Here is a 72,089-nt window from a genome sequence, read left to right as displayed (position 1 = left end):
TTTTAATCTGTTTTTCAGACTGAATCATCTCAATTAATCCATCTTTAAGTTCATTGATTCTTTCTTGTTCCTAATGAAATCTGCTGTATAATCCCTCTGGTAAATTTTTCATTTCAGTTATTATATTGTTCAACTGCAATTTTCTATTTGGTTCTTTGTTTTAAATAATTTATATTTTTTATTGATATTCTCTATTTGGTGAAACATTATCTTTACCAGCTTGGGCTGTCATAACAAAATACCATAGACTGGGTGACTTCAACAATATAAATTTATTTTCTCAGAGTTTTGGAGGCTGAAACTCTGAAATCAGGGCTCTGGTGGGGTATTTCTTCCTTGCGATGGCTACCTTCTCACTGTGTCCTCATGAGGTATGGTCCAGTTCTGGTGGGGTATTTCTTCCTTGCAATGGCTACCTTCTCACAGTGTCCTCATGAGATAGAGACGTGAGGTAGCTTTCTCAGAGAGAGAGAACTCTCTGCTATCTCTTCTTTAAAATCACTAATACTGTCACAAGGACCTCATTCTTATAATATCATCTCATCCTAATTACCTCTCAAAGACCCTATTTGCAGATACAACCACATGGCAGGGCAGGGGTGCTTAGAGCTTCAACAGAAAGGGAATGAATACAGAGGATCTGGAGCTGACTGTCATTCTAAATACAAATCCCTAGTTCATTTTCAGCCTACCTCTCTTTGTCCTATGCTGCTGAAGCTTCAAAATCCTTATCTGTCTCTGACCTGTCTGTGTCTTTGACTTTTACGTTTGAAAAATCTGGCTCTAGAACATTCCAAATGAAAACTAAATGAAGATATAAAAGAATAATTTCAAAAACATTTGTTATTGAATTCAACCCAGCCAATGAGCTTTTGATGAAGTATTTCCATGGTTTTCCCTGATCTTCCCTGTAATCTTTTGCTTCTGTCCTACTGAGTTAGCCTCCTTCCCACTACTATGTCTCCACTTCCTTCTACATTTTTTAAAATTAACCAAGGACCTTCCTTTCCAACAGAAAATGCCCTATAGGGTGCTCATTGTAAAGTGTTAAGTCATGGATGATACAGTAAAAAGGAAAACTGAAACTTAGTTTCCATGGATTACTTTTCTATACAGACTTAGTCCATAATTTGTATTGGAAAATTTTTTTCTTCCCTCTGTGCCTCAATTTCCTCATCTACCACCTGAATATATTGATCTCCACAATTGTACTTTTAGTGTTGCATAAGTCTGTTATTATTCAGTCATTACCTCTAGATACTACATATTTTTAAGTATATGCATTTAAATGAGAATAAAGAAAGATGGCAATGTTATATCTTCATGCAGGACTTACCAGTGGTAAAATTTCAGGTACTACATATTTATTGTACCAACATTTACTAAGGGTGCATGCTAAAGACCCTCCCTATGTGTTGGTAATACAGATAGTGTACTTACACAGTGGTCACTTATCTGTAAGTGACCTATGAAAGCACAGTCACACAAAAAAATCCATTTTTGGAGAAGACTTAGTCCAACCAGAGTGGTAAATGAAATCTTAACTCCCTTGTCAATTTTACTCTATTAGTAATGCCCACTTTAATAATCATTTTAGCTCTTCAAGATAGACTGCTAGAAGTAGCTATGACATATCTGTTAGGCATACAGGTAATACAATGGTACCACAGATTTCCTATCCCTACTCTTAGACTACTTCATGTACTGACTGACTGACTCTTTGCATTAGTTTTCCATCTCTTCCCATTAGTTCCCCTTATTTTTCACTATGCTTTACCTCGTTGAATCTTCTCTCTCATCTAAAGCATGGGGATAATGATAGCACTTACTTTATGGGACTACATGAAGACTAAGTTAGAAGACATATGTAAAACAAAAAGCAGAGTCTGACACACAATAGGAAACCATTATCCTCTAAATCAATGTTTCTCTATTGGTTTGGAGCAGGAGGTAGGGTGGGCTATTCCCCCCGCCCCACCCCAGGGACATATGGCAATATTTGGAGACATTTTTGATTGTTACAACTTGGGGAGGCACACTACTAGCCTGTACTGTCTATAACCCAAAGATGCTGTTAAATAGCCTGCAATAGACCAAACAGGCTCCCCCCACAAATAAGAATTATTCAGTCTAAAATGTCAATAGTATTAAAGTTGAGAAACCCTGCTCTAAATTAGTACTAGGAAAAAATGCTAAAACAAGTTTTTACTATAAGATATTAATTTTTGTTAATTCTCAAACTAATTATCTACTTACTTTTCCTAAAATCATAATACATGAAACTCAAAATGTATGCTCAGTGGTGGACACCAGGCAACAAAGAAAATAAAGCATAGCTTTCCTCCCTCCTTACATCCTCTATCTCTTCCTTCCTCTCTCTCTCTTTCTCTCTCTCTCTCTCTTTTACCCAAAGTTCTGCAAAGATGGCTGCTAGGTGCAAGCAAAGATTTGCAAAGAGTATCAAGGCACATAATTTGCATTTCAAGTTCACCATGAAAATTTATGTTCCTGCAACAGGCAGGAAGCCTAGGAAGCTGATTTTCTCTGGTGACATATGCACTCCATAAGGCAGAAATTGTTGTTGTCAGAATAACTGAGCTAAAATATCAGGATATTTGCCTAAACTCAGAGAGCTTGTCATATAAATTGCCACTGAGCAGGGACTGCATATGGGATTAGAACCTGCCTTTTGGAGGGGCAATTTGTCAGCCCAAGCAGCAGAACCAGCACAGTAAATAACACTATAATGAAATGAGCTACATTCTCAGAAATGCTGTACTTTATGTTGCGATGGGCAGTTAGGGAAATAGAGATAAGTAATGGCTGCCCACTTCATGCTCACATTTCTACCCAACCATGGCCTCTTCAGTCACAGGTACTGTGTATCAGCATGAAGACTGACCATGGGTCTGACTTCCTTGATGGGGAGGAACATGTGCATAGAGTTAATAACATGCCAGAGGAAAAAAAAATATGGAGCTTTAAAAAAAAGAAAAGAACATAGTGCCATGAGTGGATAAAGAAGGTACAACTGGCTGGGATTAAGTAGGACTTTGAGAAAGCATGTTTGAACTCAGCTTTAAAATATGTATAGGATCTAGATAAGAACTTCTTGAACTCTATGAGCCTTTGAGTGACTCTATGAATTTGAATGGGAAAAAAAAATCACATCTTGATTTTCACCAATCTCTGACATTTAACATTTCCTTCATTTACTAATATAAGCCATACACATAATAGTTTTGGTAGAACCTGTGATTCTGTCAAGTAGAAATCACAGGTACTCTCATGGCATGTTCTATATTATAGATAATTGAAATATTATTTATGTTCATTGCTTCTTTGAAATTACAGTAATTATTAGGCCAATTGTTACATCTTATTTATGAGTCCATTAGAAAAGCACATACATTACTCTAACACAAATTCAGTTTTTAAACTTTTGTTGATTATTTTTAAATATAATTCATTTTTTGTGTAAATTTATGGATTTTATATTGTGCATTTAAAAATGTTCTGACAACATCTTAACAGACTTCACCAGATGCCAAATGGACCCAGGGCACAAAGAAAACTAAGAATTCATGATAGAAAACAGAGACATATATTTCTCACATAACAGTAGAGACAAAGGTACAGAAGTATGACTCCATAACTTTGAGAAATGACTTCATGATATCCTTGAGAATAACAAGAATAAGATCTGACATTTTTACAATGCTTTACGGTGGGTCAGACACTACTCTATATTAGCCAATTTAACACCCTCAAACTTTATGAAGTTATGATTATTTTCCTCATTTTGCAGATAAGGAAACAAGGACAGAGAGGTTGCTATAGTCACACAGCTCTTAAGAGGTAAAGGTGGCCAAGCTGGTAACAACTGTTATACTGGTACACAATAACAACAGCAATCCTAATGTTAGCAATGATCATTTTCTGAGTGCTGTCTAGGCTTTAGGTGCTGCATTAACTGCATTACAAGTATCATATAGTTTAATTCTTATGATCATTCTGGAAGGTGTTTGTTATCCCTACAGTAGAGAAAGTGAGGCATAGAGAAACTATGAGATTTTCCCAAGTCAGGCAATTAGTGACTAAAGGAGAATGTCAAATCTGAGCTTTTAATGTCTGTAGTCATGCCAAGAAGTTTGATTTTAGCTTATGGCAATAAGCAATTACTGATGACTTTTGAGCAGAGAACCTACATTATATGCTCTATATTTTAGACAGATCAAATTGATAATAATATGGAAGATACTAGGAGGAACAAAACAATGGGACCAGTTAAGTAGCCATTGGAGAACCTGTCCCAGGAAAAGATAAAAGTGAGAACAGATAAGAAGGACATTTGGGGGAAAGAATTTAATATGGTACAGATCAGATATTACAGAAGGCAGTATAAAAAGTAGAGAAGTCAAAGATATCACCTAGTTTTCTAGCTAGTGATTAGGTTGAAGATAGGGCTACTAAATGGAAAAAGAAACATGGGAGGACAACAAAACAAAATACAGTTATCTCTGAAGGGCAAGGAGAGTAGAAACACCATGAGGTCTTCTTTGCACATACTGAATTTGAGGTACCCATTAAATACACTAGTGGGTACACTCAATTGAAAGCTGGAAGTTTGACTGTAGTCCTCTACAACTGAGATTAGCTCATATACTGGGGATGTTCCTGCGTTTCAAAACTAGATCAAAGAAGTGGATCCAACAGAACTGAGAAATGGACAGACAGGTAGAAGATGCAGACATCAAGAGAAGAAACTGCTCTTAATAATGGAAGGGAGTCGTGGAGATAGCGGAAAATGAAAGAGTAATAAGACAATGAAATAGATCCCCAAAAAAGATTTTGAATTTCCTTTTTTGGAGGCTCTTTAAAGAAAGTAAGAATAGGCTTCTTGGATTTATTTAAGTCCTTATTTGTATAGAGGCAAAGGGATGGAGAAAAAAATACTACTAGGTCCTACCTGACTCAGGTACAGATTGAAAATTCAAAGATAAATAATGAAAGAACCATTTGGGCTCCCACACAGAAGAGAGGTTAAGGCAGTGATTGGATACCTAAGGAACTCTCTTTTCCATTGGAAAACTGGAATGACAGAGGCATGTGTGCATGTGCTTGCACACGCACGTACATGTGTTTTAGGGGGTAGCCTTAAGTTGTTTACATTTATATGCCAATGTTACAACATTGTACAAACTCTGGAAACAACTTGCAGAGAATTTAAACCATGATAACATAAAAAGAGCCTGAATGTGAATGTGGTAATTTCTACAAAAAGCCATGATTCTTTGTGAGAGGCGGAGGGGATAGAGAGTGGTAGATAATAAACTACTCAAGCAGGTGAATCATTTTAAATACCTGGGAAATCTCAATAGCCCAGGAGAGGAAAGAATCCTGAAGTTAAGAGATTAAAATTTATTACAATAAAGAGGAACATTAAAGGAGATTTATAATATAGTCACAAAGCCGATTATTAAATTTGGCAGGGCAACTTGGATATGGAAAGGAGAAGATAAAAAGACAATACTGTAGGAAACTGTTTTAATGAAATTTCCCCTCTTACTTGAGGCTTGGATAAGATTTAAAGAGTGGAAATTTAAAGAGATGCAGAATATTGGTAATCAGTGACCAGAATTTACTTTTACAAAAACAGAAAAAGAACAACTAGAAAATACATCTGAGACTTGGAAATGCCAGGTAGTCTGAACCAAACAAGACGTGCCAGATAATGCCTGCCCATTCATATATAGATCCCATCAATGCAGAGAGTGAGCACTAATCCTCCTTGTGTCTGACTCGATTAGAAGTCTTCTGATTTGCCAGTAACAGAAAATCAAATCCTCTGTGAGGAAAAGAGAAAATTCTTGACTTCTGAACCAGGAAGTTCTAGGGCTAGCATTATACTTAAAGTCAGTTTAAGACAGAGGCCCAAATAGTTTCTCAAGAATTCTGTTCTCTTTATCTCTGAGACATCTCTGTTCCCCTCCTCCTGCGATTTCTTTCTTACACAGGATCTCTCCTCCTGGTCTCAAGGCGGTTGTCAAACTCTAAATCTTAACTCTTCTCAGTTTCCTAACCAGTGGGAGAAGCACTGCTCTCCCTACAATGGTCAGACATGAACCTGGGATATGATGCTCACTGACCAGACGTGGGCCTCCTGCCCATTCCAAGTCAATCACACTACGCTCAGGAAATAGGGAAATGATAATTGGCTTAAACCAATCTGAGCCCAGCCCTGGACTGGACTGGTAGAAATTAAATCATAAGAGTTAAAAGGGAGTGAGAAGTGGTTCCCCAGCAAAAAGAAGGGGAAGTTTTTTTACAAAATGGGAAAAAGAACAAAAAAATAATAAATGTTCACTATAGTTTACAACCTTTAGTTCCCAGAGAGTCCCACCTTTTGAATCACTTAAGCTTCTTATGCTAAAGTTTTAATCTAGTCCATTTAGATCAATGATAGTATCAAGTACACATCAATATGCAAAAATCCTCATTTTTGCAATGGAGAAAAGTCTTTTGATACTTCACATGGGTGGTCTGCCAAATTGAAGTAATTCTAGTTATTGCAATTGAGCTATTCTCATATTTTTTTCAAACTTAAGGAAGACAATGGTGGAATACATATTTAGGAAGGTAAAATCACCCATCCACACAGTCATCAAATTATCATATTGCTTATTGTATAAAGAGCTTTTGATCCTTTATTTGAGTTCCTCTGGTGATCACCTGTGCCTCTGTACTGTGAGATGTCCACCATTCACTGGCTCCGCTTCACAAGTAAGGTCTGATCTTATTAATTACAACCTACTAGACCTCAGTGCAATTAATGCTGTTGAGAACATCAAATGTCTTGGAAAATAACTAAAGAGGAATGGTGGTTAAGCATTGTAAAATTTCTGCACAGCACACGACAAAGCAGCACACACTCATTTGTTAAAGAGAATGTGATTTTTAAACAGAATGTGATTATCATGCAGAAGAAATAAGTCAAATGGCACTGGATCTCCAGCTCCGCAGGTGGGGGTATTTGAACGCATTAACACATTAAACTTTTTTAAAATCTAGGAGAAGAGTTAACTCTCTCTCCACGTTATATTTTCACAGTGTATAATTACAAATGCCAATCCAGACACAGCAAAGGCTGCCCTTGAATATATTAAAGGCAAAACCATGCATCTCTGGGGGGAAAGAAAGTAAGAGAAGCAAATTGCATTGTGTCATCCATCAGGCAGGAGCAGTTCTCTGCATTGAGAGTACAGAAGAAAAAAAATATACATAGGGAAAGGTCCCTAAGCAGGAAGGTAAATATCAGAAGTGGCATTTCATTCTCTCTGTTCAGTCTCACCTCTTTTATCCCATACTTCCCCTTTTCCCATTCCTAAGATAATCTTGACACAAAATAGCTAAGATAGAGGAGTCATTAGAAAAATATACTTCTTCATAGAAACCAAGCTCTCAGTTCTTAGAAGCTTCCTTAAAATATGAATTCTTTAAAAAAAAAAAAAAAAAGCTCTTTCCGGCTGTCCTCACATTGTGTTGTCAGCTTTCAAATACAAAATGAATTACAATCCTTTTGTGTCACAAAAAGCAAAGCAGATAGAAAAATCTTCCAAGAGAATGTATTCAAGACACTCAGCAAATCATGTAATACAAATAGACAAGCAAGATCCTGCCCCAGAAATACACAATCCAGTTCTTTGTCAGTTTCTACAAGCAAGAGAGGGATGTTCAGAATCAGTCTTCCTTAATTATTGTAGGTAGCTCTGAAGCACATTCATTCACTCACTGAGTGAACATTGGTTGATGCTTATTATGTGCCAGGTACTGTGCTGTTTACCTCCACATACTGTTTCGTTCAACCCTCACTTTATCCTCTAAAATGAAGATAAAGAAATGGAAAAACTAGGGGCTCAGAGACGCTAAATAACTTATCCAAATACAGAAACCCAGACAGTGTTAGAGCTAGATTTTGAACCAGCATCTGCCTGATTCGAAATCTTCCAAAGCTCATGTATTTCCAGTATACCATGTTGTCTATCAGGGAAAGGAACCTAAGAAAAATTTCCATGCCTACTGTGGTGTCAAGGACTCATGAAGAGGATGCTACCCGGACCTGAAGATGATGATCACCTGGATGATGCCCCATGGTGAAGACAACTCAGCTGAGACAAAGGATCTATTTCAGGGCCTCTAGCCACTCTGCATTCAGCACTCTCTGCATCTAGGACCTCAGGAAGAAGAGAGGAATCTTCCTTTAGGAAGCAACATCATGACCTGGGCAAAGGTGGGTCCAAAGGGAGCACCAAAGCTCCCCCGGCTTACTCTCAGGAATGAAAGAAGAGAGGCCAAGATTGAGGAGACATCCATTTAAGAAAGAAAGTCATAGACTATAGATCTTGGCCAGTGGCTTTGGGAATGCTTGGAGACCTATGGAATTTGCTCCTTCCCTTTACATCTTATTCACATCATTTCCATGTTTAGATAGCAACATCCTAAAGCCAGGAAGAAAAAAATGCACAGATTATTTGCCTGAGCAACCAGGGAGGTAAAGCAATAAAAATGGCATTCACCTCCACAGCCTGTCCAGGGGAGGGTGCAGTGACTTAAAAAATAGGTCTATAAACTGAAAATTCTCCCATGAAGAGGTAGAGACTACTGCCACTCCCTTGGAGGGTGGGCTAGGCTAAGTGACTCACCTGTAATGGAACGTAGAATAAAGCAGAAGTCACAATGTCTGACTTCCCCAAGATGAGGTCATGAAAATGGTACTATGGCTTCCATTTCAGTGGTACTTTCCCTTGAATCACTTACTTTGAGGGAAGCAAATTTTCTTGTTGTAAGTAGCCCTATGTAAAGACCCACATGGCAAGGAACTGAGATCTCCTAACAACAGTCACAGGAATAAGGTTGGAAGTGAATCCTCCAGCCTCAGTCCAGTTGACACCTTGACTACAACTTCATGACAGACCCTAAGCCAAAACTACCTATGTAAGTCATTCCTAGATTCCTGATCTCAGAAACTGTGTAAAACAATACATGTTGTCTTAGGGCTACATTTGGGGATAATTTGTAATATACCAAATAATAAAGAATTCAGAGAAGAACAGGGTTGAAGAGTAAAGGAAAACTGGATGATGCTTGAGTCTTTGCTGATTCCTAAAGCATAGCTCCAAGATCCAATCTAGAAGGAATGAGACTCCCTAGTTTCCTTACCTGGAGACAGACTGGAGAGGTTCCCACACTAGTTACTATGTGTCAGGTCCTGCATTTGCCTCTGGACAGATGACATAATGTCAGATACAGCTTCTGCTCCTCAGGATCTTGAAGTTTACATGGAAACAGACAGATAACAAGATTCCTTAATACTACATGTGGTGAGGAATAAACACTGGATGTTCATAAAAGTATAGAACAGGATGTTAAGAAAATCATATATATGCTTCTAGATAATTAAATACCAAAGTTGAAGGTATGAAACAAGAAATGTGGACACTGAGAAGTCTTAAGAAGGGAAACTTCCCAGTAGGTTGTGGTTATTAGAGAAGAATTGAATGGAGAGGAAAACTTATTGGCCCTTGAAGGACAAGCAGAGGAAAATGGTAAGGAAAATAGTCAAAAAAAAAGTTAAGGAGACATGTCATAGAGACCCTTTTACCAGACTTAAGTCTTTACATATGAGAGTATTTAAAATATGGGAAGGAGCATTTGAGAAAGTCAATGTATTACTTTACTCTTACTGCAATAATGCTGTGTAACACACAACCCCCTAACACAGGGACTTTGTGACAAATTCATCTTTTTCTCACTCTTGAGTCTTTGGCACAGACAGGGCAGCTCTACCTCAGATTATAGGTTGGGCTCCAGTTCACTCATGTGTCTGTACACTGGGGCCTAGCTTACAGGGATAGTGCCTGCCACAGGCATGCTTTTCTCATCATAGCTCACAGAGAGGGAAATCCATGCAAGCAAAGTTCTGTTTGCATCATGCTTACTCATCTTTACTCAGTCAAAGCAAGTCACACAATCAACTTCAACAGGGTAGCAAGTATACTCTACTTACACAAAGAGATACTGCAAAACTACCTGGCAAAGGCTGGGAAAAATGGGAAAGAGTAGTCCAATTTATCCCAGCCAGTCAGAAAGTTTTTAATTTATGTTCCAGGCGGTAGAGACCTATTGAAGTTTTTGAGCATCAAAGTGGCAGGCAGTGGAAACATTTTGGTAGGACGTAGAGTAGAGATTGGAAGACAGAGGAAGCTAGTGTCACAATTCAGGTATACAGTAATAGAAGTGGTAACTATTATATAACAATGATGATCAAGGAAAATGAAGAGCTGGGGAAATTGCCTGAAGGGTGGACTGAGAGGACTTTAATGACTGATTGGAAAATGATGATGACAGGCAGAAAAAGTAAGAAGACAAGTCCAAGATAATTCTAATGTCTCAGATTTGGACGAGCAGAAATTCTGTATCATGTTCACTTAAAGGAGTGGAGTTGATTGGAAGATAGGAAAAGAAGAGAGTGTTGTATATAATATGGGATCCTATGGTATGTTTTATGTAAATGTGAAGTAGCCATGTTGGGGTTGCCAAGAAATGTCTAGAAGTTGAAAAGCTCCCATTATCATCTGGGAGAAAGGCCAGATTTGAATGAGTAGAATTAAGGTCCTTCCATGTGAAGGAGTAGTTGGGATTACCAAGTATGTGAACATAAATAGAAAGGACCAAAATTTACAGAAAGTGGATATGGGGGTGAAGTTGATGAACGAAGAGGGTAAGACAGGACAGTGACACTCTGCATTAAAAACAGTAACTCGGGACGCCTGAGTGGCTCAGCAGTTAAAGCATCTGCCTTTGGCTCAGGGTGTGATCCCAAGGTCCTGGGATTGAGTCCCGCATCAGGCTCCCTGCATGGAGCCTGCTTCTCCCTCTGCCTCTCTATCTCTCTGTGTCTCTCCTGAATAAATAAATAAAAATCTTTAAAAAATAAAAATAAAAACAGTAACTCTGTAGACAATAATATATAGGCAGCAAACTTCTCAATATAATTATCTTAGAAATGTCTTTGTCCACATTAAAATTACTCTGGAATTTTAAAACAGATTGTATTTCTGTGCCTTTGTAGAACATTATCTGTGTAACAAGAACATGTAAAGATGTGAATTTATGGATGTTAAAAAGCTAGAAGAGAAATGCAGCAGCTGGAGTGTTAATGAAAGCATAATCTGTTATGCGTGGAAATAAGCAACATACATTTGCTGTGATGGGGAAACCCTTATGAAACTTCACTGCAGTAAAGTGAAAAATCTGAGCAGAGAAACTTCCAGCCAAAAGGGATAAATGTGATGAATTCTTTTAATTTTCTTTAAACTCAAATGTTCCCTTGCATATGCCAGTATCACAAGAGAAGAACGAAATTGGCTGTGTATTGGAGTTGTACACTTCTTTAAAAATTAAGTAAGTCCACTTAATGTATTAGATAATCATCATTTATTCATGACAATGTTATATACGATGTCAAGTCTGACATATATAATCGAATCTTAATTGAACCATGGAAACATGCACAAGTGAGACAACGTTCATCTATTATTTGGGAAATGCAAACTATGGTTCACAAAACAGTTTTGTACACATGATAGTCTTTGATCTTCACACAATAGTCTGAGGATATGTTCTTACCCAATTTACAAATGAAGAAACAAAGCATAAAACTGATTAAATGATTTGCCCAGTATCATGTAGCTGGATGGCCAAAGTGGCTTTGAAACCCATGTTTGGTGTCCTTCTTACACCATCAAGCTACTTAGCTATACAAAAAAGAGTCCTCCTCTATCCCTCTACCTCCTCCCCTCCACTAAGACCTCTATTGGCTAGTTACTGTCTATCAGATAGGGTTCAACTTTCTTCACAGAGCATTCAAGCATCTTCATAATCAGTCCTTTTACAATTCTGATCTCAACCTCTGTCACCATCTTCCTATCCACCTCATCACACTGGTTTCTCCACCATGATTATCTGGTGACCATGGGGCTCCCTCTGGTCCTCTGTGGTACTTAGTGGGTAAAAAGAACCTGGGTCATCAACTGTTTCTTGTCAGGAGAGAGTGTAGTATGGTGAGATTCCCTTACCAGTGTCCCTCAGCCTCCTAGTGACTCTGAGCAAAGAAGTGAGTCCTAGGTCTTTAGGGACAAAGAGATAGCCTGGCCTAAGCCAATTGCCGTAACCAGGTCCCTTTTTCTGGTTCTGCTGGCCCATCTGGGATTTGGAGGTCAGGGAAGAAAGAGCCTGCAGGTACAAAGAAGTTTCCTGGAAACTTGCTATACCTGGGTTTCTCTTGCTAGTTCATCCACCTTTCCTCTGTATCTCCTGGTAAAAAAGTGGAGTTCTAATCTTGGTGTGGAAGAAGTGGCCCCTTGTTTCTGGCAGAGTTCTCAATCTATCCTTTTTCCCAGGGGCATCAGGCTTACCCGATGTTGTGAAAGGGTCTTCTGTTCAATTCAGGCTTTCCTGGACTCTCTTATGTTGCTACATCAGGAGTCAGGAAATAACAGGTGTGTGACCTTCTGATGGGTGAGAGGACACAAAACCTCCTACCATTATGTCATTCTTTTAGACCTAGGATCCAAAACTAGGTCATCTTCTTCTTACCTCCTAGCAGAGTTATCCTCTGGTTGTGTCTTATACCATTTCTAGGCTTTGTAGTTGTGCTTAACAGAGAACAGAAATAATGGGTCTGTGACATCTTGTTTGAACCAAAAGCCAACCCATGTTATTTTAGCATATCAATGCCAGGATTTTCATTACTGTAATTTCACTATTTCAGATATGACACAGTAATGTCCTCCATTTCTCATTTCTCTCTTCAATACATATCTCCTGCCCTCTCCCTGCCTTCTTGCTCCCATCCCCAAAGCTCTCACCACAACTTTCCCAGCCATTTTATTTCATTGAGCTTTCCTGTCTCCTTCCATCCTCTCTTCAACTCCTACATAACAAAAACTCTACTAATTATCATTATTATTTAAAATAAAGCTTCTGGGAGTCACTTAGAAAAACATATATAGTCACCAAGACTATGTGGTAAGATATGGACTAAGGGCAGAGATGACCCTTGAGGTCAACCAAGAAAGAGAAACCAAAACTACTGAGGACTGAAGATCAAAGATGCTGAGCACTAGTACAGCTAAAATTTAAAATTAGAAATATGTATGTTTGTTTAACATTTGTATTTTCAAAAAATTACATTTTACATGTGTTTTGAAGTGTTCATAAATTCCTAGTTTGAAATTCACTCAATATTTAGTTTTGTTTGTTAAATTTGTGAATTCTAAAGCATTTAAGACAAAATACTAGTATTAACATTACTGTTTTAGTAATATGTGGAATAAATAGTAAAATGCAGGTAGTGATACCTTCTTCGGTATTGAAATTGCTAATCACACATAACACTACTCTTTGAATATGTCAGCATTTGAGCATTTTAATCTTCATTCATCTCCAATCTTTTCACAAAGTAAATTCTTCTACTGTACATTGAGCAAGACAAGAACAGCCTATGATCATTTAGATACTACAAAAATTTGGACAATACAAGGGGATCCCTGGGTGGCTCAGCGGTTCAGTGCCTGCCTTTGGCCCAGAGCGTGATCCTGGAGTCCCAGGATCCATTCCCGTGTCAGCTCCCGGCATGGAGCCTGCTTCTCCCTCTGCCTGTGTCTCTGCCTCCCATTCTCTCTCCCTCCCTCTCTCTCTCTCTCTCTCTATCATGAATAATTTTTTTTTAATTTTAAAAAATTTGGACAATACAGAAAACACCAGCTCACATCAAAGTTTGGCATACCCCTAGGTTACTGTTCAACGTGGCAATCAGCAATTCTTCCTTGCACATTGTGAATGTATTACTGTAGAACCCTACACATTCACAACAAAATCAAAGATACAAGTTAATGAAAACCCAAGGGCTTTGGGAATGTTGAGTGGGTAAGCAATAGGTATCATAAAGTGCCACGTTGCATAATGGAAAACAACTAAGACTATTGTGTAGAACAAAGATATTATACCATTTCCAAATGCACTTGCTAAAAATACGGATACTATAATTTCAGTAAGTGGATTTTATAACTATGGCCATGTGACTTTTTTCCCATGAAAACTCATTAAATCTACCATTCTATTTTTGTGTTTGATAATAATTACTTGAGAAAAGATAAAAGGTGAATGCTGAAACTGTTCTACAGTTTCCATTTACCACATCTGGTGACAATGACTAATTCATAGAGATAATAACAAAAAGTAATTCCCCGAACACATACATATACATTTTTTTTTTACTCCTTATTGTTCATTCCAGCTATACTTCTGTTTCCACAGAAAACAAATTGGCAGGAGAGAAACAGCTGCTCTTATCATACCCATTCCAAGTGGATTATGCAAATCTCATCCTCTTTTATTTGTTTTTCCAAAAACTCTCTTTAGAATCCACTTTGATAGAATACTGCACCTCTAGAATTTTAAGGTCTACACCTTTGTTCATGATGTTATCTGATGTAGAAGAAAGGCTCCATCTTTTCCACTTCCTCAAATCCTTACCTGAATATTCCAGCCACCAAGAATGGTTTTGTCCTCCCACTCCTGCAGAATGACTGTCATAAAATCAAAGAATCTCTAAATGGGACAAGATCCTAAGTATTTTAGCCTCCCCTCAATATTTAGTTTCATCAATTTATCTAGTTTTCCATTCAACAAGCATTACTTAAGACTTACTTCATTGTGAGGCACTGTTCAAGACATAAAGATAACTGTGAAGAGACATACACGTTGCATATCCCCAAAGAGCATATCTGCTTACCTTCTCTAGAACTGAAATCTGTCTGCTATTTAGGGTTACCTTCTTTCAGCCCTTAAATAGCTCATGATGGTAACTTTGTCCCTGCTCTTTCCTTGATCTGAATATCTCCAATTCTACTGAACCACTGCATTTTATTTTTAATATCTGCCTACATGTCTGCCTCCCCAACTAAACCGTGAGCTTCTAAGAGCCAAGTTTCACATATTATCTCTATTCATCTAGACAGGCTTTTATAACCTCAACATTATTGACTGGATAATTCTTTTTTCTAGATAGCTCTTCTGTGCATTGTAGGATGTATAGCAGCATCCCCAGCTCCTACTCACTAAATGCCAATAGGAAACCCCCTTTCCAACTGAGGCAATTAAAAATGTTTCCAGACTTAGTCAAATTTTCCTGGGGACAAAGTCATAACCCAGTGACCACTGCTCTAGCGCTGTATCTGGCAATGGACTACACACTGATATACAATTCACATTTATAGAGCAATTTACCATTTGCAAAAATTTTCAAATATATATCTCAGTGATATTCATTAGATTTTCTGAATTATGTCTTTGTGCTTATTTTGTATTTGAGATTCAAACCTGGGTCATTTAAATCCAGACTCAGCACTTTGAACCTAGCTGTATAATCTCGGGGAAATTACTCAATATGCCTAAATTTCAGTTTCCTCATCTATCAGATGGAGGAAAATAGACACACCTGTTTCAGAGTGTTGTAGTGATGATTACATGAGATAAATGTAGCACATAAGGGCTTCAAAAAAGTTGGTTCACTTTACTATTCCAATAAATACAGATTTGAGTGAGTGTGGCCAGATAAGTGTTCCATTAAATCCTCAGGAGAAAAAAAAAAGTTATCAGGATAGACTATAACTCTTTTTGGAATCTCAGAAAGTGTTATTAAGTTATAACTTGTGATTTGATATCACATTACAGTTATCTTTCCCACCACATGAAAATATCCTATGACATTAGAGAAGTAGGACCACATCCAAAGATAAAGAGACAAGAGATGAGAGAGAGACACACAGAGAGCAAGAATGACAAAAAATTATTGACATTAAATGCATACAACTAGTTATGCCCTTCGACTCCTTAGTACTTGAACTAATACATCCCCTTTTGTGCTTAAGCTAAGTAAAGATGAATTTCTATCTTTATCATCTGAAAGAAACTTGACTAATATAGACATTCAGGATGACTGTTTACTCTCTCCCAAAGAAAACTGTTCTCTTATAATCATGAAACCATGACAGAGGTTATAAGTTGTTTATTATAGTTCAAAATCAACGAATTTTTGTTGAGGGGTAATGATATACCCTCGTTTGCACTATACAATTTGTTTAATTCTACTTTTCTGTAATTATAATGGACAAAGTTTTTCAGTTTGAATGGCCTCACTATTTAATTAATACTTACTACTACAAAACAATTTTGCAGGTCTAATGGTATAATGAGAAAATGAGGTCTTCTCTAACCTTACACGCAACTTTCTAGAAGGAAAACAGATAAACTTCAAAGACAACATATTGAGGCATAAGCAGAGTTCTTTGGAGCCAGAGATAAGACTTTAAAAAAGGAATTTCAATATATGACTGATGCCAGTTTCGTCTCTCAATGTAAATATTCATGCATATTATACATGCACACTCATGCACACACACAGATATCCTCAATTTAAAAATTCTCCTGATCAAAAGGAAGAACAGACAGAAATATACAAAAAAAAAAAAAGCAACATGAATCCATGAAGATTATGACCAAAGAGAACAGTCAATTCAAGGTGTAAAGAAGTTTCATTCCATCATTGGCACCTGAAGCATAGTCTTTGATTTGTGGCCACCGTTCTCATGTACTGTTTGCATGCTAGAAATTTTAGTGTCAACCAGAAAGGAGCTGGGTTGAAGATCAAAATCAGAGAGTTGCTTAAATATAGCTGAGAAAATTAATCTTCATACTCTAAAATTGTTCAGCCAGAAGGTAAATTTGTGACTAGCAAGTCCTCTGAAAACCTACAAATATGTTTTCTTCTCAAACTATAATTCCCCTGCTTTCCAATATTCTAGCTTTTGCTACACCTCTATGGTATCCCTATTAATTTCATATTTCTTCTACTGAGTACTGTTTTAAGTCTGTAATCCTACAGCTTTCTAATTTACCATTTCTCAGTTGGCAAGCAAAGAAAATCTTCTTAGGCAAATATCTCAAGTAAGACAGAGATTAACAAACTAAGCTACTGATCAAATTTATATACCTATTTATATATATGCTTAATGTGGCAATGAGCACATTTGAACATGAAGAGAGAATCTGCTCTCAAAATTGAATGTGTCTATTACCCTGGCCCACCAAGTCCAGGGGAGCAAAATGTGATGCCATAATAAAAATGAACATTTTTACAGAACATTCAAGTTGAAAAATGCTTTTTCATACCCATAATTTGATTTATGAGAGTTAGGAATCAGATCCAAGCCTACTGGCCCTACATTCCATGATATTTACATCATATCTACTGACACTTTGAGCCTTAATTTTGAGAGAGCAGATAGTGCCTTCCCTGGTGATTGCTGGTGAATTTCAGCAATCAAGATGGATAACAATGGGGGAAAGAAGTTTGAAGTGATAACACATCAAGAGTCACCATCTACCTGTGAAACTAGGAGAAATCATGATCTGATCTTTAACTATCCCTGTCCTGCCTACATTGTCTCCCTGAGATCAGTTATCATATGCATATACATTCTTCCTACACCTATATGGTCTATATATAAAACTGCTAAAGTCACATATACAAGTACTCATCTCATTCTTGGTCATTTAAGAATTGATTTTTCATGAAAATAGAATATTATAGAAGAAATAATACTTCTTTTGCACTTAGCAGGTAATTTTTTTTGGTAATTAATAGAAACAGATACCTTAATTCTAGATTTCTGACACAATGTTCACTCTACTCTGTACCATTTCCCTCTCTCAGGGGGAGATGCCTTACCATGCACTGCATGGTCTATGGGCATTTCCTTCTTTGTTGGTATGTGAGTCTGTACAAGTACAGGACTTGTCTTCATGAAGCTTAATCTATTAATAATCAAGAAATCCCTCCACAGAACTAGTCCAAAAAAGTGATGAGTCTGGAAAATACTTCAGGCAAATGATAATATTATAGGGAAATATCACTTTGATAATTAGATTCAATACAAAGAATGAGCTTGAAAATAAAAAGTCAGACATGGGGATGGCTAGATGGTTCAGTCGATTAAGCATCCAACTCTCGGTTTCAGCTCAGGTTATGATACTGATGTCACAGGATCAAGCCCTGAGTCATGAACTGGGAGTCTGCTTAATATTCTCTCTTGCTCTCCCTCTGCCCCTCCCTCAACCCTGCATATGTGTTCAACCTCTCTCTCTCTTCAAAAAAAAAAAAAAGCAAGACATGTATGCCTTCATACTTTATCTCCATCTTCAGGGGTAAAATTCAGGCCAATTAGTAAGCAGAGACATAGGCCTTTCCCCAAAGAAATGGAACACATAAACTATCTCACCTGTGGCAGAGCATGGGTTGAAGAGGGAGCCACCATACAAGTAGGTAATAAGTCAGCTAAAATTTTAATTCATTCATTAAAGGCTAATTATAGGCTATAAATGTCATTCTGTGATACTTCCAGACACAAGGGGAATCTACATTTCTCACAGCTCTTAATTGAGGACTCATAAGAAATAGTGAAGACAAAAAAAAAAAAACAAAAACCAAAAAACCCCGGAGAAACTCTTCCTTGGTACAGAATCTCAGTGCAAGGGGTGATCAGTAGCTGCTGGGGGAGAGGAACAATGCCCTTCCCACTTCCTCAGATATCTCTTTCCAACAAACCAAAAACCTTAAGCTGCTGGAAGCAGGAAAATAAACTTTGTCACTGCCAAGGCACAGCAAAGAATCATTGCAAATGGAGGATGGGTGGATGAAGCCTCTACCCCTAGAGAAAAACTGGAAACATCACTGGTCAAAAATCCTACACCAAGCAGAGATTACTATGACTGAAGATGAGGCAGGAAACTACCACTAAGACCAACTATAGATCCAAGTCAGAGTTGGGTTCTCAGGGAGAGGAAGGAAGGAGAGCCAAGAAAGCATCAGATGCATGGGGTCATATAAACCTGAGGCAGGGCCAGAACAACAGAGCACACTTCTTACCACCCTCCTCCATGAGGCTAAAACTGAGGAAGGAGCAACAGCAGCCCTATGTTAGGAGCCAAGAACCTGGAAACGCCATCCTATGCCACAGTGTGTAGAAATAGCTAAAAGCTGAGTGTGGGTATGCAAAATATTAACCCACAAGTTCCTACTGGTAGAAATCAATAGTTAAATACACAAATAATCAAATAATAAATGGGGAGAGGAGACAAATCTCTGTGCAGAACTCTAAATCATTTACAGATATCCTACCCTAAAGGAATGAAACATAATTCTCCACACCTTAAGTGTGGGGTACACATGATTACTTCTTTAAAAAACAAATACAGTATGGAAATGGGTAAAATAGGAGAAACTCTTAGTGTTGAAATCTGGAAAATACAACCTCAGCCATGACAAGGTCAGTCTCAACAGTGATAAGTCCTATTAATAGCAAATACGCTTGGAGTGGTATGATGAGAATGGCAATTTACCTCTGTGCTGTTCCTCCAAAAAATCCATAACTCCTGTCTAACCATGAGAAAAAGAATCAGAGAAATCTCAATTGTGGGACATTCTGCAAAGTAACTGGCCAGTACTTCCCACAACCATCCATGTCTTGAAAATTACAAGAAATCTGAAAAACTGTCACAAACAAGATGAGCCTAAGGTGATATAGGTCAACCAAATATAACATGGTATTCTGGACAGGAGTCTAAAAAAGGGACATTAAGTAAAAACTAAAAAAAATAGTCCATAATAATAATAATATAATTAATATAAGTCCATTAATTTAAATAAATGTGCCATGGAGAAATTACAATATAATTTTTATAATTTCCCATTTTATCTCTTACATGTAATTTATATCCAAATAATAATAATAAGATATCCATATTGTACCTAAATGTAAGATATTAATAATAATAATTGTTATTATTATTATATGTTAGATGTTAATAATAAAGGAAAGTGGACATAGAGTGTATGATATCTTTCTTTACTACCTTTACATTTTGTCTATCTAAAATTATTCCCAAATTAAAATTTTATTAAAAGATAAGGTCAAAATAAAGGACTTCTCAGAATAACAAACATATTTTTATTGCCAGCATACATGTTAGCTAAGAAATTGCAAAGGATGTTCTTTGAGCAGAAGGAATAAGATCCCAGACAGAAATCTACATTTGCATAAAGAAATGAAGAAAATCTGGAAATGCTCCCAAATAAAGGTAAACATATTTATATTTTTTTACTTTAAATGGCTCTTAAAGAAAATTCACTGCCTAAAGCAAACTTCATTACATTGTTTTTTGCCACATTTATAACACACATACAAATAAGTGTATCAAGACAACAGCACAAAGGCTGGGTGGGAGAAATAGGAAGGTCACTATTATAAGATCCTTGTATGGTACATAGTCCTATAAAATTACCGGAAGGCCAACGATGAGAAGTTTAAAATATAAATAATGTAAAAGACTAAGTAAACTACAAAATTACAGTTAGTGTCACAAAATTAAATCATGATTCAAGGAATGAGACATGAAATTATTTAGAAAAGCACTTGAGCAAAGACCAAAAGAAAGGAAATTTAAAAAGCAGTGGTCACATTACTTGGTTTTGGAGGGTTTGAGTTTTGTTTTGTTTTGTTTTCCTGTTTTTTCTCTTCTGACTAGAGAGATAATAACATATAGAATCAAAAATCCCCAAAAGACAAACAATATAATGATTTTACTCATAAAAATTTTGGCCTATAATTTTGCTTAATGCCTGTTTGGCTTATGCCTTGTCTGGGGCAACATGACTTAAAGATGTTAAGCAAAGGTGTGCACTTTCACAGGAGTTCAAAACTCTGGGCCTTTCTGAGAGTAGGGGAAGATGTAGGAGGTGACTATTTACAGAGAGGAATAAAAAAAGCAAGCACAAGCTGACCAGGACAGTTTCAGCTCCTGATTTAGCCTCTTCAAGGGGTGACCTTGGGCAACATTTGACTTTACAGAACTCTCAAGTGCTCATGAAATTCTGAGGCTAACACCCTCCACTTTGTAGGTTCATTTTAAGGATGAAATGAGGCACTCCATTGGTCATCAATAAATGATAGCTTCCCTCTCTAACAAAAAAATGCCAATGAAGTATATTTTACTCAAAACTAGGGATGAGACTGAAAACATGAAATAGCACCCAATCTGACAGTTATCACAACCAATCAGAATGGATGTTGCCATGAAAAACTTCACCAGACTTTGTCAAGTCAGGCTGGATGATTATCAGTTCCACCTGAAACTATAACTTATTTTGATTTCTGATGTCGGCCTGATTATCCTGTCATAATTACTTCAAATGGAACTGTTTCCTATTTTTTGTTTCTGTGATAAGCAAAGCAAACACCATTAAAGAATCTATCACCACAAAAAGGCTCAATTTTAAGTGTTTGGCAATAAATGAATTGCAGTTTTATATCATGTTGTGCAAATTTAGTGATTTCTCTTCTAAGTAGAAGCCAAGGATAGCATGTGGGCCTATTTCTAAATTTTACTAGTCTTCTCTTCAAGTTTCTCCTCCTCCTTGCCCTCCTATTCTCGTCTTTCTCCTCCATTTTCCTTTTATCCTTTTTTTTTTTACCTTCCTCAAAACATTAACATTTTGACTCATATGGTAGGTTTATATTCACCAACTATTTAATTTTTCTCTGATTTTTTCCTTTGCTTGATTTTAATTCATTTTGTCCAATTAATAATTACTTAAGGGGGTACCTGGATGGCTTAGTTGGTTAAGATCTACCTTCAGCCTCAGGTCATGATCCCAGGGTCCTGGGATGGAGCTCCACATCAGTCTCTGCTCAGCAGAGAGTCTGCTCCTCCGTCTCCCACTGCTGCTCCTCTGCCTACTTGTGCTCTCTCTCTGTCAAATAAATAAATAAAATCTTTAAAATAAATAATTACTGAAGATAAACTACAAGATCAAACATATAAATACATATATGAAGTCTTAGAAAAAATATCTTGTAGGTAGACAGATTAAGTAAGCAAATAGAATGTTTGCCATCAGAGTTAGACCTGTTCAAGAGAGTTGGAATCATTGTTGGCAAAGTCATGCTTAGATGGAGAAGTCGGGGGATCTAGGTGGAGGAGATAAAAAAATCAACAAGAAGTGCAGAGGGATTTTCTGAAGAGGCATAGAAGCCCTATTCTAAGAGGCTTCCCTGAATGGATGGATCATAATCCAAGAGCCTAAGCCAAAAGCCCAGAGTTGCCTGACATGGAAAAGTTGACTCTTGCCAAACCAATATAAAAGCCTGATTCACATAGACCACAAGTCAGTTTGCTAGTTTCCAGGAAGGTGTATCCTGTTCTAATCCCTAGAAATCTTAGTCCCCCATCTAGGTTCCTTCTCAATTCAGAAGCCTGAGACACTAAAACGTTGCTATGTCACAGACTGAAAGTTTTATTTTCAATGCCAAGTGCCCAGAAATCTTGGCAATTCCAATTCTAAATGCCTTGGATGGCAAGCCCAAACTGCCCCAGCAATCATGAAAATCACTGTGGCCCAAACCAAGGAGACACTGGAAATGTAGTAAAAACAGAAAATAGGAAATGTGTTATTTCCTTTTTAAATACACATAAATTGGGGCACCTGGGTGACCCAGTGGTTGAGCATTGGCCTTTGGCTAGGTTGTGATCCCAGGGTCCTGGGATTAAGTCCTGCATCAGGCTTCTCACAGGATCCTACTTCTCCCTCTGCCTATGTCTCTGCCTCTCTCTGTGTCTCTCAAAAATAAATAAATACAGTCTTTAAAAAATAAATATACATAAATTTTCTTTTCCTTCATTCATCTTAATTTCTAACCTTCTACAGGAGCTGAGATGTTTAGTAATGCTCAAAATACCCGAGTTTTTCTGCTGCCTAAAGACTTCTCAGTGGCTCATTTCATCATCATTCCACCCATTTATTCAGTAGCAACTGGAGGTATACCTCTTTTTATAAATGGACTGGCCAATGTGTAAATACCTGGCCATTTTAAAAGACTTTCAGAAAGTATAATTCTGGACTAAACAAAGCATCTGTCAACCTCATGGCAGCCAAGGATGATAAATTCTCATGCCACTTCATCATCAGAGCATCAACCTACAACCTGTCTTTCTGGAGATTATATAATGAATCAACTGACAAATATTTCAAATAAGGCCAATTTTAGGCTGGACCTTGGTCTCTGAAATGACTAAAAACTGGACTCTGTTTCTGCTCATTGAGAGAGTAGTCCTGCAAAGATAAAGATCACTTTGGTTCAATAATTCATGTCTTGTTTAAGAGTTTGGTATAGTCACATTTGCTTTTGGCAACACTATAAATGGAAAATGGAACCAATGTCGATCCAGATCCTTCAGCAGTGGAGCCACAGATGGAGAAATTAGGGAGTATGAATTCACAACAAAGGGCTGGACATTTTTAGGACAATTTCATTAAGGCCACAATAAGAGCTCATGGACTATACCTGAGCTGCAGTAAGAGTTGATTTTTGCCACTAGAAGGTGCTGAACACACACTGCCAACAAGTAGCTCTGGGATTTCTATACTAGCTCTACCAATACCATTCTCTTCTTACAATCTTTATCTGTTCCTATGTATTTGCTTATATTTTCATTTACTATATTACAATCATTGTTCTGTTCTATCTCCTGAGACATGCAGGCCACCTGGATTGGATTTTTGCTAACTTCCTAGTCATTTACATATCATTTTTTGGTCTACTCCCTCAAATGGCTAATTCTATACACTGTGCCTATATTCTTTCAGATTAATTCTGAGATGGCTGGTGTTCCTCACTATTGACCTCAGGAATAACTACATAGAGTAGTTTCAATTTAATCTAATTATTTGTATGGCTTTGTACAAATAAATTTATCTATCTCACTTTGGTTTCCTCATCAGTACAGGAAGAAGACTAAAATCTATGATCTAAAAGTTTTTCCAGTCCCATTATTTTGTGGTTATATAATGGTCCTTCTTTGCCCATCATGAGTACTAAAACAATAAAGAAATGGGGTAGGTAAACATGATATAATGACCATGTATTTATTATTAAGAGGTAACAATTCTATGTCTGCATTAAAAAACAAGGCAGTGTTAAAATATTCATAACCAAAAGAAGTGAATTCTTTCTAGAAACTTATAAAATTGCTGCCTTGCCACAAATCCAATTTAATGCAAGACACAATAATATCAAAGATATATTACTCTGTGTGTTTCCTTTAAATACTGCTGTTAAAACTGTTTATATCCTTGAGCATAATTTTTATTGCTCTAGGAGCCACTGTTTTCCTGTGGGAACACATCTCTGAAATGTTGTCAATACAAAGCAAAGGTTCAATTTACAGAAATTTGATTTACAAACATCTCTTGAGCTCTTGTGGTGTCTTGGATGTCCCCTGGTGGCCACCTAGAGTCAATGCAAGTTTCATAAGGTAGTTAATTCTATGTGGTACCACCACCTGCTCCTCTGCTTTCTCTCCTTTGCACAAAAACTGCAGCCTGTGTTAGGATCTATTACCACATACTACATCTGAAGATAAATCAGATGTCATCTGCCTCCACTTATTCATTTTAAACAAGAGGACTAATTGCAAAAGTCACAAGAGCTTTGCCCAAGATGTTAGAACTAGTCATAAGCTGGGACGGACTGGATTCCAAATGAGGTGACCACCAGAGGTCTCACAAAGCTTTTTATGAGTTCCCATCTCTCAACATACCAAGAAACTTATGCTTTTTTGTTTTCTTCTTCTATTGTGAATATATGCAAAACAGTAAAATTGTAATTGCAAGAATTGTATACCCTCATTGAGCTCATTTGGTTTAAATGCAGAGTGCTATGATTCTTGTTGTTTATTATCCAGAACTAAAACTCCTTCATGTGTTTTGAAAAAAATAAATGAAACAGCAGGATCAGGATGCATAAGTCCATTTAATTATTGTTTACAAGTCTCAATGAAGCAGTATGCCAAGAGTTTCCTTTGCCACCCAGCCTGTATTTTAGATGAAGAGCCACAGCCTTAACACTGCAAGGAAGTTTGAATAGTCCTGCCAGGTTTTAAGTAAGTCAATCCATCAAACTGGAACTAAGTGAAAATGTGCTGAACACTAGAATTGCTCCAAATATGAAAGGAATGATGGAATACATAAGTCATTTGAAATAATTGTCTTAATACTGGACATCTCATGGGAGATGGTTCAAATCCTAGTAGTGCTTAAGTTTTGAATCAGGATTATATGCTCCTAGAATAATTCTCTTCACCATCATAATATAGGGCCAAGTGATCCTCAAAAGGCTAATAAGAACACAAATGCCATGGGACACAAAAATAATAAAGCCTGGGGAATGAAGGTGTTGAGATTACCAAAATATCTTTCTATGACTTACCTACCTTAGATCTATGACCTTTTTTTTTTTTTTCTATGACCTTTTTATCTTTGGATCCAAAATTTAAATTTCTGCAAATATTCTTCTTTTTAGATCATCAGATTTCAAAGAGGTTCTTTCAACTCAATCATTCCAATTAAGTGTTTAACACTCTTGAACATCTCCAAGAATTTTGTTTTTTCCAGGAATAAAATTACACAAGAGGCACAGTAACAAGCAAAGGGGAATTTACAGAGACTGAGGAATCAATCAGACAATTGAAAGATCTTACTACACACCCCACCAAAGTAGATATACAATGGCAAGTGGGAATATGAAAATATGCTCAGTAGTATTTGTCATTAGGAAACTCTGAGTTGAACAATGAGGAGTTACCACTACACACCTATTAGAATAACTAATTTTTTTATCTTTTTATTTTTAAAGATTTTATTTATTTATTCATGAGAGACACGGAGAGAAAGAGAGGCAGAGACACAGGCGAGAGAGAAGCAGGCTCCATGCAGGGAGCTGAACATGGGACTCGATCCCAGGTCTCCAGGATCACACCTCAGGCTGCAGGCAGCGCTAAGCCGCTGCGCCACTGGGGCCGCCCCTAATTTTTTTTAAATGGACAAAACCATGTTGACAAGGATGTAGAGCAACAGGAACTTTCATTCATTTTCATTGCTGAGAGGAATGCAAAATAGTACAGCCACTTTGGGAGATAGTTTGCCAGTTTCCTATGACACTAAATGTATTTTTACCACACAGTGCAGTGATCACACTCCTAGGTATTTACTCAACTGATTTGAAAACTTATCTCTACATAAAAACCTGCCTATGAATCTTCATAGTATAAATATCCATAATTGTCAATAATCGAAAGTAACCAAAATGTCCTTTAATAGGTGGATCAGTAAACAAACTGTGGTATACCCAGGTAACAGCATATTACTCAACAACAAAAATAAATGAGCTATTTAAGTATGGAAAGACATATATGAATCTTAAGGCATTTTGAAAAGTGAAAAAAGCTACTTTAAAAATGCTATGTAAGCCAAAAAATAAAAAATAAAAAATAAATAAAAATGCTCTGTAGTATATGATGACAATTATATGACATTTTGGAGGGGGCAAAATCTAGCAGAAATTAAAAAAAAAAAAATCACTGGTTGCCCCGGGTCCAGAATGTGAGGAGGTAAGCTGGATTAGATGAAACACAAGAGATCTAAGGTGGTCAACTGTTCTGTATGATACCATAATGGTGGGTAATGACACTATGCATCTAAGGTCAAAACCACAGAACTACAGAGCATAAACTATACAGCATAGAACTGTAGTGAACCTTACTGTACAGAAATATTTTAAAAATCATTTTAGAGGTTGGAGATTCCAGGATGGAGTACAGAATATGACATACAATCTAATTGCATTATAAATATACAAAACAACCTAGGGGTTGGGGGAAAAGGTGCTCATCTAAGGAATTTTAGCAATGAGTAGAGTCTGTAGGATTAAAGGAGGAATAAATTGTACATAAGCCCTGTGTTCCCACTGATAAAGTTTTGTCCCATGAGTACAGGTTAACAATTCTGATATTTCCTTACATGTATACTAGAATTAAACTATTGAGTGAAAGAATGACAGATGGTAGGGGCAAGTTTTCCACTACTACAGAGGGAGTTTGCAGATAAATGTGGGGACAAGGCCAGAATGATCTATGTGATAATGAATTAGAGTCAGAGACATCAATATGAACTCTTTTCCACCCTAACATAGATATAGTTACAAAAAAATATTTATAGATATGTGTATATACACAGGTTGGCATACATACATGTAAGTCCTTCCTGTCTGCCGAAAAGAGCTAAGTGCAACAACACCCATAGTAAGGTGTACTCCTAGCATTCGGGTCCTGGTTTTTTATACCATTCTCCAATAAAAGGAACAACAACTCACTGGCTCACTCTAGGACTGGGGTAGGAGATAAGCTGAGCTTGGAGCAACATCTTCTAGTGGAAATAAAGTAAGCGTTTGCTTAATAAAACACCCATACTGATGTTGGAAAATCAAAAGCATCCAGGAACCAAATGACAGAGCTCAGAATAAAGCAAGTTTGAAAAAAAAAATAAAGAAAAGAAATTTTGGCTGCAGAATTATGTGGTATTGGGTTATAACCTCACGTAGAAAATAAATATCCATGAGTCCATACTAATGGAAGTCAGTGGCTGAATACATAAATAGTAAATGGGGGAGAAGAAACAAATCCTCCATGTAGAACTCTAAATCAATAATATACTCTACTGTCAAAAAGGTAGAGCATAATGCCCCACACCATGTGAGGTACACATAGTACCTGCTTTAAAGAGACTATAGTATGGAAATAGGGAAAATAGGAACAACTTTACAGTGTTAGAATCTGACAAACACCACATCAGTCATGATCAAAGTCAATAACAAGTCATAAATATTTCCAGATTAATAGATAACATAAGAAGAAAGTGGCACTTTACCTCTATGGTCTTCTTCCCCAAAACCCAAAACTTCAGTCATATCATGAGAAAAGCATCAGAAAAATTTCAATGGAGGGATATTCTTCAAAATTCTTGACTAATATATAGCTCAGAATTGTCAAGGTCTTCAAAAATAAGAAAAGTCTGAGAAACTGTCACAGGAAAGAGAAGCTAAAGAAGACATGATGCCTAAATGTAATGTTGTATACAAGATAGGATTCTGGAACAGAAAATGGACATTAGGTAGAGACTAAGGAAACCTGCATAAAGTATGGGCTTTAGGTAATTATATTGTATGAAATTTGGTCCATTAATTATAACTTAATATATTATGCCCAATGACGTTATTGACCAGGTGAATTGCCCTGTTGTATGCTTTCATTACACCTACACTTACTCTAGTAGCACATAACATATTTAGTGGTAATCATCTGGTCCATGGTCTGACTCTTCCACTAGACTCTGATTTCCATGAGGACAGAAAACATGCTTATCTTGTTTATACTTACAGTCACAAGGCCTGGTGTTTGAACACCAAGCAAATACTATGGAAATGAAAGATTTACTAGCTCTTCCAACAAACTATTAGCTACTGTGAACGTGTACAGTTGTCTTTTTATTTTGTCTCCCCAGCATCTATTACAGTATCTGGAATATATTAGCTGAAAATAATATAGCTGAGTTTGAAATCGATGAGATGACATCAAGAAGTCAGGGAGAAGAAACTTCCCCCTAAAGATGGCTTTTTAGAGCTTCCTTCCTCCAATTCACTTCACTCAATAATCACATGCTCAGGTTACTCTGTGTTATGTGCAATTTCACAAGAATGTGAATTATCTATTAAAAAAAAGGAAAGGGGGCAGCCTGGGTGGCTCAGCGATTTAGCGCCGCCATCAGCCTAGGGTGTGATCCTGGAGACTCAGGATGGAGTCCCACGACAGGCTGCCTGCAGCAGGGAGCCTGCTTCTCCCTCTGCCCTCTCCCTCTCTCTCTCTCTCTCTCTCTCTCTGTCTATCTTTCATGGATGAATAAATAAAATCTTTAAAAAAAAAAAAAAGGAAAGGGTCTATTGAGGTACTGAGCAGACCTAAAAATCCTTAAGGATGACTATTCATGCTCCTATTTTTGTAACTATATCAAAGCCATAACCCATGTGCCCCAACTCAGTAATATCAAGGTTTGAAAAATGTTCAACAACCAAAGTATATTTTCAAAATAACTTCAAAGTCTTTACCTCCATTTCTCAAATATCAGAATACTTTTTAGCACTGTTTATTTTCATTACCTTCCCTTCTACACCATTACCAGCCTTGTGCTTTTCTCTCCAAAATGTTATTTAAAAAAAAAAAATCCTTCCTTCCATGAAAATGATGAACTATTGCTTTTCTTTTTTTTTTTTAATTTTTTTTTGAGCGAGAGAGAGAGCATGCTTGAGTCGTGAGTTGGGTGGGGGTTGACAAAGGGAGTGGGGAGAGAATCTCTGGGGCAGAACAGACTCCTCTTTGAGTGTGGAGCCTTACACAGGTTCAATCTCACGAACCTAACATCATAAACTGAACTGAAATCAAGAGTCAGATGCTTGGCCAACAAGCACATGAGAAAATGCTCCGCATCATTTGCCATCAGGGAAATACAAATCAAAACCACAATGAGATACCACCTCACACCAGTGAGAATGGGGAAAATTAACAAGGCAGGAAACAACAAATGTTGGAGAGGATGCGGAGAAAGGGGAACCCTCATACACTGCTGGTGGGAATGTGAACTGGTGCAGCCACTCTGGAAAACTGTGTGGAGGTTCCTCAAACAGTTAAAAATAGACCTGCCCTACGACCCAGCAATTGCACTGTTGGGGATTTACCCCAAAGATACAGATGCAGTGAAATGCCGGGACACCTGCGCCCCGATGTTTCTAGCAGTAATGTCCACAATAGCCAAACTGTGGAAGGAGCCTCAGTGTCCATCGAAAGATGAATGGATAAAGAAGATGTGGTTTATGTATACAATGGAATATTACTCAGCCATTAGAAGCGACAAATATCCACCATTTGCTTTGACGTGGATGGAACTGGAGGGTATTATGCTGAGTGAAATAAGTCAATCAGAGAAGGACAAACATTATATGGTCTCATTCATCTGGGGAATATAAAAAATAGTGAAATGGAATAAAGGAGAAAGGAGAGAAAATGAATGGGAAATATCAGAGAGGGAGACAGAACATGAGAGACTCCTAACTCTGGGAAACGAACAAGGGGTGGTGGAAGGGGAGGTGGGCAGGGGGTTGGGGTGACTGGGTGATGGGCACTGAGGGGGGCACTTGATGGAATGAGCACTGGGTGTTATTCTTATGTTGGCAAATTTAACTCCAATAAAAAATAATAATAATAATCGAAAAAAAAGAGACGCTTAGCCAACTGAGCTACCCAGGTGCCCCAACTATTATTCTACTGCTTTCTCCCAACTTTGTCAAAATGATGGTCAAGTTATCATATCCCCAGGCCAAAAGGGTCACCCAACTCCTGTTGCCACAATTCGGTTATATAAAAATGGTGGAAAGTACACTCAATTGGACTATTCATTTTTCTGCTTTAATATGTTTTGGAATCAATTGTTACCATATAAGTGTTACCAGTTATCTTTTTCCTTTCCCTTTCCCATTAAAGAAGGAAAGTTTTTCTAATTCATTTGATGTCTTCTCTGTCCTTCAAATTACTTATGTATTTATGTAAATATAGTTCCAGGAACTATACCTTCAGGCCCAGACTTAAATCTTATCCTCTGGGACTTCCAGTGAGACTGTAAATACCCTGAATTTACCTAATTCCCTGAATTTCTGACAAATAAATCAAGAATAGTTTATATTTCCTAAAACCAAAACTGATTTACTCAATCCTAACCAGATTTTTTGTTATGCACACTAAAGACTAGCATCATAAAGCTAAACTGAAGGAACGAAAGGAAAATCTACATGCACGTAGGCAGGCCCTTTAGAGAACTATCATATCCCTACCAGTGACAGAGGATGGAAGGAGAATTCTAAAGTATCCCTGGTACTAGCAGGTTTATATCATACTGTTTACTAGCAACTTGTATATACTAACAGAATTGTCTGTGCTCATGAACACTGAACCGGATAGTATAGCCACAGCTGAGTATTAGGTAGATTTAAGTCAATTAAATTAGAAGTACAGATGAGTATTTCTTTTGCATCTTTTCAAAGTACCTAGCACAGTACTTTGCTATCCAGTGAACTACTAAAATATTCATCAGAAAAATTCAAAAGTCTTCCAAAGGAATAAAATCAAACCTAATTATATCCACGTAAAAATGCTTTCATGCCCTCCTAACCCCCTCCCCATACAGCCAAGACTCTTGAATCAAAACACTAGATATCCTACTTTCTGCCAAGTTTTAAGTTTTAAAGTCTTTCAAAATCTTATTCTAAATATAGTTACCAATTTCCAGTAAACAACAAAAAAATTTTCTAGTTTTAAATCTTGAGAGGAAAACAAGCCCAACAGACATCCACCAGAGAAAGTGCATGCTATACTAGAAAAAAAAAAAGATAAATGTTGGCACATAAAATATTAAAGTTTTTCTTTCCTAGAAGTGAGAATGCTCCATTGATTTTCTTAAGTCAAAACCATCAGGTTAATTAAAGGTTTAATGATGTAATCTAGCTCTCTTTAGATGAACTCACTTCTTTCTTTGAGCCTTTTGTTTTTTGCATTATAAATGTAAAACCTGCTTCAGCAAGTCTGGGAACAACTTCATTATTGATCCTCCAAAACCTATTACTTGGGAGTTGGCCTTTTAGATCCACGGTAGAATATGTAATGTCTACCTGAGAGTTGCTGAAAGCCCCATCCACCATTTGAAATTAAAATCAAGGCACTATACAAGTGTACAGGGAAAGATGTTGTGAAAGAGATATGGGAAAAGAATAAATGGTCTTTGAACATTCTATCATATCTCATGTATACAAAGTAGAAATTACCCATCTTTTCTCCCATTTGGGACAAGGATCATTCTTTCTTATCTTAGAGAAAGGAAGAACAAGAGCAGAAGATTTGCATGTTGCTTCTTCCTCATTGGTCCCATAGATTGTGAACTCCTCAGTCAGACGAAGGAAGCAGATCTTGACCTAGACAAGCATACAAGAGGACTGTAGAAGAGTGCTCTTGAGAACACCTGAGGAAGAGATGGATAAAAAGCACAACTGGGCAAAGGGAAGAGCTAGGGTGCAATGCAGTCTCAACCAATGCCTCAGCCAACCCTATGAGGAACTCAGTCACTGGGACGGCCCTTCATAGTTAGACTCTCAATCTAGTCATTACATATGGGCTACACACTACTCCTTGCCACTTGCATTTTCTCATGAACTTTAGTGCAAGGGTTGTGAATGATTTAGGGTAATGCTATTTCAAGAATTGAGAGGCAGAAGAGTGCTCTGAGAATTTCAATTATCATGAACAGATGCAGATCTTATGATGATGGCACTCACCTACCAATTAAATCTTTTAGAGTAAAGCATATTCACAAGAGAGGAGACTTGGGCCATCTGTAAGGAGACATTCTCCAAGGGCTGAATTATCATACTCTAGCCAAGAAGAGCATGATAACTCTTCATTTTGCAACCCATCTGGGGGGCTCTTTAAGCAAAGGGCATTGCCTGGCTATGTCTAGTGCTCCCTGTCCCGTGGGAACCTCAGAACATGTTTGGCCCTGAGCCAGCACCTGTGAGGAAATGGAGACATTATCAAGAGACCTACCACATAACAAATCTGCCTCCAGATAAAAGAGAAGTATGGTGAGAGAGCTCTTATGATTTTAAAATTAAAAGACTTAAGCATCCACATGGAATAAAGCCATTAATTGTCTACAAATGTTGTACTTATAATATTGTTTTTTTTTTCTAAATTTCATATAGAAAGAATTGTAGAATCATGGTGCAATGCTGGGTAATGATATTCCCTGTATGACTCAAAGTATCCCAGAGTATATAGACCCCAAGGAGCACAGACAATATATTAAATATGAAATCATTAAAAATGTGCCTCCCACTAAGAAATGCAGTTCCTCTATATTAGGTTAATTAAGATTCTAATGGGGTCTTGTAAGAGGTTATCTTGAATTAAATGGTCCATTTTCTATGGAAGTTCTAGGTGCAAAATTGCTCTGGGGGCCCCCAATAAATCTTTGTCAGATGCCTTTATAAGAAGATAAGACCCTGATTAGAAGAAATCAGGGTGACCTGGGCAAATGACCCCCATTGGCCAAAGCAGAGATGGGATTTGAGGAGGAAGTATGCTGAGTACTGCTTTGCAGACTTGCACACATGATCTGACTGAAGCCTGCCTCTCCACCCCGTGTCACGACAAGTTGCTCACCAAACTCACACTCATCCTTCATAATGCAGTTATTGGTGGGAAACAAATGCCCAGCCTGTAATTACATTTCTTAGTGCCCCTTGCATCCAGGAAGAACCAAGGAATAGCAAATGGCATCTGCATGGAAGTGATATATGTTATACCATGCCTGGACCATAAAAATCCCCCGCACAATCCTGCCTATCACTTTCCCCATTATTATAACAATGGATAGTGTAGTGAGCAAAAAATAAAATTTTATTTTGTTAAGTCACTGAGATTTGTGATCATTTCCTATGGCAGTGACTCAATCTTGACTAATACGCCAAAGGAGAGTGAATCAATGAGGAAGGAATGGTCAGTGCCCAGTCCTTCTGAGGTCAAGTAATATGAGAACAGACTAATCAATCTGCAAATATGGAGATTTCATTTCTTTGTCAAAGAGAGTTTAAGAAGAATGGAAAGAAGAGAAACCAAACTGGAGTGGGTGGAAAAAAAGAGGAAGTAAGAAATGGGAAACAACACTTGTGAACAATTCTTTTGCCCCTGTGGCAACAATGTCTGGCTTGTTTTCTCTGTCCCTTGTAACTCCTGTAAATTGGTAGTTAGACCTGGCTTGATTGATTTGTGATTAGTATTTTGACATTTCTTATTGGTGGTTTTTTTGTACTTCCATCAGGAGGCATATAGAATTCAGTTAGCTGTCTCTTTTTTGTGTGATTTTAAAAGCACTGATGATCACTTCCTACATCTGTTTCTTCATTAAGGTTTGCAAAATAGGGATGCTCTAATCCAGTGGTTCTCAAAGTGTGGTCCTGGACCAGTAGCCACAGCATCACTTGGCAATTTGCTAAAAATTGATTCTCCAGAGGTGCCTAGGTGGCTCAGTAGATTAAGTATCAACTCTTAGTTTTAGCCCAGGTCATGATCTCAGGGTCCTGGGATCAAGCCCCAAATCAGCAGGAAGTCTACATGAGGATTTCTCTCCCTCTTCCTCTGCCCTTACCCCATGTACATTATCTTTCTCTAAAATATATATATACATATATGTGTGTATATACATTTAAATATATATTTAAATATACATTCTCTTTCTCTCTCCCTCCTTTCCTCCCTTCTTCTCTATTTATTTAGGTGCTACCTGCAGAAAGGTGAATTAAGATGGGAGCTACTCAGTTAACTTTGAATCTCTGGAGTTCTGTGACTCCATCAAAAGCCAGGATACTTAGATGATGGTGAATCCAAGTATAAGCCCCTACAAAGGAAGCACTAAAGAACGTTAGCAGGACTCCCAGGAAATGAAGTGCTCACCACTTCTCAGCACTTCTGATCTGCCTTTTCCATGCAAGCACATGTTACATGATACATGCCAGGCCTTATTAATCCAATTTCCCTGTCCCTATCCAAAGGAAAGGAGGGCCCTAGTAATGATCAATACCCTTACTGTGATGATAAACAAAGACAGATGAGCCTGTGAAGCCTGGCTGGTATTTGTAATTACTGCCTCTGTAGACATTCAATTACTGCTAATGAAAGGGTGACAGGGCTCCCCCCCTTGCTGACAGAAGACCATTTATGCAGACTCCCTGGCATGGCCTGCAGCTGACAGCGGTCTCTTCTTTCCTCTCGCAATTGCAGTTCACTCCACCAGGGCAGTTTCCCTAGTATATGGAACTCTAAATGCCATGACACTTCCCCTAATGGAGTTTTTAAGGAAGAAGTCCATTTTGTTCATAATTCTACCTTGTCAAGCTATTCCCAGGCCTGCACGTGGACTGTCAGCATGATTCACTGGCATTCTGTGACGTAGGTGATTTGGGCAAAGACAAGGAGGTGAACATCACTGCTTGTTGACTTTCTGCTCAAAGCTTTTACTTAAAAGACAGGCACCAAGAAGGCAGCTTGAGCATCTGTTTCTACTTTTCAATATTCCGGATCAAATATATGAAATTGCATGTTATAACTTCTTCTCATCGAAAGAGATGTCATTAAGTGATGATCAACTTAATTTCTTTTGCTGAAGAGCTAAATACAAAGGACATCTGCTAAGTGCTAGAGCAGCACCCATTTTCCTTTCTGAAATTTTATCTTTCAAGACCATGCCTCTTACTAGAGACTGATGGAGCCCTGCCCTGATGGCCTGACCTGTTCACTGGTACATGTGGCCATCCCTAGCTGCTGTATGTGTTGGCCAGTAACAATGTACAGCTGCCTCATTCCCTAAAGAACTGTCCTCAGTCCAGCAGAGCTGCCTCCCTCTACCACCACCAGGCCTCACCCAATGAATGACCAGCATGGGGTTATAAAAGGTGAGCTCCTGGTCTCACTGAGTGGGATCATGCTGAACCTGGTCTTCACCTGAAACCACATTCTTGTTTATCAACTTCCCACTTCCTTATCCCTCTCTCCTGATGTAACCCCCAATGAAATCAACTAAGACTCTTCATTTCAGACTTCACTTCTGGGAAGCCTTCTCTCACATCCTTAGAAGTTGGAATGGGATTGATCCCACCCACCATCAGAGCCCAATGAAAGCACTCCATTCCTCTTAAGCATCAATGATTGGTTCAGAGATGGCATGGGACTAATGCCAGACAATACAACCCTACCGGGTAGAACAATTGTTAAACTAACTATTTTGGAATTGGTGGGAGTCCTTCATCAGGGCTGAGAATAAGGTGAGGTGAGAGAGACATTTACCTGAGGTGCAAAATCTAAGGCTTACCAAAAAAAACCAAAACAAATAAAATTGGAATGCAAATTAGTGCAGCCACTATGAAAAATCAAAACATTAAAAATGGAACTACCCAATCCCACTTCTGAACACCTATCCAAAGGAAATTAAAACGTAATATTGAAGAGCTACCTGCACCTCCATATTCACTGAGCATTGTTCACAATTGCCAAGATAGGGAAACAACCTCAGTGTCCATCAAGAAATAAATGGAAAAAAAAAAAAGAAATAAATGGATAAGGAAGATATGATGTATACATACAATGGAATAATATTCAGCCATAAGAAAGAAGCAAATTCTGCCATCTGCAACAACATGGATGGAGCTTGAAGGCATTATGCTAAGTGAGATAAGTCAGACAGAGAAAGACAAATACTGTATGGTATCACTTACATGTGGAACTCCCCCTACCATCACTGCACAAAAAAGTGAAACTCATAAGAGAATATTAAAGTAGTTGCCAGGTACTAGGAGCTGGAGGAAACAGAAAGAGGTAAAAGGTAAAATAAAAGGCAAAATCTTTCAGGTAGAACAAGAATAAGATCTGAGGATCTAATGTAAAACATGATGACTATAATTGCTAACTGTATTACATAAGTGAAATTTGCAGAGAGTAAAACTTAAGGTTTCCCTCACCAAAAGATAAGTATGTAAGATAGATGTGTTAATTAACTAAATAGGGAGAATCTTTTCACAGTGTTTATATATTTTAAAAAGCAGAAACAAAACTAATATTTTAATTATTTTTAAAGATAAAAAATATGGGGATCCCTGGGTGGCACAGTGGTTTGGCGCCTGCCTTTGGCCCGGGGCGCGATCCTGGAGACCCAGGATAGAATCGCACGTCGGGCTCCCGGTGCATGGAGCCTGCTTCTCCCTCTGCCTGTGTCTCTGCCTCTCTCTCTCTCTCTCTCTCTCTCTCTCTATCATAAATAAATAAATAAATAAATAAATAAATAAATAAATAAATAAATAAAATTAAAAAAATATATAAAGATAAAAAATAGATTCAGCTGGGCTCAAGATGGTGACATAGGGTGATCCTGAACTCACTTCCCCCATCCCATGAATACAATAAATGTACAACAACATATGGAATAATTATCTCTGAAAAACAAAAAACAAAACTGCATGAACAGAGCCTTCACAACAAAGACCAAAAATAAAAGCAAGATTGGTAGGTGAAGATTATCTCATTCAAAAACCCACACCATGTATAGAGATCCATAGTTGGGAGGATATCAAAAACATAGAACTTTTCCCTGAGAAATGAAGAATTTGTGTTCTATATTAAATACCCCAATCCTTAGATCTTACATAAGACAGATGAGTCCCCTAAACAATGGGCTTTGAAAACTAACATCCAGGTTAGTTTTACATCTGGATGAAAACATCCTGATTATATCCAGGAAAACTGTAGAATTGTAGCAAATGGGGTACCCATTCTTAAATGGCTATCCTTAGACACTCGCCCCTGCACACAATGCAAAAACACCAATTTGAAAGCACCCAGCCTATATATGAAGAAGACTCACTAATCTTAAAGCACCTACAAGGAAGGCACAAAATCATTGGGACTTTGTCCAGGGACAGAGTTACTCGTAAGTGCCATATTTGCAACCTCATCCTACCTTGCTATGGTTGGTACTCATTTTGAAACAATTCATCTAACCTGCTAGAGCCAGGGGGCAAAACCAGCTGAGAACATTACCCACCCATGCAGCAAAACCACACACTGCTGCCAGGCCAGGCAACTGCCCACACTAACATCCACCCCAACATTGTTGCACAACACAGCTAGGCTGGGTGATAGTCCCACCCACTCCCACGCCACAGCAGCTAATCTTACCATAGCAGACAAGCAAGTGCATCCCATATATAGGACAACCCTTACGCTCTGGTAGTCAGAGGGGATCATGTTTTGGGGTGCTATGTGAAATCTCCTACACAAAGCAGCTCCTTTAAAACTCTAAGATGTGAACAAAAAAAAAAAAAACATGATGTAACTGATTTGCCTAATACATACTAACAAACAGAATCAGGCAAAATGAAGGGACAGAGGAATATGCTCCAAATGAAAGTACAAGACAAAATATTAGAAAAAGATATTAATGAAATGAAAGTAAGCAAAATACCTGATAGAATTCAAAGTCGTAAAGGTGATCACCAGACTCAGAAGAAAAATAGATTAACACCATGAGATCCTCAACAAGGAAACAGAAAATATAAGAAAGTTCTAAACAGGGCAGCCCTGGTAGCTCAGCGGTTTAGTGCCAACTTCAGCCCAGGGTGTGATCCTGGAGACCTGGGGTCGAGTCCCATGTCGTGCTCCCTGTATTGAGTCTGCTTCTCCCTCTGCCTCTGTGTGTGTGTGTGTATGTGTGTGTATATGTGTGTGTCTCATTAATAAAAAAACAAAATCTTAAAAAGAAGAAGAAAAAAAAGATAGAAGAAGAAGAAGAAGAAGAAGAAGAAGAAGAAGAAGAAGAAGAAGAAGAAGAAGAAGAAGAAAGTTCTAAACACAAGTGTTACTGCTGAGGAATATATAGAATAATGGAACCAAAAAATAAACTACAGGGGCTCAACATCAGACTGGATGAGCCTGAAGACAAGATCAGCAAGCTGGAAGATAAAGAAATAGAATTCACCCAGACAAAGCAGCAAAAAAAGAAAAAAAATTAAAAAGTAAATTTAAAGGACATAAGGGACATAATCAACTGGAATAACAGTCATATGTTAGAGGCCCCAGAAGGAAAAGAAAGAGAGAAAGAAACATAAAATTTGTTTGAAGAAATAAAAGCTGAGGGGTGTCTGGGTAGCTCAGTAGTTGAGTGTCTGCCTTTGGCTCAGGGTGTGATCCTGGGGTCCCGGGATGGAGTCCTGCATCAGACTCCCTGAGGAGCCTCTCTCTCCTCTCTCTGCCTGTGTCTCTGCCTCTCTCTCTGTGTGTCTCATGAATAAATAAATAAAATCTTTAAAAAAAGAAATATTACCTTTACCAAAAAAAAAAAAGGAAATAAAAGCTGAAAACTTCTCCTTATCTAGAGAAGGAAACATAGACCTAAAGATCTATGAAGTCCAGAGTTCCAAAAAAGATAAACCCAAAGAGAAACACATCAAGACATATTATATTTAAAATGGCAAAAATTAAAGAAAACATCTTAAAAGTATCAAGAGAAAAACAACTTATTGCATACAAGGGAAATCCCATAAGGCCATCAGATTTTTCAACAGAAACTTTCCAAGACAGAAGAGAGGTCACACTATACTCAAAGTCCTGATAGGAGAAAAAAAAAAAAAAAACCTCTAACCAAGAATTCTTTACCCACTAACATTATTATTCAGAATTGAAGGAGAGGTTAAAAGTTTTCCATATAAGCAAAAGCTAAAGGAATTCATCGGTACTAAATGGGCCTTACGATAAAGGTTAAAGGAATATCCCCAAATTTTTAAAAATGGCAAAAAAATTAATAACAAGAAAGTTAATGAAAGTAAAAATATCACTAAAAAAGGTAAATATATAGTCAAAGTAAATAACTTATAAAGCAAGTATAAAAGTTAAAAGACAAAAATAGTAAAATTAACTGAAACTGAAATAATTAGTTAAGAGATGCATAAAATAAAAAGATATAAAATGTCATCAAGAACATAAAATGTGGTGAGGGTGTGAGGTTCTCCTCAGGGAGCCTGCTTCTCCTCTCTCTGCCTGTGTCTCTGCCTCTCTCTCTCTGTGTCTCTCATGAATATCATAGAGAGAGAGAGAGAGGCAGAGACACAGGCAGAGAGAGGAGAAGCAGACTCCATGCAAGGAGTCCGATGTGGGACTTGATCCCAGGAATCTGGGATCAGGCCCTGAGCCAAAGGCAGACGCCCAACCACTGAGCCACCCAGGCATCCCTAAATAAAATCTTTTTTAAAAACATGGCAGGGGAAGGAAAAAAAAATAAAGTTTTAGGATGTGTTCAAAATTAAGTTGCTATCAACTCAGAAGAGAGCATTATATACATAGGAAGTTATAGGAGAACTTCATATTAACCTCAAAGCAAAAATCTATAGTAAATTTGCAAAAGAAAATGAAAAAGAAATGTACATTTAACAGTAAAGAAACCCATTGAACCACAAGGGTAATCAGAAAAAGAATAAAGAAACAAAGAGGAACTACAAAAACAGCCAGAAAACAATTAACAAAATAGCATTAAACACATACCTTTCAGCATTTACTTAAAGTATACACAGACTAAACTGCCAGTTTAGTGGCAGAATGGATTAAAAAAAAAAAGACCCATTTATATGCTGCCTAAAAGAGACTCGCTTCACAAGTGAGACTGAAAATGAAGAGGTGGAGAAAGATGTTCTATGTAAATGGAAACAAAAAGAATACTGGTATAGCTATACTCATAGCAGACAAAATAGACTTTGAGACTGAGGCTGTAATAATAGACAAAGAAGAGTATTACATAATGATAAAGGGGTCAATTCAAAAAGAAGACATATTTATAAATATATGTGCACCCAACATAGGAGTATCAAGATATATAAAGCAAATCCTAACAACCCTAAAGGGAGAAATTGTCAGCTATACAACAGTAGGAAAATTTAACACTCTACTTACATCAGTGACAGATCATCCTAACAGAAAATTATTAGGGAAGTATCATCCTAAAACATATTAGACCAGATGGACTTAATAGATATATGCAGAACATTCCATCTAAAAGCAACAGAATACACATTTTATCAAGTGCAATTGGAACATTCTCCAGGAGAGAGGCCACAAACAAGTCTCAAATAATTCAAGAAGATTGAAATCATATTAAGCTTTTTCTCCAACTACAATGGTATGAAACTGGAAATCAATTACAAGAGGAAAACTAGAAAAATCACAACAAAAGTCTGGAGATTAAACATACTATCCAACAACCATGGGTCATCAAAGAAAGCAAAGGAGAATTTTTTTTAAAATGCATTGAGGAGCACCTGGATAGCTTAGTTGGTTAAGCATCTGCCTTTGGCTCAGGTCATGATACTGCCCCATATTGGGATCCCTGCTCAATAAGGAGTCTGCTTGTCCTTCTGCCCCTCTCTCTGCTTGTTCTCTCTCTCCCTCTCTCTCTCTCTCTCTCTCATGCATGTTCTCTATCAAACAAATAAAATATTTTTTAAAATTCCTTGAGAAAAATAAATACAGAAATGTGACATACCAAAAAATCTTTGATACAGCAAAAGTGGTTCTAAGAGGGGAGATCATAGTGATACAGGCCTACCTCAAGGAACAAGAAAAATATCAAATAATCTAACTTTACACCTAAAGAAACTAGAAAAAATAAAGGAAGCCCAAAGTCAGTAGAAGGAAGGAAATAATGAAGACCAAATTGGAAACAAAGACTAAAAAAAAAAAAACAATAGAAAAGATCAATGCAACTAAGAACTGGTTCTTTAAAAAAAAAAAAAAAGTTTTATTTATTTATTCATGAGAGACACACAGAGAGAGACAGAGACAGACAGAGGGAGAAGAAGGCTCTTGGCAGGAAGCCCCATTCAGAACTCAATCCCCACCCTGGATCAGGCCCAGAGCCAAAGGCTCAACCGCTGAGGCACCCAGGCATCCCAAGAACTGGTTCTTTGAAAAGATAAACAAAATTGACAAACCTTTAGCTAGACTAAGAGAAATAAAGAGGGGCTCTAATAAACAAAATCAGAAATGAAAGATAGGAGTTACAAGTGACACAACAGAAATAAAAAGGATCATAAGAGACTATTAACAATTATAAGCCAACATACTGGACAACCTAAAAGAAATGAATAAATTCCTAGAAACATAAAATCTGCCAAGACTGAATCATGAAGAAATAGAAAATTTTAATAGATCAAATACTAGTAAAAAGATTGAATCAGTATTAAAAAACCTTCAAACAAACAAAGGTCCAGACTTCACAGGCAAACTCTACCAAACACTCAAAGATTTAATACCTATCAGTCTCAACCTCTTTCCAAATGCTGAACAAAAGAGAACACTCGGACTCATTTGATGAGGTCAGCATTACCTGGATGCTAATACCAAAGAACACCACCAAAAAAAAAAAAAAAAAAGAAAAAAAAAGAAAAATATAGGCCAATATATATCAATGATGAACATTTATGCAAAAATTCACAAAAAATATTAGCAAATCACATTTAACAATACATTAAAATGATTATACACTATGATCAAGTGAAATTTATTCCAGGCATGCAAGGATAGTTCAACATTCACAAATACATCAATATGATGCAGGAAATTAACAAAATGAAGAAGAAAAAAAATCATATGATCACTTCAATAGATGCAGAAAAAATATGGCAAAATTAAATATCTATGTATAATAAAAAAACTCTCAATAAAATGGTATGGAGAGACTATACATAAGCCTAATAAAGGCCACAAATAATAAACCCTCAGCTAACATTAAATTCCATGGTATGATCAACAACACAAGGATGCCCACTTTCATCACTTTTATTCAATATCATACTATAACTTCTAGTCACAGCAATTCTGCATTTTTTAAAAAATGAATTCAAATTGGAAAGGAAGGAAGTAAAACTATCACTGTAAAAAAAAACAGCAAACTGTTTTTAGAATTAATGAATGAATTCCAGAAAGTAACAAGATATAAAAATCAATGTACAGAAATCTGTGGCATTTATATACACTAATAACGAATCATCAGAAAGAGAAATTAAGGAAATAATTCCACTTGCAATTGCATCAAAAATGAAGAAATATCCATGAATAAACATAACCAAGGATGTCAGAGACCTATACACTGAAAACTATAAGATATTGATGAAAGAAACTAAAGACACAAATATATAGAAAGATATTCTATGCTCATAGATTAAAATGCCCACACTACTCAAAGCAACCTACGTATTGAATGTAATTCAAATCAAAATTCCAATGGCATTTTTCATAGGAAGAGAACAAAAAGTCTAGAATTTGTACAGAACCACAAAATACATTGAGCTGCCAAAGTATCTTGAGGAACAACAAAAGCTAGAAGTATCACACTCCCTGACTTCAAACTATGCTCCAAAGTTATAGTTATCAGTGGGGTATTGACATAAAAACAGACACACAAAAAAATAGAACAATAATGATTAATAAAATTCAATTAATTTTAGTTAAATTAGTTGTTACTAATTTAACAAAATTAAACCTTTACATATATGGACAACTAATTTATGACAAAGGAGCCAAGAACATATAATGGAGAAAGGAAATCTCTTCAATAAATGGTGTTGGGAAAATTGGCAGCCACATGCATAAGAAAGACTACTATCTTACACCATGTGCAAAAACTAACTCAAAATGAGTTAAAGACTTAAATGTAAGACCTGCAAACATAAGATTCCTAAAAGAAAATATAGGCAATAAACTCCTGCTTACTCAGTTGCTCAGTCGAGCAATAGTTCCTTAGATCTGACTCAGTGGCAAGGGAAATAAAAGTAAAAATAAACCAGTGAGACTACATCAAACTAAAAAGCTTCTGCACAGCAAAAGAAACCTTCATCACAATGAAAAGGCAATCTACTTAATGGAATATTTGTTAAAAATATTCCTATTACTATCTTTCCTGTCAGAATCAATCTTTTGCAAATCATATATGTGACAAGGAATTAATATCCACAATACATAAAGGACTCAAGCAACTCAACAACAAATACACAACCCAATTTAAAAAATGGGCATAGAATCTGAATATTTTTCCAAAGAAGACTACAGATGGCCAACAAATACATTAGAAGATGTTCAACATTATTAATTATTTGGAAAATTCAAATCAAAACCACAATGAGATATCACCCGCCACCAGTCAAGATCAAAAAGAAAAAAAAACATTACAAATGTTGGAGAGGATGTAGAGAAATAGGAAACCCTCATACTCTGATAGGAATATAAATTGGTGTAGTCACTGTAGAAAATAGTATGATGGTACCTCCAAAAACTAAAATGAGAATTACCACATGTTGCAGTTACTCCTCTTCTGGGTATTTGTCCAAAGAATACAAAAACACTAATAGAAAAATATGTATGCACTCCTGTGTCCCTTGCAAAATTGTTTACAATAGCCAAGAAATGGGAACACACTAAACATTCTTCAGTGAATAGAGGAAGATGTCACACACACACACACACACACACACACACACACAATGAAACATTAGTCTTAAGGAAGAATGAAATCTTGCTATTTGCAGCAACATAGACAGAATTTCAAGGTATTATAATAAGTGAAATAAGTCAGACGGAAAAAGACAAATACATATGATTTTACACAAGTGAAATAAAAAACTGTAACAAACAAAACAAAAATGAACACAGATACAGAGACTAGATTGCTGGTTTCCAGTGGAGCAGGGAAGTGACAGCTAAGCAAAATGATTAAAGCAGGTCAACTGTATACTAGTGGATTCTAACTAATCTTTAGTGGTGACCACTTGGTATTACATTCAGATGTTAAATTATAATGTGGTACACCTGAAACATAAAAATTTAAGTACCAAGTTTACCTCCGTAAAAAAAAAAAAAAAAAAAAAATCTAGAGAAAATTTTAAATAATGCAAAAAATTTTATCAAATTTTTAAATAAAGACAGGATCAGTATTATACTGATGTTTTCCTTTTGCCTCGTGCTCCCATCAGGCTCTGTACCACACTGCAACTATCCTACCACTTAGGAGATTATACTAATAATCCAGGCAAGACAGAGAAAAACAGGTCACGAGATGGGGAGAGAGAGATTCCTGTTGACAGAAATTACCACATGGTATAGTAGTGAGGATTAAATAAATTAATGAATATAAAGCCCTTATACATGGCCTACCTCATGGTAAACCCAATATAAATGCTGGTTTGGGTAACTATTATTATCTCTCCTGCCAGAATCAATCTCTCTGCCTTCCCTAAACAACTATGGCATTCATTCTTCATCTCTTATGTTCTCATCCTCTACTCAGTAACATGGAATTTTATGTTGATGGGTCGATAACCTAGTGATAGTTTTTTATCTCCTTGGTGTAGGAAACAACTTATTAATTTCTTATTTGATGTCCTTTTCCAAGAACCTAAGATTTAGTCCAATGCCAAAGGGTATGTGTTTGCAGAAATAAAGAAGAGAGAACTGGAATAGGAGGCAAAGAAACCATCATAAATTATAGGTGTTACAACTTCTACTGAGTCTATAACAAATTATAGTATCAGGTGCTATGATTTCTTACCATGAATATTCCAGCCTCTAAAGTTGAGATCACATAGTTTTAATGACATGAAATACATCTCCTTTATTTAATGTAAATCCTGCCAGTCCTTCAGAATTAGATCAAATTCTTCCTTTTCATTGAAGTTATTCCCATCCACTAAGCAACCCATCCATCCCTTCATCCTTCTCCTTGGCAATCTTATCTGATGATACATGTTTTGGTATCTATCATACATCAATATTTCTCTGCTGCATTAATTCTAACCAGCTGTGTGACCTTGGGCAAGATGCTTAAAATGACTGGTTTTGTACATTGGGAATGTTTTATCATTTTTTTAAAACAAATAATTTAGACTCTATGGCCTCGAAGATTCTTTCTGGCTCAGACTTCAGCTCTACAATTCTCTTTTGGCAGACTTCCACAGCCAAGCATCAGTAGAAGACATTTAAACTTCACTGAACTGCTTGGCACTTGTTGATTTTTATCACCACATTAGTGTTACTCTTTGAAGAGGGCTTGTTTCTTTTTAAAAACTCAGTGCTGACTTATGTAAGGGTTTAATTCTATGCACTTAAATCACCTCTTGCTTGGCTCCCCAGAGCTCCAAACACTATGCAGGCAATTGTCTTATTAATCCTTTTGCACTTTGCAGAAAAAAAAAACTGTCAAGAATAAAAGCTTTCCTCAAAGATCACCTGCTAATCAGGGTGAACCCAAGAGAAGAGACAAAACAATAGATTTCTGATGTTCTCTGTCTCAAGTGACCCAAGACACCGCCAACCTAGGGAATCTGACATGATTGAAACTTGTTCCCTGGTCAATTTGTAGAAAGCTATTTTGAGGGCGATGCCAAACAACAAAATCATGAAAACTTTAGATTCAATTTATCTTTGAAATACGATATGTAAGATGACATAATGGTATAAGAATTCAATTCTATATTCAATATCTGGGCTCAAAATTCTAAATTTAACACCTTATCACTTACAGACTTTGGAATTTACTTTCTCCTTTGTTCAAAAAAAGAAATACTCAAATTTATTTCCTTATTTGTGAGGCTTAAGGAAGAAAATGGATTAAATAGTCTACTGTTTAGTACAAAGTAAAGACTGTGTCTATGTATGCTATTATATTTAATAGTATTATTATTCCTCTGGAGCATTTTCTTTCCCATACTTCTATTGTAGAGATTAATTAAAGATTTTAGAGAATGCAAGTGAAGAGACCTCAGGGTGATAGCTTGCGTAATTAAAAGGACCATGAAGATTGAATGTGTACCTACAGATAACCATCCATTTATCAAATATTCATTGTGTCTTAGCCTGTGCTAAGGACTGGGGTACCAAAATCAACAGGAAGGCTCCCAGTTCTGCTGTCAAGGAACTCACAATTTTGGCAAAGTCTGTTTCTCATACACTGTTTTTGATGAACAATGTGTCTACTGAAGAGAAAATGGGACAAAGGAATAAGTTTTATTTTGTTGCTATTCTTTGACGTATTAGTCATCTTCTGCCAAATCACAAACTTTATGATGTCTCAGCAGTTTACAACAACACATAGTTATTTCTTGCTCATGTTACATAAGGGCTGCAAATGGTTGTGGCTCTGCTAGGCTCAGCTCCACAAGTCTTTTCATACCAGACTCAAGATTGAAGGAAAATATATATTCTGGCACATGCCGATCTCAAGATAGCAAGAATAAGAGCTGCAAAGCAAAACCGATTAAAGCATCTGTTCAGATAGATTCCTTGGGCTAAACAAGATCATATTCCCAAACAATGGGGTGATACTAGGCTATAGGGAAGTATATTAAACTATAGGTAAGTGAGTAAAATATGGAACACAACAAATAATTGAAAATAATACAATTTGCCACACCAGCAATGAGAGATGGTGGTAAGCTATTAATAATAAGAAAAGGAAATAAAAGAAAGACATTAGTGGCATTATGAAGTCACTAGGGGCTTTCTCTTACAGAATTTATATTTTGCTATACACAAACTATCAGAAAACTATGTGGCTTCTGGTATCCAGTTTGGTGAGCAAGTAAGAAAATTGCGTTTTTAGCATATTAATGTGTTTGTTGATTTTTCCCACTTCAAATCCAGATTGTAAAAAACATGCCCTTAAATTCTTTTGCATTAACTTACCTTTTTTAAGTTTAAAAGAAGCAACTATATGTCACTAACTGAACACAACAATCTTTCCTTAGTAAGCAACCATGAATTAACATATATCACAAATTACAACCTTATCTTCCAAGAAATATACTTATGTGCTCATTGTCTTAAATCTGATATTCATTTGTCAAATAACAAGATCAGCAACCAGATCTAGTTACTTTTTAACCTTAGATATCATCACGTATGAAGTAAATAACAATTTTTAAAGGCTAGATTTCAATTGACATCTTTCAGCTTTTTGAACAAAAGAAATCAAATGAATAAATTATTAGTTTATTAAGTACAATATAAGAAAGAAGGAGATTTCCCTATTTTTTTTTTTGTACTGAAGAGAAAGTTAACCATCTTTTTGTTCATTTAGAGATTTCGTGCCTGGGAGTAATAAACTTCAGTCTACTATAGAATTCAATACTGCATATTTTTAAAGTATTATTCTTGCTTTGATAACTGCAGCTCTACATTTTATTGCTTGATATTTTCTGTCACCGACCAGAAATTAATATACGGCTTCCGGTCAGAAAATAAAAGAACCAGATTGGCATTTTGCAAGCTTTTGAGAATTAATGCAGACTAAATGTTTAACCTCACAATAACAAATACAGATGGAGTCACTGGCAAATTTTTATGACCAAATACCTGGTTTAAAAAAAAAAAAATGGTAGTTGCCTGAGCAAAAAGGTACTCAGAGACACATAGATATTCTTCAGCCTCAAATTCCATTTTCCTTTAAGCCAAATGTATTAGTATCAAGAACATCTAAAGACAAGATTTATGACATACACAGTAATCTTAGCAAACCACACCTGTTTCTGTCAACCCTGAAAGCCCAGATAGGAATATAGAAGATCCTCTCTGACAATATCTCACTTTAATTTTCAATCTCAAGCAGCCTAAAGTAAAAGATGTGAAAGGGTGAAAGAGAGAGTTGCAAGACTATTGATTGCAGCAAAGAAGAGAGCTATCATTTCTATACCTCCCCAGAGTTCTGTCATCCTTATGCTATCTCTTATTTAGACTCCTATGAAGGATTATTTAATTTCTCATCATCATCTCACCTTTTCAATATTGAGTTGTCTTGAGGTATAGTTTTCTGACTGGCCATCTGGCTTTAACACTACTCTTTCATTATTGTATTTTTATTAAGATATTGGGCATAGTTATAAAAGCTACTTTAAATCCTTTTCTGCTATTTCCAATATCATGGGAGTCAGTCTCCATTTATTCTTTTTCTTTGTATTGTGGCAAAATACACATAAAAATTTACCAGTGTAATAATTTCAAGGTGTACAATTCAGTGACCTTAGTATATTCATAATATACAACCAACATCACTATGTAGTTCCAAAATTTCTTATCACTCCCAAATGGAAATCCTGCACCAGTTAATAAGCCACTCCCCATTGCTCTTTACCCACAGCCCATCACAACCACAAATCCAATTTTTCTACCTATGGATTTGCCTATTCTTGATTTCATGTAAAAGGAATCAAACAATATATAGCTTTTTGTGTCTAGCTTCTTTCACTTAGCATAATTTGTTCAAGATTCATCCAGTGTATGTCAGTGCTTCCTTCTTGTACATAGCTGAATAATATTTCATCATATAGACTCTCTGCATGGCATATATTTTTCCATCCTTTAAATTTTCTTCCTTTCCTTTGGATCTAAAGTGATTCTGTTGTAGACAACATATAGATAAATCATGTTTTTTAATCTATTCTGCCAATCTCTACCTTTTAGTTGAAGAATTTAATCCATTTACATTTAAAGTAATTATGGAACATCGTCTACCATCTTGCTTTTTGTTCACTATGTCATTTATACACTTGTTTCTTAATCGCTCCATTACTGCTTTTGTGTATGTGTGTGATTTTTTTAGTGTACCATTTTGAGTCTCTCTTCATTTCCTTTTTCGTATTTTTTAGATGTTTTCTTCGTAGTTATCCTAGGACTTGCAATTAACATCTTAAATTTATATAACTTTTTTGACTTAAAATCAAGTTAGGTTCAGTAATATGCAAAACTTCTGCTCCAGTTTAACTTTGTCCCTCCTCCCTTATATTGTTATTGTCACATGTTAAATATTTATGTATTAGGTGCACATGAAAATAGATTTATAATATTTGTTTTATGCATTTCTCTTTTAAGTGATATAGGGGAGAAAAAAGAGGAGATACAAGCCAAAAATACTTTTTTATGTAGTTATCTTTACTGATATTCTTTATTTCTTTATATGGCTTTAAGTTATTCCTAGTGCTCATTTAAGCCTAAATGATTTTCTTTAGCATTTATTGTAGGGCAGGTCTACTATTAATGAATTCCATTAATAGTATGCTTTTGCTTATCTGGAAGTATTTTAATTTCTCCCTCATTCTTGAAAGTCATTTTTTCCACATATGTAATTCTTGGTTAACAGTTCTTATCTTTCAGCAATTTAAATATGCCCTCTCAACTGCTTTCTGGCTTCTATGGTTTCTGCTAAGAAATTGCTGTTATAATGTATTTCAGTATGAAGTTTCAGACCTTCATATTTTCAAGTATTCTTTCCTTCCTTTCTTTCTTCTCCTTCTGGGATTCCCAGCATGTGTATGCTAGTAAGTTTTACAGTGCCCTACAGTCTCTTATTTTTTTAAAATATTTATCTATTTATTTGACAGAGGGAGAGAACAAAAGAAGGGGGAGCAGGAGAGGGAGAAGCAGGCTCTCTGCTGAGCAAGGAACCTGACATGGGCTCAATCCCAGGATCCTGGGATCATGACGTGAGCCAAAGGCAGGTACTTAACTGACTGAGCTACCCAGTTGCTCCTGTCCTACAGTCTCTTAAGTTCTATTTTTTCATTCATTTTTATTTTTGCTCCTGAAACTGGATAATTTAATTTGACATACCTTCAAATTCAGGGATTCATTTTTCTAATTGTTCAAATTCTAATTTGAACCCCTCTAATTAATTCTATACTGCAGTGATTATACTTTTCAGCTTCAAAATTTATAGTTTTCAAAAAATATTTTCTAGCTCTTCATTGACATTATTTATTGAGAAATTATTCTCCTTGTTTTGTTTCTTTGTCTACTGTGTCCTTTATCTCTTTGAGAATACTGGGTATTTGAGAATAACTGATCTAAAGCTTTCCTATAGGAGGTGACAAGCACAGGGTGGCCATCTGTCCTTGGGCCCTCCAGGCCCTCTGACCTTAGGGCGGTGGGTGAACTGGGGGAGCCCGGGGAAAAGTCATGAGCTCGGACCGGCAGAGACCCAGCGCCCTCACCAGGGCTGCCCACTGGCCAGGCCCAGCCTTTGAAGCAGTCTCGAGGCTCCCCCACCTGCACCCATACCTGCACCCCCACCCGGCGCTGATGCCTGTGGCCTCTCGGAGACCAGACCTCACCAGCTGCCCACTCTCCGGGCCGAGCTCAGCCAGCCAGGCCGCGGTGCCTTTGGACATCGGATGTGACCAGGTGAGAATGGTGGCGGTGGCCGGCCGCTGGGGCCTCCGAGGGCCCGAGAAGGCGGGTCCCCGTGGACATAAGCTCGGCCACCCTTGGGCCTTGGTGCCCCACAGATCCGGGCCCTGGGATGACTGCTCCATCCCAAGTGGACAAAACCTCACCTTCTTTGGAGAACAGTGGACAGAGGCCCTAACAGGCCTGGAAGGTGAGTGAAGCCCCCCCTGCCCCCCGCCCCAGTCGGGGACAGGTGGATAGGTTGGTTAACAGGCCATGGGTGGTTAGTCTTCACTCTACCAGACATTGCTGTTGGAAGATCAAAATCAGAGAAGTACCTACCGCATTTGGCCAATAGGAAGACCACCCTTTGGGAAGATTTACTGGCCATTTATAGAAGGCCTGTGCATATAATATGAAAAAGCTGCTCTCAGCTTACCCCCCAAACCTTTTCAAAAGAAAACTTTGCCACATCTAGGCCTTCTAGATGTAAAGAGGTTGCCAACACATGATAAAGTAGAGTTAGAAAATCATACGTCTTGTAAATGCCTATTTGTTTTTTGGTTGTTTTTTTTTTTTTTTTTAATCATAGGAAAGAAATGTCTTTTGGAAATGCCTTTTTGAAATGGAATTGTTAGACCACCTCTAGAAGCAACATCAGGAGTGACACACGTCCATGTTTGTGCAGTGGGTGAGAGGACACGAAGTAGACAACCCTGAGGAGGAAGAAAAGAAGGTTCTGTGCCAGACTGGTCATATTTAGAAGACATTTTCATATTATAAGCATTGTTTTGTGTGTGCATTTTATTCCTCAACTACTGTGTATATAGTTGACAATGCTAAGTACCTTTTCAAATATCTAATCTTCCTAGAGGTTCTGAAGTGCCTGATACATCTTAAAAAATAGAGGTAGTAAAAAGCCATTTTGAAAATATCTTCGTTGAACATTCTTATGAAGTGCTGTTTAATTTGGGGGGAACGGCCAAGCCACCTCTTTGAATAGTATGCATTGTGTTTGTGCACTGGCTCAAAGGAGGAGGGAGGAGAAGGTGCAAAGAACTCTGCCAGTGTGTTTATAGCGAGGGAAGACTAACCATTGTCCTCTATGTTCCTGCATTTTGTTTTACTTAGCTGTGTATATAGCATATACACTGGACAAATGAGTCCTAATTTTCAACATCTAGTCTTTCCAGATGTTAAAGAGGTTGCCAGTGTATGATAAAAAATAGTAAATGAATATGTTTTGCATGTTTTGTGTTAAAATTCCTAGAAAGATTGTCTTCTGAAAATTGGAGCATTTTAGCTCACAGAGTTGCTAGAGGAAGGAGGGAAGAGAAGGGTTAGTCTTAGGCTAGAATGTTCTCATTTTGAAGACACTTTCAAATTATAACTGTTACATGTGTGCAGTTTATTCAAGACTGCTATGTATACAGTGGACACATTAAGTCCTTATTTTAAAACATCTAAAGTCTGCATGTTTAACATATGTTAAATGCAGAGGTTTTTATTTTTTATTTTTTGCTGGGGACACCTGTCTGGCTCAGTGGTTTAGTGCCTGCCTTCGGCCCAGGGTGTGATCATGGAGTCCCGGAATCAAGTCCCACATCAGGCTTCCTGCATGGAGCCTGCTTCTCCCTCTGCCTGTGTCTCTGCCTCTCTCTCTCTCTCTCTCTCTCTCTCTCTGCATCTCTCATGCAGAGAGTAAATAAATAAAATCTTTTATAAATAAATAAATATCTTTTTGCTAAAATTCATAGGAAATAACTCTTGGGAATGGAATTGTTAAACCACCTCTTAGCATATATACTGTCATGTATATTTGTTCGGTGGTTTGGAGGAGGGAAAGAGTTGCAAATGGTACTATGCTAGTGTGTTATACTTGGACATTTTCAGATAAAACCATTTTTTGTATGTTCTGTGCATTTTGTTTTGCTGTGTATATAGTGTATATAAAGGACAAATGAGTCCTTGTTTTGCAACATCTAGTCTCTAGATGTTAAAGAGGTTGCCAGTGTATGGCAAAGTAGTAAAATTAGCACATTCTGTACACATTGTGTTGAAATTCAAAGGAAAGCGTTTCTTCTGTAAATGACTTTTGGATATGAATCTGTTCAATGCCTTCTTAAGCATTACAGATGGCTGTACTTGACTACTGGACTAGCAGGGGAGAGAAGGAAGTGAAGGAGGGAATACTTTAGGCCAAAATGATGGTCAATGATGGTCATATTTAGAAGATACCTCAGATTATACCCATTGTTAGGTGTGTGAAATTCTATTTAACAGTGCTGTGTACATAGTGGCATAGTGGACAAGTTAGTTCTTATATGAAATATCTACTCTTTCTAGATATTTAGAAATGCTTGATGTATTTAAAAGTAGAAGACGAGTAACACTTCTTGTAAACAGCCTTTAAAAACTGATGGGAAATATTATCTTTGGAAATGGAATTGCTAAACCACCTCTCAGAACGGTATGCTTGTTCTGTGGTTTGAGGGAGGTGGGAGGAAAGAAATTGCCAAAGATTCTTTGCTAGTGTGTGCTAGGAAATTTCAGCTTATCCATTGCACTATATGTTATGTGCATTTAACTTGACTGTATATGTTGTATATATACTGGACAAATAGGTCCTAATTTTATAATATCTAGTCTCTAAATATTAAATAGGTTGCCAATGTATGACAAAAGAGTTAATAAACTAACATATTTTGTATACTTTGTGTTAAAATTCACTTAAAGGCTGTCTTCTGAAAAGGATTTTTAGAGATGACATTGTAGTCACATCTAAGTGGCATGTGCCTATCAGCCTCTGGGTTGGCAGTAAAGTTGTGACAAATGAAGGGTTCTAGACTAGAATGTTCCTACGCAGAAGCCACTTTCAGATAAACCCATTGTTACATGTGTGTAGTTTATTCAACACTACTATGTATATAGTGGACAAACTTAAGTCCTTATTTGAAACATCTAGCCTTTCTAGAGGTTTAGAAGTGCATAAAGTATGTTAAAAGTATAGGTAGTAAAAGAACACATTTTATAGATAATCATTTTGTTAAAATTCATATGAAATCTTGTCTTTTGAAAATGGGATGATCAAAGTGATCAAACCACCTCTCAGAGCAGTACATATTATATGATATTTGTGCTGGTTCAGGGAGGAAGGAGAAGAAAGCACAAAGGGCTTTTATACCAGTATGTTTATAGTTAGGCAGGATTAACCATTGTCCTGTATGTCTGCATTTTGTTTTACTTAGCTATTTATATAGTATATATAAAGGACAAATGAGTCCTAATTTACAACATCTAGTCTTTCTAGATGTTAAAGAGGTTGCCTTAACAACAACAACCACAACAAAGAGGTTGCCAGTGTATGACAAAAGTAGTTAGTAAACAAATATATTGTTTTTGTATTGTGTACACTTTGTGTTTAAATTCATAGGAAAGACTATTCTGACAACTAGAAGAAGCGAAATTTTTAAATCCCCTCTAAGCCTTACAGATGCTTATACTTTCCAGGAGGCTGATATAGAGGAGAAGAGGAAAGGTTCTAGGCCACAATGTTCTTTCAGTGCTACTATGTATGTAGTGGGCAAATTTTAAATAAATCCTTACTTGAAACATCTAATCTTCAGGATGTTTGAGAGTGAACAACATGTTCCAAGTAGAGGGTTAAAGTAAAAACACCCTTTAAGTATTGTTAATTTATAAGAATGGTTGTATTTTGGGAATGGAATTGTTAAACCTGATGCCTTGGAGAATATGCTGACTCTTCACTTGGGGACAGGAATAGGGACGGGGCAGGGAAGAAGTGAGGAGAGAAGGGTTCTGTGCCCTTGAGTCTTTAGACTAAAATTCTGTATGTGCATTTTAGTTAATATTGCTGTGTGTCAACGGATAAACCCCAATTCCCAAAGTATATTAAAAGTAGAGGTAGTAAAATAATCCCTTTATAAATGCCCTTTTGTTAGTTTTTAGGAAGGATTGTTCTGGGAGTGTCTGTTAATCCACCTCTTAGAGCTAGATGTAGTCCTATACTTAGCCGTTAATATGGTGGAGGGATCAGAGGAGGGGTGAAGGGAAGGGCTTTTTGCTAGTATCTCCACATCTGGAAGACAGTTTTAGGTTATAACCATAGATCTACATGTATGTTTTTATGAAGTGCCTGTGTTTGTTATGGAAAGGGTTCATTATTTTGTAACATCTAAGCTTTTTGGATATCCTGAGGTGACAATGTATGATAAAATGTACAGCTAATGACTTAACCAATTTATAAGTTTCTTTTTGTTATCATTGATAGGAAAGAAGCATCTTGGACATGGGATTGTTAAATTGTCTCTGAGAAGTGTCAGAACTTATTAGGTTGGCAGCAGAGGAGCAGAAGGAAGTATAGAGGGAGAGTTGTATGCGGATGTTTTCATATTTACATTTTAGTGATAACGTGTGTACATCTCTTTAGCTGTACTATAGGAATACATTAAGTGATACAATGGAAACATACCTCCTTGCTAATATTTGAATAACATAGATCAGATGATGAATTCTTTTAGAAACATTATTTGTTGTGTACTCTGTTACTTTATGTCTCAGTTTTAATTGAACCAAGATTAATGGAATGCAGTATTTTAATTGTAACTCTGCCAATATCTTTATCTAGAAGCCTGTTGCCATTTTTGTCTTTTATATTTTTGTTGCAAGAAAGGCAGGATTACATTTTTTTCTTTCAGAAGGAGTTTCTGTAGTGTATTCTTGATTATCAAAATACTCATAGTTTGGGGACTTTGACATGGTAAATATTCACGGTGTGTAAATCGTGCATAATTGTATGACCTTAGTTACATTAAAATGCCTACTTATATAGATACACACAATGGGAACTAGAAGCCAAACTGTAAACTGCTCATGATTATGGATGACTTTGTTCTTTGCTTCTTGTGCTTTTTAGTTTCCTTATATGTACATGTTAACTTTTTAAAAATATTTTTTAAAAAATTTTAAAAAATAGAAATAGTTTTCTTATAGTAACTACAATGTCTGTGCTTCTCCAAAGACAGTTTCTGTTCATTTCTTTTCCTTTTTTAAAATATCATGCTTTCTTGTATGTTTGCATGCTTTATAATTTTCCATTGAAAAATGAACACATTAGATATTCTGATGTGAAAAAAGAAAAGAATAACAGGAAACCAAATGAGGAAAAAACAGGTGAAGAAATAAAAGAAAAGGTAAAAACATATACTCCAGGACTTTGTAATTTGACTTTGTGTTGAAGTACTCTTTCAATGTTTAATCAGACCACTCACACTTCACCTTAGTCTTCATGTACTTTGAGCCCAAAGACCAGCCAAGGATGAACGTAAGTTCTTCGGAGGTCTTTTCTGAGCCTATGACCTGCCCTGATCATGTGTGTATTTTTCCAAATTCTCCATATATATGGCAGTAAAACTTTGAAAAAGCTTGAAAACAAACCCTAAAGAAACCTAAGGAAGTGATGAGACTTCAGGGATTCCCTGGAGCATGACTACCTAGAGATGCCCTTAAGAATTTACTAAAGTGAGCAGTTTCAGCAGCAAGAAAGCCAAAAGGCCACCTAGATTGAGGGAATGGACAGAATGGAAGGTAAAACATCAGGTGTTGATTGTCTAGGACTCTGAAAAATTTTGGCAAGAAGGAAAAGGAAAGATGGATCTGTAACCAAAGGCAACTGAAATCAACATCCTCCCTTTATACCTATCTTAAGATGGAAGAGAAACTAAAAATCAGAAAATTAATTTTAAAAAAAATGGAAGAGAAACATGCATTTAAAAATGAAAGTGAAAGATCTTAATAAATAAAAAAAAGTTGAAGATAGAGGAAAAAGGACACTTTTTAACATCCTCTAAATAAAGATAACATACTCATGTAAGCAATATGGAAATAAAGTAGAAAAGCCCTGCCCCTTCCTCCAGGACCTACCACACTAAGGTCTCAAAGGTTATCTCTATCCAGTCTTTATTTTCCCTTAGGGCTTACTATCTTTTACCATACAAGCTAATTACAAGGTAATCCTACTTATTATGTTTATTATTCATATCCCTGGATGACAAAGTAAGTTCCACAAGGCAGATTTATTTCCCGTTCACTGCTTGGCACATATACACTAGATAAGTATTTTTTGAGTAAATGAATGTTGCATATGCTTCTGGATTTTCTCTACATAAAAAGAGATCTTATAATACACATTTTTCTATAGTTTTCTTTTTAATAGAATACAACTATATCCTTGCATAGATATCTCCCTTATTCATTTGAACAGTTACATAAAATGCTATAGCAAGATTTATTTAAACAATCTTTTACTGATGAGCATTGCAGATATTTCTGATTTCTATTATTACACATAAGCCTATTCACACATTCTATTTTTTATTTTCTTGTGGGAGAATTTCTAAAACAGAGATTCCTAAAAGTGGAATTACTGAGTCAAAGACTATGCGCATTAAGATGTTGACAGTGCATTTTAAAATTGACCTTGAAATTATGTTGGATCAATTTGAGCACATGAAAGTGGGGAGGGACCATGGACAGAGCCAAATTCCATGGAATATGGAGGATTTTGGATTAGGAGAGGAATTGAACCAGGCTTAGGAGATGTTCTAAGTAAAAAAGATACTTGGCAATGTGATGTGATGAGCACTAGGTGTTATAAGCAACTGACTAATTACTGAAGTCTACATCTGAAACTAGTGATGTACTATATGTTGGCTAATTGAATTTAAATCTTTAAAACATGAAAAATAAAAATAAAATAAAAAAGATACTTGGGCAAGGAGCATACCTGTGGAATCATCATCAGAACAAAGTAATGAAATTTCTATCTCAGACAAATAAACATCACGAATCCTCTCCCTTCCCAGAGCTACACAGAGAGCTGGCAACACAGACTGCAGAAACTATTTAGCATTCCTTCCCTGGGCCATCCCTCTCCCCACTGCTCTGTGCCAAAAGCAACCAGGGCTCCCTGTCTCCCTTTAAAAACATAATTAACATTCTCAGTGGGGTGAGTTGCGCACATTACTTGCAGATGGATGCTTCCTGTCTTGTTAGCTAGCATGCTGGCTTTGGAGTAATATGCCAAACAATGCTCTTAGTTCCCTTTTTCTTTAATTAAGGGAACCTTTTTACTCTGCTGCTGCATTCTGACTCTCTCCATCAATTCAACAAACTTGAATTGAGTGCCTACTATGTGCCAGACACTGCACTCACCCAGATAAATCAGAAATGCCCCTGCTTTGAAGAACTTAAATTCTTTCAGGAACTCAGGCCCATATATAATCACAAGGCCATGCAGTATTAGAAAAACATTGTACAGAGTGCTTTGAAGGAGCTTTAGAAGTAGAGGAGGAGAAAACAGGAATTGATTCTGCCTTGGGTGTAGAATTAGGATGAATTTTGCAAAGGACCCTTTAAACTGGGAGAATGAGAAAAGGATTTGGTGCCAGAAGAAAATTCAATTCCTAGTCCTAGGTCCCCACTTACTAGCTGAGGGCCTCTAGACCTCAGTTTCCTTATTTACAAATTGAAAAAGCACAATCATCTCTAACCTTTGGATTGTCTGAGAGCATCTCTTATTAACCCAAGAGACTACACAAATTTGAAGTAGCATAAGCATACCCATCATTTCGTTAGCATCTACTAATACCAGGAATCATTTAAGCTTTTTATATACTTTAGCAACATGAAGGCTCTCTCTCAAAATAGAGGTCAGGATCTGCATTTCAAAGCTGAGTCAGCCATTAAATAAATTCTAATTGGCAGAGTCAGAATGTGAACACAATGCCACTTAAAACATGTTTTCTTTCCAAGTTACCATGCTGCCTTCTGTTTTTCCTGTTAGGCACTAGGATGGCCAAGATGCTGTTGGCTCAGAGTGGATTCTGGCAAGAAGAGTTGCACTACAGGAGACATTAAAAATCTACAGATTCTGAATATCCTCATTAGTTTCTCCCTTCCATGCTTATAAACCACTTGCTATTACCACCAGTATTTTTCAATCAATAAGAATTTGTTATGTGTAAACTGTACTCAAGCCTTGTAACAGAAGTATCATTAAGGAATGTTGTCCTCCAGAAATATTTACAGTTGCTGCAAAGGTAGAACTAATATCTGTATGGTAGGAAGCAATCTACTTAGCTTGGTCTAGCACATCCTGAGTCTGAGATCTTTAGATGAAGATGTCCAGTAAGCAAAGAGAAATGTGTATCTGGAGTTTTGGAATTTTGGAATTGTTGGCATGCAAGCAATATTTGAAATCAGTTGTGTAAGTATTGATCCAGTCACCAATCTCACTGTGAATTCTAAAGCCCATAGCAACCCAGGGAAAGCACAAAGGAAAAGAGAAAATCATTCTCAAATAATTGTTTATATTCAGTTACCAGGAAAAAAAATATCATATGGTTTGTCTTCCTTTTCTCCGTGTTTTCAAAAACAAATATCTCATCATTGTTCTCTATCTACTCTGATAATGTAAATGAAAGAAGACACCCTTCACTCTGGCTTCAAAATTATAAATAAATAAATAAATAAATAAATAAATAAATAAATAAATAAGAACATAATGTATCTACAAGGTAGTTCATTGAATCCACAAAGCCATGAAAGCTGCAGTATTAAGAACCATGAGGCATACATTTAGTCTTACACAACCAGAAGTAGCATACAAATCAAGCCTCAAAGTATTTATTCGTGCTCCAAATGCAGTTGGTCAAATCCCGGAAGGCATTTCCATAATGACAGTTTTCTATATGCCTGCTCTCTATCAGAAATTATGGGTTCCATAAAAAGTAATAGCAGTATGATTTTAGTTAAAACTCAATTTACATTCTGAATTTCTGTTCAATGGTCTAGTTGATTGAGGCCCTTTGGGAACAACTCTCATCCTGTGGTACTGAAGCTCATTAAATAAAACCACGAATTGTGCAAAATGGTTACACACTTGGCTTACAAGTTCCTTAAACATTATTTACCTTTCTCCTTGGCTTAAAATATCAAGCAGAAAGAAACACAGATATTTTATTACTGAATTTGTTACATTCCAGGAAGGAACCACCTTAGTTTATTGGAAATAGCAACCTCATCTATGTTTGGGAATATAACTTGACATAATTGCCTCAGAAATTGGAAATAGCACATATCTACAAGTAGCCACTAAATCTACTACACAGAAACCCTGAAGCCTTTGCATAACAAGTCAATGAGGTGCTGCCTAACTGGGTGGAAGGAAGAAACCAGTGGGATGATTACATGATTTTAAAGTTAGAAGCATCTGCAAACTCTCACTGTTATTCACCAACATTCGTTACTCAAAAAAACCTGCCCCCCAGTATAACCTGACTCATTTTGTGCCAGACCATCCACTATTAACTTGCGATCATTGCTAGTCTCTTGGAGCTTCCTCTGAATTTTAGAAGAGAAGCTGAGAACTTCATTTCCCATAGCCTCCTTACCCCTATGGCTCCTAATTAAACAGTGAGAGGCAGTGATGTGTAATTTGGCAGGCAGAAGCATTTGCATGCAGATGCATGGGTGCTCACCAGATTTGAAGTGGCTCTTGGGTGAGCTTCTTAGGGACCTCTTGTACTTAGACTACAGACCTATGGTTCTCTACCCTTAGTGAGCATCAGACTCTTCTGAAAGGTTTGCTGGAACACAGATTGCTGAGTCCCATCCCCAAGGTTGCTGAATCAGGAGGTCTGGGGTAGGGACTGAGAATATAAATCTCTAACAATTTCCCAGGTGATAGAATGCTGAAGATTGGGAGATCACATATCTAGAACCACTTCTATAGACTGAGACACCTGGAGGAGATTCCCAGAGGTTCAAGGAATTCACAGTGGCTTTTGAATGAAGTCATGAAAATAACTTGGATTAGAGTTGGAAGCTGAGATCAATAGATCTCCATCCAGAAATCTGTCCCGTCCCTTTCTTCCAATGGTCACATAAGCCTCTAATTCCCTTGTGTAAAAACCTTCACATACCTAAGATAAAGACTGATTATACATCTCCTCAAGTCCATAGCCACTGTCCTACTACTTACTGTCCTTTTCCTATCTGTCTCTCCCTAAACCAGCCATTCTCCAAACAATAAAATATCCCAATGCTCCTCTTAAACACCTTTGATGCCCAAACTGGAAACAACCAAAATGTCTATCCATGGTGACTAGACACATAAATTGTGGCACAATGGAGTACTAGGCAGCAATAAAAAACTACTGACACATGCAATAGTATGGATGATTCTCAAAGACAATTTGCCAAATGAAAGAAGCCAGACCCAAAAGGCTATATACTCAATGGTTCCACTTTTATGACATTCTGGAAAAATCAGAACTGTAAGGACAGAAATCACAACAGTGTTACCAGAAACTGCAATGGGAGATGAAGACTGATTACAGTGGGGTAAGAGAATGTTAGGAGATATTCTACATCTTAATTGTGATGGTTATCCATCTGTATGCATTTGTCAAGATATGTAGAGCTGTACACTTCAAAGGTGAAAATTTTATTGTATGTAAATTGTAACTTAGTAGACCTGACCTTTAAAAAAATAGGTGCTATTACCAAGAGCACTAATTCTAAATTCCTTAGATTTAAAATGGAATGAAAGAAAGTACAAAAAGAGGGTTTGTGCTTAGGAGTAGTGCAGAAAATAGAGAAGGGTCAAGTCCATACCCACATCTATTCTTCTCTGTATACTCAGAAACCCTTCTTTCAGGACTGCTAATAGTGGCCATAAAAACCTCCAAAAACCAGAAGAATATTGGAAAGGGACAAAGAATAATCTAATCTTGCCATCACATTATACATGCCAAGAAGAAAAGTAACGTGAATGAAGACACAGGCTATGACACTTTTTTCTAACTGCCCCAAGGAACATGACAGTAGATGGAAGTTTGGTATAGAAATTAAAATTCCGGTTCATAGAAGCACACGATTCAACTCTTACTTTTTCTTAAGCTTGCAGAATATTTTGGAATTGTGGAAATCTGATCCTGTTATAGCATTCCAATGCTATTCTAGAAAACATTAGCCACTTGTTCACTGGAATCCTACACATTTAATGATTTTGTTTAAAAATGTACTTCCTCCACTGTGATAAAGGCTTCTAATGTTCACTTCTGTGAACATTCTGGGTGCATGGAAGGATTATATTTCCCTGACTCCCATCCTGCATGGGAGAAGGGATATATGACTAATGCCAGTGGGTTGAAAGAAGTAACATGCATCACTTTCATGCTGGAGCACTTATTTGATGATGTGGGATATTCCAGCACTCTCTTCTTGCTGTAGTGATCAGGAAAGAGACTTTATGTTGAAATGGAAGGCAGTCTGGATTATGGAAAATGGACAATAACTCCTCAGGACAGAAACCAGGACCCCCAGGGGATGTGTATAAATTTGAAATGGGATTTTGTCCCAGGCACTGAGACCTTTAGGTTGTGTGTTATGGCAGCATCACTTAGGATACCCTGAGTAACACACCCATATTGAACCCCTAAGTTTAATATTAACTGAGAAAAGTTATTGTTCTATTCATTTGTGTCTCAGAAAAGGATTATGCAATGCACAGGCCTTATAAACTTTGCTATGTAAATTACGAGCACAGGGGCAGCCCGGGTGGCTCAGCAGTTTAGCACCACCCTCAGCCCAGGGCCTGATCCTGGGGACCTGGGATCGAGTCCCACGTCAGGCTCCTTGCATGGAGCCTGCTTCTCCCTCTGCCTGTATCTCTGTCTCTCTCTCTCTCTCATGAATAAATAAATAAAATCTTTAAAGAGCATAACATCTGTCTGATATGAAAGGTCATTTGTTACATACAAATCATCCAGTCTCACCTTTACTTCACTACAGCTCAAATTGCCTCCTTACCTCCATAGGAGCCCTGCTTTGTAAACATACAATAAATACTATGGATAGTGTTTGAGCCAAGGAATGGATATTTATTATGCTATTACTATTATACTATTATACACTTACAGCCTTGGATGTATTAAGTACATTTCCTCTGGAAAGCCTAGGGAAATTTTCCCTTCCTTTGCTTTTTTCACAGTGTTCAAATGGAAGATAAGATGTAGATGCAGGATGCCTGGATGGCTCAGTGGTTGAGCAGCTGCCTTCAGTTCACGTCGTGATTCCAAGGTCCTGGGATCCAGTCCTGCATCGGGCTCCCTGTGGGGAGTCTGCTTCTCCCTTTGCCTATGTCTCTACCTCTCTCTCTCTCTCTCTCTCTCTCTGTCTCTCATGAATAAATAAACAAAATCTTTTAAAAAAAAGATGCAGATGCAGTGGCAATTTTTTTCTATGGAGGAGGGCTAAAGGGGTGACAATCTCATTAGAAGAGATGCTTCAATTTTATAGAACTTTACATATGATTGAGAGAATTTCAAGTGTCTGTATCAGGGATGCCTAATAGAACTTTCTGCAATGATGGAAATGTTCTATACATGTGCTAGCTACATGAGACTATTAAGCTCTTGCAATGTGACATGTGACTAAGAAATCGAATGCCTAGTTTTAGTTAAGTGTAAAAGTCATTGGAGACAAGTGGCTACTCCACAGGATTATGTAAATCTATACCCACAAATAAGGCTGATAAAATATGAGGAGCCAATCTTCCCCAAGTCCCAATTTTTACATGGTCACTGGTGAAAAGAAAATTTCCCAAAATAGCTGTAGTCTTTAATTAAGCCATAGTAAATATTTAACAGTTCTTCAAACTTTCTAAACTATTTGTGAGGTGGAAGCTAGCACAATTACTCTTCTAAGACTATTTTATAAGGTTCTTATCACTGAATCAAGTCCATGAAACTCACCAAATACTTTGTTGGTTTATCAGTCAGGATAAGCTAGGTGATGCTGTGGTAACAAGCCCAAAATGTGGCTTTACACCACAAGTTTATTTCTCACTCATGATGTATGTCCATTGCTGGTAGACAGTGGGCCCCTCTCATTGCTGTTACTCTAGGTATTTGCTACCACAATCAATGAAAACGTGGGAAGAGAAAATGTCAAATTACACATTGGTTCTTCAATCTTCCCTCACATGACTTTTCAAATTTAATTGACCAAATTAAGTGACATGATCACATCTAACTTAAAATGATATGTCAAAATAAAACCCTACCCTGTGCCCACGAAAGAGAATACCCTAAAGTATTTGATTAGCAGTCAAATGGCTATCACTTCATTTAACCTTTTTTGGCAGTATCTACTTTATAATATCTTATAGGAAGAGTCATCTACTTAATACTTACTCATGTATAACAGTTTATTCCGTGAAAATACCAAGTGATTAAAGAAAGAGCAATGAAATTTATTGAGCAATAGCTATATTTTAGAAACCACACTAAGTATATTTCTATATACTTTCTTGGATTCTCTTTCTTGTGAAGTAGATACTCTTATTCATTTTATAAAAAGAAAAAGCAGACATAAGATTTTCCTTTTATTAAGGTTTTCCCTAAGGTTATACAAATAGTAAAAGCAGAAAAGGGATGGATCTGAACCCAGGTCCACAGTCTGGTCTCTTTCCACTAAGCACATTATTTACAAACACGGTAATGGAGAATTAGCAATGCTATGGAACAGTTGTAAAAACAGAAGTGCTCGTTATAGGTTATTGCTATGCATACTCAATTTATCAATATAATAGATTTATGTATTCAGTAACTTTTATGTGTCTAAAATTTTAGCTACATGGAGTATCTCTCTCTCTCTCTCTCTCTCTCTCTCTCTCTCACACACACACACACACACACACACACACACACATGAAACTATCACCTTTAAAAAGCTTAAAACCAATCTCAAGGCTTCCAGGTTACAAGACATTAGTCCATTTCCTAGTCGACAGGATGCCGTACCCAGAATGAACAGGATTTGTACACGGGAACTCTGATTCAGATTATGACTTTGTTGCAGGTGGTTCAAAATCAAGTGAGAAAAATTCAACACTGCTAGACACAAATCTCAAGTCTCTTGCCTAGCAAAATATTCCCATTTCCCCCTCAGTCTTCATCAGCCCGCTCATTCAAGTCATCAGTATTCCTGTCAGGCATGACATCAAATGACTCAACAGCAACATTTCTCCCATTCTCTGGTGTAAAATTTTATTTAGAGAGTGACATACATTTTGACATTTGAGATTTTTTACTGAAATTTGAAATACAAAGGCAGGGAATTGCTGCCAGCTACTGAAGTACAAGCATTTACCTCAGGTTCAATAATAAGATCTCATCAAGAAATATGGACAGCCAGTGTCCTAATGGAAAATTTTGCCTGCATTTTTAATATTTCTGTCAAAAAGTTTGATGGCTGAAGCTGGTACATTTTCCACAAATAATTTTTTATTCAGCAAAATTTCTGCCATCATAGGTAATAGGGGAATGATGAATCGAACACATACTCCTGATCTGAGTGAGAATTTAAATGGATATTCTCACCAAGAGGACCTTCAAGCTGTACCCTGCTCAAAGATGCCCTGCTGAGGGGAGAGCGGGGGCAGAGACCGAAGCCAGGCTTGTCTCAACCACCGACAGGACATGAGAGGAGAGGGCTACACCTTCTTGCTCACACAAAGATGACAAAGGGCTGGCAGGGTCCTGATGGAAACCCTTTCAGTGAACAAACTTGCTCTCTGCTCTCCATCCAGTTCAGCCTCCTGGTACTCCACCTTCCCCTCCTATGCCCTCTTCCTCATATATTCCTATATCCTCTGCCCTGAGCCAGTCATTGCTTTTCAGTTCATTCTATCAGAGTCCAGAATTTTTTTGTAGCAGATGGTGTGTGACAAGAGAACAAAGGAAGAAAAATTCTCAGAGTTTTTCCTAGGTCCCATTAATCCCTTAATCTAAACCCCACCAGTTTCTTTGGTCTGTCTGGGCCCCCTGCTCCTAGGAATCCCTTGTCTTGAAGCCCCCACCTCTGTTCTGGTTCCCATGAAAGTTCTTGGAGAATCTAAAAAGCCATAGACTTATGCTACAGTCCTCTGTGCCCATTAGTATCTTATAGGGGACTCTACCTTTCTCAGAGGCTCTATGTGAAAAAAAGGGATAAGAAGTAAGTTTCAATCCATATTTGTTACCCCTCTCTGCCTGACATTTTTTCCCCTCTCATCAGGACTGTAACACACAAAGGATAATGTATAAGAGTAGGGTTCTCCCAGTGGGAGAAAACTGGGGGTCATGTTTTGGTGGTGATTACATGCCTGTATGCATTTGCCCCAATTCATAAAACTATGAACCAGAAATAGTGACTCTTACCAAATGTGAACTTAAAATTTTGTAATATGAAATAAAACATTTTAAGGAAAACTTGAATGAGTCTGAAACTTGCACAAGGAGCATGAGAGTGGGGGGAAACCATGAAATTGCCTTTCTTGGGGCCCCAGGAAGAACTGTCACCACAGAGGAGATGAAAGGAAAACACTCAGTTTTAGGGCTGATGAAAGAGAAAGGCAGCAAATGAGAGGTCATAAAGACACTGGTATCCAACCCAATGATATTTACTATCTGGTCAGGCCATCTTCAACTTCTAGGCCTTGAAGTTCTGACCCCTGTTCTTTCAGTACCCCTCCCCCCATCTTGGTTCCTGGGACACTTCCTTCAGATGGTAGAAGCAGCCATGAAAGAATGAGACCTGGGGAAACTCTAGTTCCAGAACAACACTGTGCAGGAAGAGGTGCTCCTGAAATTCAAGGCTGAAATTCTCCTTACACATTTTCTACAAAAAGTGTTTATATGTTCAGTTCAAATAAGAACAACAACAATGATAGAGGAGTAAGCTCAACAGTTACTGTGGGCCAGAGAGCACTTCTTCTCCTCAACTACATAAAGAAAACATTTTAGTTTTGTTTATACAGAAGAGGAAGGACTTAAAGAAGCTAAGATCTCAAAGCTAGTAAGTGACAGAGCTAGAATTAAACTCAAGTATGCTGAAAATTATTTAAGTCCAGTGCAGTTAACTTTTTCACTCCATATTCCAAAGGGTTTATGTGCTGAAGGGGCATTTGTGAGCTATTCTGGGCAGCTGATGTCTAACTATGTCTGTATGGGAAAAAGAAGCATACCACCTGACATGGACTCTAACGACCTGCCTTGATCTAGAAATGATCTTATAATCTGAACAAAATGACCAGATCTGCCTAAATAGTTTTATCAATGCTCAAAGCCTTAACAACACAACCCACATGAGACCAGTTAGATATAATTTAATTTCTTCAGTGAAGATTTAGAAGGTCCTTCTAAACTTGCTGGACCTCCGGACTCTCACTATAAAGCAAAATCCTCACCAAACAGTAGGCTCCAAAGCACCAATTCTCAGGGGCCCAGGATTACCAGGAACTAGCTAGTATTCCATTCTACTGCTAGGAAAACAGAGGCTTGGTGAGGTCAAGTAACTGCTAGTTCCATGGACACACAATGGAGCCAAGGATTCAAATCCAGCTCTGACATCAAAACCCTGGCTCTTGCCATAATCTCCTACTGTTTTGCAAAGGCAAGCCTTACTGACAGTGATCTCTGTATCTAAAAATGGGAAAACTAGATGACCTAAAGTTTTTAAATGTGTTTTTTATAGCTAAATTCATTCTATATTATGGTAAAAAGAGAAAAACAATTGAAGTTTTAATTTCATCTTCCAAGCCTTAAACCAAAGTACTCAGATTCTGTCACATATGATCTTTCCTTGATTTCAGCTTTATTGAGAAAGACGTCCCTGCCCTGGGGTTTCCATGCCCTGGAAATGACGGCAGAAAATCAGCAGTGTGGATGTAAAAGTTAAAATTACTTTCTCCTCCTCCTGATTGAAAAGGGAACGATGTGAACAACCTCAGAGATCTAAAAGCAGCTTCCACAGAATGTTGGCTGATGCCAAACAGCGGGTTCCTCCTAAACAATAACACAATTTTAATATTAGAGCAGGTCACACATCTCAATCTGGATATGTACCAGGCACCATTTTGAGTACCAGAGATCTAGCACTCCTAGAACTCTCACAACAACCCAAGGCAGATCCTTTCATTACCTCCACTTAACGTATGAGGAAATGGAGTCACAGGGAAATTGAATAAGTTATCAAAGCTAGTATGTTTTATAAGTAGAGTTCATCTCAGCTAGTAATGGAATTCATCTTGAGAATAAGATTCGGAAGAAGGTTAAAGAGCATGGATGATATTTTTCATGTTATCCCTCTTTTGAAAATCATATACATGGCATATAATCTGGAATGGATTTATATATATGTAATTGTATATACATATTTATATAAAATAACATTTAATATATATTAATATATAGTGTAATAAATATATTGATATATTTAAATTACATGATTTAAATTTTATATAAAATTTTATTTTTACATATAATTACACACGTGATCATACATAAACACATTCCAAATCACGACAAAATCCAGTATATAGTATACTAATTATAAAAGTAACAGGGACTTTCACTGATAAAAGACCTGAAATATCTGCAAAAACATGGAACTCTAGTCCTGGCCGGCAAACACATGCCATTAACTCCTATCCCATATTCATTGACAGATATTACAATCTTTGTACTCTTTTTCACTGAAGCCAAAAAGGAGCTCAGAATCTTTTTTAACACAGCTCTTCAGACAATGACAGTCAACCAAGCAGTACTTTGGCAAGTTCAAGTCAATATGCCAGACTTAGTCTAGACAGCTGAGACTGAGAATTATAGCCAAGGGTGGTCCTGCAGAACCATCAATCCTCAAGGGTAGCATGTAGTTTCCCTGTCATCATACCTCAACTTGGTGGCAGAACGATGGACCCTATCAACCATGGAGGGGCATGAGAGCTAGATCTAGAGTGGAGGTGACCTCAGGGAAGAAGAGAGTCCTTCTTCCCCTGACCACCAGGTTCACCAGTGAAAAGCACAGTTTAAAAAACAGTGAAATTTACATCCTTAAACACCAGGCACTCCTACTTGAGTGGCATGTGTAAAAGAGCCAACATTTCATCTCAAATTAATTTAATTAGTTCATGAGGTACTTTCTAAGGAGAAGCTAATCAGGATGCTCAGTATACAGAAACTCAAAAGAATACTCAGAGCCTCTTCTTTAGAGATTGCCTCTTCTCACATTAAAAAAAAAAAAAAGTAGCCAGTGCCTTAAAGATCCTTACCAGCAATCTATTTGTGGCCAGTGTTTATGACTCAAGCTGAAACAGGCAGAGAGTGTGGGGTACAGGGAGTTTCAGTTCCCACTACAGAGAATTCAAGGCACATACTTTTCCAGCCAGAATGAGGCACTATCTGGGGATTCCATTCTCTCCAACACCAGATATTATTCTTTCACTACTGTCTTTATTCAGTACTTCTTTGCTTTTGTGCAAGGTGCTTGCTCATAGCTTCCATAACAACTCCATAATCCGTTGTTGTTAACCTCATTTTGCAGATTAGGAAACTGAAGCTCAGAGAAGTTAAGTTACATACCCAGGGATGACAAAGCCAGTTGTCTGATTGATTTCCTCAGAAGACATCGCAGACTTGATGACTCAGGGAAATTTATTTACTATAAAGCATTTCCAGGGAAAAATCAGCAACTATCTGAGTAGGGAAGTGAGACATCAGGCAAATATCCTTATCATATGAAGGGAATTCTGGAAACAGCATGAGCCACTTCAGAAAGGTCACTGTGGGGGTAAGGAATTTGGGGTGCTTCTATCAGTCATTGGTTAAGGGCTGCCCCTAGGGTATGTAAATTCCCAGACACTCCCAGGCTTTCTGAAGAAACTGGCAAAGTGAATATAGCAACCTGAGGGTCCTCCTAGTCTCTGCTGAGAAAATGCAAGTACTGCCTCCTGCTGTGCTGTCCTGCCAATACCCCACACCCCCTTTCAGGATCAAAGCTCTCCAGCTGCAGTCCTGCCCAGAAATTGCAGTTGGCCAGAGCAGTCTTGCCCAAGTTCCACCCCCTACTGGAAGTAGCTGCATCTAATGACTGGTCAGTGTGGGGTCACAATGCCCAGGTCCCTGGCCTCCTATGGTCCACTCAGAAGGGCTTATTCCTCTCCAGAGCTCCCTGCAGCAAAACTGGAGCGGGGTGTCAGTCTCCCTCTGCCCAATCACTCTCTTAAAGGTGTGGTTCCAAAGCTCTCCTCAGTGAACCTCTTGTTTATAATCTCTGCCTCAGAGTCTGTTGAGAAAGCAAACTTGGGTCAGGAGAGAAAGCATCTCAGAAGCCAGTGTGATCAAAAACAGCAAAGAAACCTGAAGAGATGTTGGAGTGGGTACACCCCCAGCCTTGGCCACACTGGTGCATGATAGAAGCCGTAAAAAATTACCCTAAAATTGAAAAAAAAAAATTACCCTAAAATGCTGAAAGGCAAGACATGGCATATTGCCTTATTTTGCTGACTCAAATTTAATTAAGCTCTTCACTCACCCAAGTGGTGATATGTATGTTCAAACTTAGTCACTTTTTTTGTATCTGTCCCTAGGATTGAACAAAATATCTGGAAAAGCACAAAAAAGTGCCATTGGCACACCTCACCTCATGCATGAATGTCCTGAGGACTAGAAATTGGAGGGATGCATTATCTGCAGGGGTGATGGTGGTGATGGTTCAGGGTAAAAAAAAGGCTGGAAGGACAAGGATTATAGGGACACAGGATGAATAATTCTTCTTAAAAATTATAGCTGTCAAGGCCCACCCACCAAGCTTGTTCTTCCCTCATGGGTAAGAGGGAAGAACAAGCCCTCCTCACTGGTAAATAGCAGCAAGTGGGTCACTCTGCATAGTTGTTGAAATGTCTCCCTTTGCCTTCCAAAGATACTGTGTCCTCTGACCCCTCTTACCTTCTACTTCCCCTCCTCACTGCTTCCCCCAACCACAGACACTATGGCAGGTGGGTGGGTTTCCCTCTTCCCTTGCTGAACCCTGGCTACACCTCTATTCACTCATCCCCAATTAACTCTGTTCAGACTTTCCTCTTAACCAGAAATGGCCCTGCAATTCCCTTCTCCATTTGTTGAGATCCTATCCCACCTCTCCAGCTTCAAGGAAAACTCCCTATCTTCCAAGAAGCCTTTGCTGACCACTTAGTACTGACAGTCCATTCCCTTCTCTGACCACCAACCACACTCACAGTCATTGCATGCCTTCTGGTGAAAATAATCCATTTATTATTATTTTTATACTAATGCTTCACCTCCTCAAATGGTCTGTTAACCGAGACCTGAATAAAAGACCTTCTGAATCTTCTACAGTGCAGAACATGAGGAAACAGAGGATGCTCTCAGAAAAAAATAATAAGTCCATTGACAGTTTATCATACTAAAGATTTTTTAAAAAGATTTTATGTATCTATTCATGAGAGATACACAAAGAGAGGCAGAGACATAAGCAGAGGAAGAAGCCAGACTCTCTGCAGGGAGCGCAATGCAGGACTTGATCCCAGGACCCTAGGATGATGACCTGTGCCAAAAGCAGATGTTCAATCACTGAGCCACCCAGGAGCCCCTATTATACTAAAGCTAAGAGCCAAGAATGATTCCTAGTTTTAGCACTCTTTGTAATTAGTATTCCAAGCAATGGGCTGAACTATGTCCGTTGTTTTCCCCCATGTTTACTCTTCAATATTGATTGAGCTACATTTCATTCTGAGAAAGAGAAGCAGGCTCTTTTCCCTCACTCTCTTCCTCTGTGTCCACTCCCAAATCCTTCCCAAGATGAGATGCACTACTTGGATCAAATGCTCCTATTCCAATATCTCTATTTATTCTGAGAGGCAGATCCATAGCTTCTGGGTGTTATGGTCTTTCAGGCATAAGCCACAGAATGCACCAGACCCACAGAAATTGAAGAGAAAGGGTACAGGTCTGGACACAAAAGGGATAAGGGATCCTGCCATCCTCAGACACAACAGAGATATCAGAAAGAATAAAGGGCTTGGAGAGAGAAGGATGAATGAGCATGCTTAATAGTGAAGGCTGACATGAGAACCATTTCTTGCTATCTGGGAAATGCAGCAGAAAGAGCAGCAAAAGGAAATGATGCTTCCTTGTGTGTCAATGCCAAGTTGGTTTTGAAAGTCAGAAAGACCTTGATTCAGATCCTGGTTCTGTCCCTTCCAAGAGCTACCTTGAATAGGTGACTTCATCTCTCTGGGTTCCTTATCT

Source organism: Canis lupus, chromosome 20, assembly GCF_011100685.1.
Source record: "Canis lupus familiaris isolate Mischka breed German Shepherd chromosome 20, alternate assembly UU_Cfam_GSD_1.0, whole genome shotgun sequence".
Taxonomy (NCBI): domain Eukaryota; kingdom Metazoa; phylum Chordata; class Mammalia; order Carnivora; family Canidae; genus Canis; species Canis lupus.
This window is presented reverse-complemented; position numbering follows the sequence as displayed.